This window comes from Helianthus annuus, chromosome 6 (assembly GCF_002127325.2).
Source record: "Helianthus annuus cultivar XRQ/B chromosome 6, HanXRQr2.0-SUNRISE, whole genome shotgun sequence".
NCBI lineage: Eukaryota > Viridiplantae > Streptophyta > Magnoliopsida > Asterales > Asteraceae > Helianthus > Helianthus annuus.
The window spans coordinates 29,487,007-29,559,095 of record NC_035438.2 but is presented as its reverse complement, the minus strand read 5'-3'; the positions used below and the strand labels follow the sequence as shown (position 1 = coordinate 29,559,095).

The following is a 72,089-nucleotide window of genomic DNA, read 5'->3' as shown; positions in this document are numbered from 1 at the left end:
GGCGATTATCTGCATAGCTCTTCTGACGATCTCGAGCCGTTTTCAGTCTTTCCTTGATCTGAGTTATCTTGTCAGTGGTTTCTTGCACAATTTCAGGTCCTGATAATTGACTTTATCCTATTTCTGCCCAACAAACTGGAGTTCTGCACTTACGTCCATATAGTGCTTCAAATGGAGCAGTTTCAATGCTTGAATGATAACTATTGTTATAGGAGAATTCAATTAAGGGTAGGTGGTTATCCCAATTACCACCGAAATCAATTACACATGCTCGAAGCATGTCTTCCGGAGTTTGTATCGTCCTTTCACTTTGTCTGTCTGTTTGAGGATGATATGCAGTACTAAAATTTAGTCGGGTTCCCGTTGCTTTCTGGAAACTGGTCCAGAAATGGGAAGTGAAACGACTATCTCTATCTGATACAATGGAGAGTGGGACTCCATGTAAAGATACCACTTCATCTACGTACAACTTGGCTAATCTTTCCATGCTAAAGGTTTCCTTCATTGGTAGAAAATGAGCTGATTTGGTTAATCGGTCCACAATTACCCAAATCGCATCATTACCTTTTCTGGTTTTGGGTAACTTAGTAACAAAATCCATTGTTATGAGTTCCCATTTCCATACAGGCATTTCCAATTGTTGGAGTAGTCCTGAAGGTTTCTGGTGTTCGGCCTTAACTTGTGAACAAGTAAGACATTTAGATACGTATTCAGCTATATCCTTTTTCATTCCTATCCACCAGAAATTGTTTCTTAAATCTTGGTACATCTTATTGTTTCCTGGATGTACGGTATACCGAGATTTATGAGCTTCTTCTAAAATCTTATTTCTTAATTCTCCCTGCTTAGGTACCCAAGTTCGTTTCTTGTGGAATCTCCAAATTCTATCATTTCCTTGTTCTAGTTCCTTTATATAACCTTTCATTCCTTCAGCATCGTCTTTGATTGCTGTTTCCTGAATTTTTTTCAATTGTTCCATTAAATCTACTTGTAGATTTAATCTAAGAGCACGGACTCGTTTTTGCTTTTCCTGATACTTACGACTTAAGGCATCTGCGACTACATTTGCCTTTCCTTCGTGATATTGAATATCACAGTCGTAATCGCTTAGGATTTCCATCCATCTTCTTTGCCTCATATTTAACTCTTTTTGCCCAAATATGTACCTTAAACTTTTATGATCTGTATAAATAGTAAACTTACTTCCATACAGATAATGTCTCCAAATTTTAAGGGCAAAAATTATGGCTCCTAATTCTAAGTAATGAGTCGTATAATTTTCTTCGTGCTTTTTCAACTGCCGGGAGGCATACGCTATTACCTTCTTGCGTTGCATCAACACACATCCGAATCCTAATTTTGAAGCATCACAATATACTTCAAAATCTTCTGTTCCTTCGGGTAAGGCTAAAATTGGAGCATTCGTCAACCTGTGCTTTAAAATCTTAAAAGCTTCTTCTTGTCTAGGTCCCCATTCAAATTTAACGGCTTTACAGGTCAACTTAGTCAAGGGTACAGCTATCTTAGAGAAATCTTTAACAAATCGTCTGTAGTATCCAGCTAAGCCTAGAAAACTTCTAATTTCCATAGTTGTTTGTGGGACCTTCCATTTGGTGATTGCTTCTATTTTAGCAGGATCTACGTGAATTCCTTCGTGATTCACCATGTGACCTAAAAATTGTACTTCTTGCAACCAAAATTCACACTTCGAGAATTTAGCATAAAGCTTTTCTTTTCTTAACAAAGTTAAGAGTGCGTGTAAGTGCTTAAAATGTTCTTCCTGACTTTTGGAATAAATAAGTATATCGTCAATGAAGACAATTACAAATTTATCCAAGTATGGTTTACAGATTCTATTCATCATGTCCATAAATGCTGCTGGGGCATTTGTTAGTCCAAAGGGCATGACTGTAAACTCATAATGACCATACCTAGTTCTGAAAGCAGTTTTAGGTATGTCTTCTTCTTGTACTTTCAGCTGGTGATATCCGGATCTGAGGTCTATTTTAGAAAAATACTTAGCTCCCTGAAGTTGATTAAAAAAATCATCAATCCTAGGTAATGGGTATCGATTCTTAATTGTAACTTTATTTAGTTCCCTATAATCGATACACATCCTCATCAATCCATCTTTCTTTTTCACAAACAACACTGGTGCTCCCCAAGGGGATGAACTAGGTTGTATAAATCCCTTGCTTAGTAATTCATCTAATTGCTTTTTCAATTCTAGCATTTCAGTAGGTGCTAATCGATAAGGTGCCTTAGCTATTGGTGTAGCACTCGGAATTAGATGAATTCTAAATTCTACTTCTCTGTCGGGTGGTAACCCAGGTAGTTCTTCTGGAAAAACATCTGGGTATTCTGAGACTACAGGGATGTCCTGAAGTTCCTTACTTTTAGTGTTAATGATTACGGAAATCATATACACCATTTCTTGTTTTCTCGAATAACTAGCCAATTTCATTACTGAAATGAATTTCAGTGGCTTTCGGGGTCTATCTCCTGTAATTAAAATTACCTCTCCTGTGGGGGTACGAATTTCTACGGAATTCTTATCACATAGGATTCGAGCATGGTTGGCTACTAACCAATCCACTCCTAATACTACATCGAATCCGGCTAATTTCATAGGTAACAGGTTTGCAGAAAACTTATGGCCTAATAGTTCTATCTTTCCTTCTTGCAAAACTTTATCTATGTTAATAGAATTTCCATCCGCCGTTTCGACTGTAAAAATCTGCCTAAGGGTGGTTAAAGGTAAGTTAAGAGCCTGGCAAAATGAAGTATTTATAAAACTTTGGTTTGCACCAGAGTCAAATAATACTTTCCCATAAACGTTGTGAACCAAAAACATACCAGCTATGACATCAGGAATTAGTTCGGCTTCCTGAGTAGTCAATTGAAATGCTCGGGCATTCTTCTTGGTTGTTCCATCAGCTGGTTTGCCTTTGTTGTCTGCGGTTTTAATCAATTTAGGACATTCTGTTTTGTAATGTCCTGTTTCTCCACAGTTATAACAGACTATGGTTTTCTTTTTGCAATTTTCTTCACTATGTCCTACAGATTTGCAAAAATTGCAGGTTACATTGCATCTTCCAAAATGTTTCCTTTTGCAATTTCTGCAGAATGGCGGGTTCGAAGATTGCCCTATTCTTCTTCTTTTGAAGCTGTTGTTATTATTATTATTACCCATACGAAATCCTTGGGTAATCTTTTGAGCCAATTCCTTCTTTCGATCTTCTTCTCTTGTGCGCACCAGTTCATCAGTTAGGGTATTAGCTAATTCCACAGCATCGTCAATAGTACGAGGTCTCGCAGCTTTAACGATGTTACGGATTTCACTAATTAGTCTCCAAATATAGCGAGAAATGAGTACCGGTTCTGGTGAAGCCAGTGTTGGTACCACTCTAGCATATTCAAAGAATGTCGAAGTATAACCGCGACACTCTACGCCTACCATACGATGACTTAGGAACTTATTCGCCATTTGTTCCTTTTCATATTCGGGACAAAATTTTCTTTCTACAAGATTCTTAAATTCTTCCCAGTTCAACGCATAGGCCATCCTTCTTCCTTTTGCTTGTAATACTGTATTCCACCACTCTAGCGCCCCTTCTTTGAACAAATTTGAAGCATACATGACCTGATCTTCTTCGGCACATTTACTTATTGCAATTACTGCTTCGGTTTTCTCTAACCAACGCAGTGTTGCAGTTGCCCCTTCATTACCTGCAAATTCAACTGGTTTGCAAGCAAAAAATTCTTTGTAAGTGCAACCAGGCATTGCAGCTTTCATTTTCTTAGGAAGTGGAGCCTGTCGTGGATTGTTATCATGATTATCATGATTGCCGCCTCCGTTTACACTATGACTAAAATTGTCTTCCTGAGTACGTTTACTAGGAATGACTTGTTGTGGTTCAACAGGTTTCTGAGCAGCAGCCATGATTGCTGGAATAGCATTAGCTATCCCTTGAGTGATGATATTTTCAATATCTTGTCTAGTCATATACTGGTTTTCCTGATTTTGCTCAGATTGATTCCCTTCATTAACTGGTTCATTACTAGCGTTTTCCATCTGATAATTATTATAGATATAACTATTAGTATAAAATGGTTGTAAATAACACAATTATACAGAAGCACATAAAATCTTACTAACACACACACACACACACACACACACATATATATATATATATATAGTCAAAATTGCCGATTTTCTCGACTTCCATTTCTATAGGTTATATTAGGCATCAATACACACTGTTTATATTACAACGTTTTATTCATGAGCTTTTCACAGAGTTATATTTTACTATTACTGCTATTATACAAACAAACTTTCCAACCCTACTATCCTTCTTTGTCAACTGGCAGTTTAGTAACGACGCTCCCTTTCGTCGTACTTCCAGGAGATTTGTTCTCCCATTTCCCGAATCCTATTCCCCGTACCTATTAGTTCTTCACCGAACTGACGAAGTTCGGCTAGGTTTTCATTGCTCATTGGAGGATTGGGGATAGGTTCTGGATCAAACTGTGGAAAGAAGGAATAAGGACTATTGATTATGTTCTGAAACTGCCAATCGTTAGTCCACCACTCGTCCATTTCGCCTAAGGGTCGAGTGTGGATTAGAGGGTCCGGAATAACTGGTTCCAGATTTAAGGGAAATTGGATTTCGGCCGGGTAAGGGTATAGATTGTTGTTGATAAGGCTAATGACATCACAATTTTCCAGTAGACGGTCTATTTCGTCTTGAAATGTGATTTCTTCAGTCTGTTTCGAGCTCTCTCCGATCTCTATTCCCTTTTGCTTAATGTCTTTTCTTATTTCTATCTCTGCTTGTTTAGAACTCTCTCCGGTCTCTATTTCTTTCCCTTTGCTCACAGGATTTTCTATCTTAGGAAGTCTCCTAGTTGTTGGTTTTCTCCTGCACACTTTCCTCCATCCTACATATCTTCTTCTCTTTTTAGGTTTTGCTTTTTCCAGCGGTGGAGCTTGGAATTCCAGAGGTTCCTCTATGTCAGCAATATAACCAGTAAAGTCGTGGGAGACTTCGATTGGTACTGGATATAGATTGAGATACTGAAATGCTTCCGATATCTCATTCATGCTGTGTAGCATATATGCAAAATGCACAAAAATACAAAGTTAAAACTTTGGAACAAAGTTTTACAGACAAACATTGAAGTTTTATTGCATACTAATTTGTACAAAGGACAACAGGAAAGAAAACACACTAGGATTTATTTATTTACTAGGTAGTGATTTTCTACTAGACCAGGCTTATTGGTAATTTAGAGGTTTGCATTTTCTGCTACAGTAGCTAGCATATAAAGATTTGCCCATTTTTCATCTAAATTATCTTCCCAAGGTGGATTATTGCCTAATTCCTGGATTTCCGAATTTAACCTCACTTTCTTGACTTGGGTTTTCTGACATTTCCTAATAATCGAATTTCTTTTATCTGGGGTAAGAGGATTCTCATATTGTGCTTTACAGACAAAAATCCCTTCTTCCAAGTTTGCTGGGTATTTGGAGGAAGAGGTTCCTTTTTCTTTGGGTGCAGTATCTAATTTGTGGTAGATAGCAGAAAGCTTTTGTTTACCCATACTGTAACAATTAATCAATTAATAACACATATATTCACAGAATGGCAATTAGAATTCCTAATTTACTTTAATAGGCTAAAATCAAATAGTAAGCTTAAATCAGTGGCTCTGATACCACCTTTTTCCTGTCACGGCCCTCGGCCCCGGTTTGACACGGTCCAGAGCCGCGAGGCAGGAAAACCCGTAGTATTAATTTAGGCGACAGCGGAAGTCTTTTTAAGCAGGATCTTTTAATATTAAAACTGCCGGTTTACATACATTAGGGATAAAACCCTGTAATTTACAATAAGTTGATTTCACTGGGAAATCTTTATTTTTCAAAACATGTTCGTTTATTTATTTACATTGAGCCAGTTCTCTAAGCTGGTAGTGCTCCACGGCACTTTTCTTAGCTCACAACAGATCACCTGAAACATATTTGAAAAAGGTTTTGTCAGCGGGGAAACACTGAGTGAATCATTCATTTTTCTAAAAATGACGTATTGGTTATAATTTACTGTATAAGAGCGATTACAATGTTTCTGATATCAAACCAAATACCCACGGTACTTTATCACTCGACCCATTGGCCCACCTGTCCAATGGTGTCTGTGATTATGGTCATATCACCCATTGGCTGCCCCAATGGTGAAGGTTATCAAGTAATGTATACAAAACCCCACATACCGGTTGTAACTTGGTGATTACAAAGACTTAATCCCTGTAATTATACTTTGAAAATAACTTGGAGTTTTGTAAAACAATTGATAAAAAGAGAATGACTCACATTGCAGTTTTAACGAGCAGAGTATAAGCCTACTGATTAGCCTTTGATTAACCTAATTTAATGCACACACAAACGGGTTAGTAACTAATGCAGCAGTTACGACAATTCACGAGATTAAACCCTCACAACGATTTTACAAGTGCAATACTTAACAATTCAGCGGATTCACAACGAATGACAGAGCATAGTCCGAATTCGGACAACACTCAAACATTCAAGTCGAAATCACGATGAATAATAAAGTATAAACTCAATTTGAGCAGCACTCAAACAATCGTTGGATAGTTATAATCGATCGGACGTTGAATCGTAATAGCGATCGAGTTATTACCCTGATTGCGGCAGCGTTTCGAGATTTGGTGTGTGTTGCGAATTGTTTCTGTTATAACTCAAACTACGTACAGAGAATTTGTGTCGTTCAAAAGACAGAATTCAAGTCCCAATGTCGGCTATTTATACAAATTTTTGGACCTCGCTTACGGACCGTAAGCTTTTATCCCTTACGGTCCGTAAGGGAAGAAGTCTATTATAGGGTAGCTGGGTTCGGGACTAGCCTTGCTGACTTGACAGAAATTGCAAATTAAAATTTGACAACGATTTATTTAGATAATCGTTAGCTAGGGTTTACCCCCCCTGAGTTTTAGGGGCCCTGATCCTGATTCCGATTGTTCTGGAAATTTTAGGGTTTACGCATAATTATTTGGGTGTCTCAATTAGGGTTTCCTTATTGGATAATTATCATACTAAGTATTAATTTTAGTGAGAGTTGTTACAGTGTGACTACCCGTACGTTCATCACTACTAGACTACTTTACACCGTCCTCGGTTTGGGAAGGACGGTTTGGGAAGGACGCCAGTGCTAAACCTACGTAAAAACTACGTACTAATGTCCTCGGTTTGGGAATGACACCAGTGTTAGAACCTACGTAAAACCTACGTACTATTGTCCTCGGTTTGGGAAGGACACAAGCGCTAAACCTACGTACTCGCTACGTACTGTCCTCGGTTAGGGAAGGGCACTTACGTAAAACCTACGTAAACTCATACTTACCACTGTCCTCGGATTGGGAAGGACACCTATAGATACAACTAGTCTAGTACATACAACATGGGAAGCCCCCACTTATTATTATAAAGGTTTGGAAACAAAGATACTGGGTAACGCATGGTTATGAAACGAACTTACAATTTCTGAAACGAACTCATTAACTGAACAATCAACTGTGAACTCGCTCAACTTTGTTGTTGACACTCTGTTACATACCTTGCAGGTCGATAGGTACTCATGGAGCTTGCACAGGGAGGTGCGGTCGTTGTGGGACATGGACAGTGGATGCCATGTTAAAAACATTATGACATTTTGAACTTTATACTTATGTTGGGTTTTCACATTTATGCTTACGCTAAACACTTAACTATGTTTTGATTTCAACACCTTTATATTGATGGGTTGAACTTTATTTATTACTTGCAATGTTCAATATGATTGGTGGCTTGATCCTGGTCAGTCACGCCTCCAAGCGGTGATACTCCGCGTGTGGATTTGGGGGTGTGACATGACGCATCTTGATTTCAACAAAATCGACCAAATTTATTCAAGACCTTAAGGTTTCAGCCCTCACGCCCTCCATCTCGATTTTAAGCTGCAAAGGACCAAAAAAGGCGCTTATGGAGAAACCAATATAATAAAAAGTAACAACTTTTTAGGTAAACTTTCTTTTGATTTTTGTTGTCGATTCAATATCTGATGAGTTTATGATTTATGATTTTCTGAATATGAAATTTGACGTATTGGTCTATAGTTAACATTAAGACTTTAGCGAATTTAGCTATTGATTTTAGTTTTGTTGAAACTTGAATCTTAGGACTAATAGTAAGATCGATGAAAAGAAAGTTTGAATCCTCATCTTCAAATAGTATTCTTAATAAAGTTGGATTAGAAGATTTTCCATAGGATCTTTTAGACAAAAGTTGCGTAATCGAATGAGTGGTGATTATATAAACGATCTTGCATTTGTTATATCAAATAAAAGACCTTGTCAATGTTTCCGTCGAAGATGTAATGGATCGTTTTCAAAAGATGAACTCATAGGGAACAACTATGAAAATGTGTAATATTTTTTTTTCATATCTAATGACATCGTAATTTTATTGTGTGTTTCCTAATGATTATGTATTTTTTTATTATGACATCGTATTTTGTTATTTTTCTAACCCGGCTTGAAAATTCTAACGTTTGATTACGAGAATTTGAAAAAAAAAAATATGAATTGGTGGAAATGAATTTTGGTTCTACCATTGCTCAAAACACACTCCTAGGTCCTAATACTTGAATTAAAACTTTTTCGTTCCTTTTTTTATCATATTTAAAGGTTGCTTAGGTGGAACTTATGTATGTTTTTATATTCGACTTCTTTTTTTTTTTTTTTACGGCTAATTTTATTAGAAACACACTAGCAAGATGCTAGAAAGAAACAAGGAGGAAACTAAAGCATTACAATACATTGAAGCTACCCCAATCCGACCAATCTAAGGATTGCATTTTTGCTCTATTTTTTATCCATAGGAAGTTTATGGTTTTGATTTCGGTCAAGAGTGTAGAGATGTCCACCCGTTTATTGTTGAAGATTACATCGTTGGCTTCGTTGCGTAGTTTCCAAATATTCGGCTTCTAAAGTTACATCATGCGTTCAACTAGATCAATGCTAGCGATTTTACTAGAGTTGAAAACTTGTAGACATGTGGGACTTTTAATAGTCTTTAGTCGTTTGTATATGAAACGATAAGAAAAAAACCGTTAGTAAAGGTTTTTATTGTTCTAGGAAAGAAAAAATTAAAACGAGCCAAACTAAAAAAATACTATTAGTCGATTTCATGTTTTTGGTGTATTGATGTAATTTTTTTTTTGGTTGACCCTAAATTTCTAAAATGTGTCATATTTTTAATTAGCTTATGCTAATATATAACTTTTTAATCCATCTAAGACTGTGGATTACAGATTTCTAAGATCAAAGTCGTCTAGTGGTTGGTATTTGCCGTTAATAAAAATAATGTGGATTTAAATCTTTATAAATATAAGGTTAGGTGGTATTTGAATGTTAAAAAATTGTTGTTAAAAATCTAAAAAAAAAACACAAGTAAGAAAAAAACTTATAGGATTAAATAAACTTGTAGGATTAAAATATACAAATGTAAGATCGAAGTGCGCTAAGCTTTATTGGGGTTGGGGTTGCCTCGGCCTCTACTGGTTATTCGTTCGTAGTGTTAATTTTACCGAAAATTACCGATTATTTTTTTAGTATCAAGTATTGGATTTTTAAGAGTCCAGCCCCACAAATTTGGATTTTAATAGTCTGGCCTCCACCGATTTAAATTTTAAGAGTCCGGCCTTCGCTGGGTTTCGTTCAAGCTCTGTTATGTGACATATTAGTAACTTCTTTCTATTAGCATGATTGAGTGGGCAATCTGATACAGATTGCCGAAAAACCGTTTATAACCCAATCTGTAAAATCAAATCGTTAAACGCAATTAAAAGGAAAAAAGAAAACTACGAATTTGAAAAACACAAACCTGATAGAATTAAAACAATTGGAGAATGGATTATAAGTTCCTTGTATTTGACTCCATGCAATTTTTAATTACTTTTTCTTTGTTTTGGATAAATAAAATATGATAACGTGCCAATAAGTAAATAGCACTCTGTTTTATATACACTTTACTTGAATCGATGATTTATTGAATTTTGATTCCTCAACTACAACCCATCACCATAATAATAACTACTACTCTTAGTACTAGGTTTTAATAATTAATGGGCATTAAATCGATTGGCGTAGTCATGAAGGATGAATGAACGAATTAACTTAAATATTTAAACAAAAAGTTAATATTTTACATATTTATAATTTAACAATAACTTATATATTTATACTTTATCACTAATTTATATAATTGTGATTTATCAATAACTTGCATATTTATTCTAAAATAAATAGGACTTTTGCGTACACTATTCTGAAATACTTGTTGAAAATATCAAAATTAATAATAAAATATTGATTGTATGGGTGACATACATGTTACAAGCACTAGAGAAATCGCTTTCATCAAGCTACGTTTCTGCCGATGATTCAGGGCGGATGAATCAAAATCCAAAAACAAACATTTGTATCTAACAAACCATCTTATATCCTCTTTATTTGTCGGTAATCACTAAGACTACACGGTATGGGGGTCGTCCCCCTACCGTCCTGGTCCGTCGCCGGTTTGAATACCGTGCCGCCCCTTCCGTCGCCGTCCAGTCATCGTCCTCTCCGTCGGAATTTCGCCGTCCAGGACGGAGCAACACATGTGGGCCCCCCTCTTTCTTCTCGGCGCCGTTCTGTCACCCCCGTGCCGCCACCCCCGTCGCCGTCCATCCCTCGGTCACCATACCGAGTAGTCTAACGATTTAGTGTAACACCGTAGGCGATAGATTACCAAGTAATAGAAAAAAGTCCATGTAAGTTGTTTGTTTGTGGCCACCGCCCTGTTTTTTTTTTTTTTTTTTTTTTGGGGGGGGGTTAGCTTTGTGAATGATAGTTACCTTTAAAAAAAATTAAAGAAAGTAATGAAAATTAGAACTTGCACGTTGTTAATGTGTTGGAGATATATGGATTCTCGATTTAGTACTCCTTGTATATCTACTATCTATAAACAAGTACTATAATAGTTCTAGAAAAAAGAAAAAAAACACACACACACACACAAACTGGTTCTACAATTAAAATTCTAAAACAAAACCTTGACTTTTCTATGTGCATGTTCGCACAATTGCTGCCTCGCAGCACAACAGCGACATTTTATTAAATAATTACAAAATAGTTACATTTTTAATTTGTCCGAATCTTGCGACATCGTAGAACATTTATTTGTTTATTATTATTTCGTAACCGACAGTTGTCTGCGTTTTTAATTGATATAAACATTATAAAAAGGATAATACGTAAAAACTATCAGTCTATCATGCCTTACACCGTTACCAACATTTTTTTTCTATATTCTCTTTGCTTCAAGTAAAGTATCGATCAATCTCACAAATGTCAGTCAATGAGATTCTCACATTTTACGTGATCACAGTAGTCAAAATTCTAAGCAAAAAAACACCTAGGAAGACAGATGGAAAAACTTTATTCATGTCGAGAGATGGTACTCAAGATTCTCGTGTCCTGGTTGAGAAAAAAAATGTCCCTTGCCTTTAGGCCTTAAAAAATTAAATGATGTAAATTATTATTTTTTTTAAACAACGTTATAGCAATAAACAATATTTCAAATCTATATATAACCAAGAATTTTTAAAATTCTTGTACCCCTGAAAAAATGTGCCCCGGCCGGAGCCCACATTACGCCTCTTTGGAGCCTCCCTTGTTTATGCGGTAAAGTAACAACCGAATTTCTGAAACATATAAAGAAAAGAAAGAGAAAAGGAGAGTGTTTCATAAGACTCAAAGAAAAATCCTTGAGTCGAATTTGTCTCTCCCAGTTCACCCGGGTTTTTTTTTTTTTTTTTTCTCTTTCAAATCGTAAGAGCTGTTTTTAACAATTCTATATGCTATTTGTTGATTAATTATTATTTTGAATGTCTTGCGTTAAATTCAGGCAAGATATATACTTGATTTACTTTATATTCTTATATGATATGACATTTGGTGCCAAAAGTTCTTTTAAGGTTGTTATTTAATGATTTTGTTTTACAAAAAATAATTAGTATGTCATGTGACTTTAGTTTGAGATGATTCTCGGTTAATGTTGTTAGACTGATGGGTGTAGTTCCTCCTTCCTCATGACCAATGTTGATGCAACAAATAATAGATCAAGGATATTAGCTGAGTTGGTTAGGCAAAAGAGTTGAATGGTTCAACTTTGTCTAACGCAGGTCGTGGGGTCCCCCCACGTTTGCAAGACGTGGAGAGAGGTTCACTAGTATAATTTTGTTGTTTGCTCGAGATCCTCTGCTGAAGTATGTTCAGTTTCGGATGTATGAGCAAAAAGAATGTGTGTGTTGAATGTGAAAGAAAGTGACTTGCGCAAAACAAGTACTCGAGAAGAATGACCAGAGATTTCAGGAATCAGAGCTGGTCCTAGAATGTTTTTCACACTTAATGAAATGTCCCATTTATAGGGAAAGCATTGGCCCAAAGAGGAAGCTGTTGACTAGTGAATCTGCTTGCAGTGGGGGATTTACCCTTTTTGGGATGGAAGCCTTTTGACCTGCGGGTAAAAGACTGAGCTTTGTGAGCTCGTGCTACTTTTACGGCTGGAGAGTTTGGTGAATCAATCAGAGATGCGACTGCCTACTGTTCACGTACTATTTTATCTAGTCTCCCGGATTTTCAACCTTCGAACCTTTTAACCTTTTGAGCATTCATGTATTTAAGTCATTTTATTTGGTCTTGGGCTACCCCCGTCATCAGCCCCCCAAGTCAGAGGTTTTTGGGAAATGAGCTCAAAGACTTCTGACTTTTACACATGTATTTGCTTAAGAGCTTCAAGGTTTCGAGGCTTGAAGAGTTGAAAACGGTTGGGCTTTTTGAATTTTGAATTTTGACAAGACAGTTGATAGGACTTGTGGCAGTTTTTCTTTATGTCAGGTGGCGGTTTTAATTGTTCCCTTTAATTATATTATTTCTTGACTCATTAATTTACATACATTTTTCAGAAGAAACTCATTTGCTCTCTTTCAAGTTTTCCCTTTTTTGATCAGGTTAGTTCCGATTGCTTATTTTCTTCTCGTTTTCTATTATCATGAGTGCCCGTAAGGATTTAGCAAAATCATTTTCTCGATTAACTCAAGAAGAGGTTGAAAAATTCTGTTTGGAATGGGGGATTGGGATGAAGGTTAAACCGGTTGCACCGGCTTGTGATAAATCTATTGATCAATGTCCCCCTGGTTCGATTGCTTTGTATTGTCGACACTTTGAGTTTTCCAATCTTCGTCACCCGTTTTCAAACTTTGTTTTGAATATCTTGGAGTATTATCGCGTATCTTTTGGTCAGATTCACCCCCTGGCCTGGCTAGGGTTTTACACTTTGAAATTTTGTGCCGGGCTTCCGGGTATGACCCAACTCTTTTATCGTTCCGCCGTTTTTTCCGATTGGCTAAGAATGGTGACTGGTTTACTTTCGAAACCACTCAAGTTGACACTTGCTTGATTTCATCTATGGTTTCTACTCTTGGTGTTTGGAAGGACCGGTTTTTCTGGGTGTCCGAGGAGATTGTTCCTTTTAAACTTGTTTGGAGGCACCCAGATGCCGTTCTGAATGAGCCTGAACCTTCTGCTTCTGATATAAATGCTCATTTTTTAGAAACTCTTAGGGAGTGCCCTTCAAGGCTTCGTCCCTTTCCCGAGCATTTGTTGGTGTTATTGGGTCTTAGCAAGTTGTGGGAAAAACGTGATCGAGACCCGATGCTTTTGAGAGATGGGAAGGGTATGCATTTACTCTTCTTTTGCTGTTGTGTTCCTATTTCCTGCCTTCTGATATGTTTTTTGTTTGTTTTGCAGTCATGTCTGCAATTGATTTTATCAAAAGTGATGACACTTCTGACATTGCCTTTGATGATGCTGCTGCTACTCCGGGCGAGGATGCGGTTGTTAGGGGTTCCGATTATAGGTTCGAGGGTTCTGGGTATGTAAGTGTCCCCAATGTCAAGGGTTTTACCAAGGCTGCGGGTTCCAAGGTTTCCACTCATCGTTCAAAACGTTATCTAAAAGGTGCTGATCAGCTGTCTGGTTCGGAGCCCATCGATGTTAGTGATGATATTGAAGTGTCAGCAGATCAAGCTATTGATGTCAGCAAGGGTAAGGAGAAGGAGTTGATTGTTTCTAGTAAAAAGAAGAAGTTGGTTAAGAAAGGTAGCACTCCTGCCATTCAGGGTTCGTCTACCAAAAGTGTTGAGAGCTTCGAAGGTTCGGAGGGTCAAGAGGTTTATGTGCCCAACTGGGGGGTTAAGGTTGGAGATAGCTTCAAAGATCCGGCTGTTTGTGACGAAGCCTTAGCTCATTTTGCTCCTTCCGGCGTTCGAAGCGCTATTTCTGAGATGGAGGCTGATCATCTTATTTCTAGGATGATGCTGAGTTTCTTCAACCTTTCAGCCTTGTTGGCTGAAGGTGTTACCCATTTTGCTAAGGGCATGCAGGAATATGAGGAAGCCTCCAAGAAGAAGGAAAAAATGAAAGCTTCAATGGCCGCTATAAAGAAAGAGATTGATAGTTTTTCTGAGAAGGAGCTAGCGTGGGTCAAGAAAGTGGTTGAGTTGACGAGGAGACACGAGATTGAGATGAATGATCTCAAAAAGGGTTTCGAAGCTGACCGGTTAAAGCTAAAATCTGATATGGAGGCCTTGGTTGTTCAACAGAAGGCCTTTGATAAAGAAAAAGATGGCTTAAAGGCTTTGGTTGCTCAAGCCACTGGTGATAACCAGTGGCTTATTGAACAAGGTTTCCAATAAGTTGTTACCTACCTTCTTCATTCTAAAGAGTTCAATTCTGCTCTTGGTGAATTTTACACTAAACTGCTCAACTTGGGGAAACATCAAGGTCTCATTGCCGGTTACAAGCTTCATGAATCTGGTCATCCTTTGGAAAAATCTCCCTTGTACCGTCCTGAAGCTTCTGAGGTCTTCAAGGGTTCCGTTGAGCAAATGGAGAGGCTGACCTACCTGTATGTGAGCCAGGTTTTAGCTTGTTTTGGTAAGCCCCTCTCCGTTTTGCAGGAACTAAAACCAGATAGTCTTAATGAGAAGGTATGTGCCGAAGTGCCTGGTTCTCTTTCAAGGAAACATTCCTATTCAGGAGATAGGGAGGATACCTTCTCGGGAGAACTTCATGCTGCCAAGGATGCAAGCTTAGAGAGTTCGGCAGTCGATGGTGATGGTGGCTCGAAGGCTAAGAAGACCAAGAAGACCAAAAAGGCCAAAGGTAACAGTTCTGGGGCTTCTAAGCCTTCCACCGATGCATGATATTCGTAGCTTTCTTAGCACTCTTTAAATCAATTCATGGTTTGTAATGTAAACTTAAATAATTTTAGGTTTTGCCGGAACCCTTAAGGTTCCTGTTATGTGGTTGTGATTTAGGCCTGGATGGCCTTTTGGATAATTTCTTAGGCTTGCAAGCTACTAATGCTTGCTTTAACTCTGTTTAGATATTTGGAAGTCTATTAAGACTTTCTTTGTTATGCTATTATGATAAACTATTTGCCTTGTGTTATGTTTTTTATGCTTGTGTCTATTTTGCTAAGGCAGTTTGTTGGCTTCAAGCCTTCTGGCTATTCTGTGTGTAGGTTGAACCCTTTGAGGCTTCTGGTTGTCACATATGTAGCTTGAAGCCTTCAAGGCTTCTTAGTTTCGTGACTTGGCTTTAGTTTCATGACCTGGTTTGTATCCTTGAGTTTTATAACTTTTTGTTCAAGTTGTTATGTTATTCCTTAGGTTATTTCTTGTAGCTTTGTCTTTGTTGAGTTTGTGTTGCCTTTATGTAAATTATACCTTAAAGGGTTCAGTGTTGCAGTCACTTAGCCTTGGTATTTTTAACAAGAAGACATAGCACCTATCCTATTCCTTATTTTCCTTGTTTTCATTTGATTTCGTAAGCCTGTTTGTTGATTATTTTTGCTAAGGCTTAAGGAACATTTGGTGTAGGCTGTTCAACCCCGTCTATGAGACAATTTTGTTTTTAATAATAAGTCTCATGGAGTTGTATTGATTTAGGAACTCACCCCTTATATAGGTCCATTCAACCCTTGAACCTATTGAGCGATGTGGCCTGGGAGCTCATCCCCTTACATGGCCCCTGCCATGGAGTTTTTTGCTAGGTTCTCAACCTGATTTTAGGATAGAAAGATAAATTTGATAAACAACTTCATTCATTCAAGAGACATTGTGTTACAAAAGGTGGTCAACTCTTGAGATACAACTCTGTGAAATATAAACCAATCTTTCTTGATTAGACATGGAACCTTTTCAAGGTTTTTCCATTCCGGTGTCTTGGAAGCTTTTTACCCTCTGAGTCCGCTAGCTTGTAAGATCCAGCTTTATGTGCTTCAATGATGGTATACGGGACTTCCCATTTTGGGCCGAGCTTTCCTTGGTTCCCTTTTTTGCTAGCTTCATTGTTTCTAAGCACCAAGTCTCCTGGCTTGAAACGTTCATTCTTGACTCTTTTGTTATAGTAGGCTTCCATTCGTTGTTTGTACTTGGCCTCTTGAATTGCAGCTTGGTCTCGTGTTTCCTCTAGGAGTAAGTTCAACATGGTCTCTTTTTGGTTTGTTTCGGGATCCATGTTGACAATTCGTTGTGTTACAACTCCTACTTCAGCTGGAATCACGGCTTCAGACCCAAATACCAAGCTATAGGGTGTTCTTTTGTGGCTTGTTTTTTCGGTTGTTCTTATGGCCCATAGAACACTTGCCAATTCTTCAAGCCAATTGTTTTCATACCTCCCCAATCTGGCTTTGATTCCTTCAACTATGCTTCGATTCATCCTCTAAACCTGACCGTTTGACTGTGGATATACCAACCTGGGAGTTCCGGCAAGTTAGGATTTTAAGTAGATAATACTGTCACCCAAGCCTGACCAGCCTTGGTTGATTGTTCATCATCGTTAACCCACCATCTTTTTTATTTATAAAACTCTTTTGCACTTTTCACCTTTCCGTCAACCATCTTCCCAAAAATATGTTTCACTCTTCCGTTAAACGCCTTTTCAGCATCAAATTCTTCCTTACCAGAGTAGAATTGATCTGAAATCTCAATCTTTCCAACTTTTAATTTCAAGTTTTCTTTTGTCAAGGGTGGAAAGTTTTCTTCGTTCATTTCTGGAACGGAATTCTTCTCATTTTTCTCAACAAATGACTCCTCTGACTTTGACGAGTCAGATTCATTGTCAGAACTACTCTCTGATTTAACAACCCATTTTTGTTTGTTCAACTTGATTTTTCTTTTGTAAAAATGTTTCGAACTTTCACCAATTTCGAAAGTCGAATCTTTTAACTTTTTAAAACTTTCTGTTGATTGTTTCTTTTCATCAACACATTTCTTTTCCATTTTAGAGTTAGAGAAAACTCCCTGTTTTGTGTCCAACCTTTTGGCATCTGTAACAGGTTCTTCTTTCAACTCTTTTTTCAGAGTCGTTCACTACATTCTTTTTCTTCTCAGCAAGAAACTCTTTGTTTGTCTGTCTCCATAATAGTTTCTTCTCTTCTTCTACTGAACTTGTACCCGAAACAAATTTAGTTTTTGGTTTATAAATTTTCTCATTTTTATGATTTTCCGGGGGAATGAAACCTAAACCTTTCTGTTTGAAATTACTGTTATGGTTTGGTTTCTTTTGAAAACCTGAACCAGAACTGTAACCTTTTTTCTTGTTCAATCTTTGTTGAACTCTTGAAGTGTATTTTTTAGGTTTTTCATTAAGATTTAAATCTTTTATTTCAGAAATATTAATTTCTGTTAATTTGAAAACCTGTTTGATCATTTCAGTTTTGACACTTCTTATTGGAAATTTTTCATCAGAAAATAATTTGTCAGAATCATTCAAAGTATATGCAACTTTGAATGTTTCGTCATTCAAGTTATTTTTTGACATCAGAAATTCTTTATTATAAACTTGTTTGACCAATGAACTAGGACTCTTGTCTGATTAACTCAACTTTCAGATTTAGACTCCGACTTTGACTCTTCATCCATATGCAACACCTGATCGACCACTTTCTTTAATAACTCAGACTCATGATCAGTGTCAGACGCTGTGAATGTGACGTCAATGTTGTCTGGTAACTCATCAATGGTTACAGACTTTAACTTTATGTTGACAGCCTTTTTTAACCGTTCCTCATTTGGCTTTCTGGGAGAATAACTTTCCCAGATCGGAGGCGGACACTTGTTATACATGACACTTTGTTTCTTACCAGTATCCGTATCTTCCGTCTTTTTATCTTGAAAAGCTTCAAGACCTGCAACAGTAGGATAAACTCTGTCAATCAAATAATCACAAGTTGTATAACTCAGCAACAATCGTTTGATTCTCTCATTTTCAATCTTTTCGAGTTCCAAATCCTGTTTCAGCTTAGCACAATCTTCAATATACTCATTGATAACCTTCTGCTTAGTCATTAATGTTGAACTCATTATTGTTTGAGCAGCTCCCATTTCTAGGTTTGTCTTGTTCAAATTATCAACCGTTCTGTTCAGCACATCATATGATTCTTTTACATACTTCACATCAGACAACAATTTTTCTTTCAACTCTTCTAGCTCACTATACTTCTTGTCTTTTTCTTCACAATGTTTGCAAGATTCCAAACATTTTAGACAAGGTTTCGTGACTTCAACAATCTTCTCAACTTCAACAATCTTCTCAACTTCGACGATTTTTTCAACTTCGACGATTTTCTCAACTTCGACGATCTTTTCTACTATTTTCTCAATTATCTTTTCAGTCTTCATTGGTTCTTCATCGAATTCTACTTCTGCTTCCCACCCTTCAACTTTGACCTTTTCTGTCGAATTTTCTTCAACTTCTGCTTTCTCAGCTTCCAGTTTTGCCTTTTCTTCAGCAATCCTTCTTGCTTCCAATTCTTCCAATTCTTTCTTCAGTCGAGCAGTCCTTTTCTCTTTCAACATCTCGATTTTATCTGCAAAAAACAAACTAAAACTATAAGTATCCAGACCTTTTCTAGCTTTATTGATATACTCTTCTTCGTCATCGGTGTCTGCATCACATCCTAATTCCTTAAAAATCGGTGTTCTTTTCAACTTAGATTTGACTGAACCTTCTTCCAAGATTTGAGCAACAAAAGCTGATTTTTCTAAGTATTCTTTATCTGGAATGTATTTATCCCAGCTAAATCCCTCTGCCAATCTTTCATCATCTTGATTTACAAGATAAGCTTTCTTCTTTCCATCTTCAATAGCATGGGATGATGACGATTGTTGAGCAAGTTGATGATAAATTGATTTTCGATGATAATCGTCTTGTCTTCCGGTTGCTTCTCTGTTTGTACACTCTCGTTTAAAATGCCCCTTTTCTCTGCAACGAAAACAAGTAACCTTTGATTTGTCAAACCCTAATGGAGATGTAGCAACATTACGAAGATCATCTCTACCGATGATTTGTGTAAATTTTTCTGCTCTTCTTACAGCACTGGCTAAACACCACTTGATGTCCATCAACTCAAGTTCTTCAGCATCAATCTGGTCATAATCCTCTTTGGTGAGCATCGGATTTCCAATTCGTCCAGCAACTAAGCTTTCATACGACTCTAACATAGTAACAAGTGATGCCATGTGTTGCTTAGCTATTTCTGGAGAGAGATTTTGACCATTTTGTATATTCAATGTAACATTGCATTGCAGATTTGTTGAATTATGTTGTCAAGAACTTGGTGTTGAAAAATTTGGATCAAAACTTGAATAAGATGAAGAAAATCCACCACTCTGAGTTGTAGTGCTAACATTTGTTCTGGAAGAACTATCAGCACTGAAAGCAGTCTTAATATTCGGACTCTGAGTAATCTCAAATTTGTTTCCTCTATAATATAGACTAACATCTTGATGAGCATTTGGATTATTCATGATAGCAGTTTTCTGAACATCCAATTCATGTTCTTCAATCTTCTGAATGAACTTACTCAAATTCATACTTTCAGATTTTCTCATATGTTTCAAAATCAACAAATATGTTCCCCATTTATTCTGCGGTAATGCATCGGCTAGCTTATCAACCCATTCATCGTCGTCTTTCTTGATTTCCAATCTTCACATTTCCTGAACAAGATGACAATATCTATCGATAGTCGTTTTTGTTGTTTCACCTTCAAAAGCTGTAAACATATCAAAGGATTTCTTTAGTAATGCACATTTATTTTTAATCATATCAGCACTTCATTTAAACTTGTTAAGCAACACCAACCAAATTGATCTAGCAGTTTCCTCATGTTGAAGCAAAACAAAAATATCTTCTTTTACCGCTTGTTGGAGAATGCTAATCATCATTTTTCACTGGTGTACTTTAATCTCTCATCCGCTGAATAGTTACTGAAAGATTTTTCATTTCCACGTTCATCTTTCGGTTTTTCGTAATCTTTGTCTAACGCACACCATGCATCAAACTTATAAGCTAGCACCCAGTTTTCAAAACAGTTTTGCCATCCTTTAAATCCTCGATATACATAAGCTTTGGAGGCTTTTGAGATGTTCCTGTTTCATTTTCAATTTCAAGAGTTTCGGCAACTGTGATTGGAGCAGCTGGAGCGGTAGCAAACGCATTGTAAAATTCTTCTTCCATGTTTCGGTACAAAGTTTCACAACATCTCAAAGTTCAAGCAAAATGTAAGCTCACACGAAATGGATTTGACGCGAAATGACACTTTCAAGTAAACTGGATCTTTGGAATGAAAAGGATCTTTAGTACGAAATGGCCTTTCAAGCGACTTGGCACTTTCACACGGAATGACACTCTCACACGAAATCTGTTTCGTACGTACTGATATCACTTTCAAACTAAATGACAATTTGATGCGAAATGGAGTTACTTTCACACGAAATGAAGCAGATTCAAGCGAAATGGACACCTGGAAGTCCAATTCGTGCGAAATGGAAGACTGTTTCACACGAAATGGGCTATTTCGTGCGAAATGGTGCTGACGTCATACACTCGGACATGATTTTGGCATAATTGATCACGATTTAGGTCGATTTTAGGTCTAATTCTTTCAAGGATTGTTTAAAACAGTGTTTCGCACGTTATATGTGAAATTCAATCCATTTTAACTGTAAAATCTTGTTAATTTTGAAAAAGAAGGTGTAGAAATCAGAAATTTTGGTGAAATCAGGCTGATTTGGTAAGAACTCTTCCTCCTGAGCTCTGATACCACTTGTAGGATCGTTTGCACGACCAAAACGAGTCGTTCAGAAGAGTTCTAATCAATACGAGAGGCGGAAACTAACGTAATGACTTAGAATCAGCTTGATTTACCCACAGAATCACTTTTAATGTCTTGTATATTGATTTCACACAATTACAGATCAAATGACACGTCGGCAGCACCTCGGCACCGGAATCAGCACTATTACAAATGAAGTGGCAGCTCAGGTATATATAGGCGTGGCATTCCGCACGAAATGAGCAAGATCCATTTCGTGCGAAATGGACAAAGTCCATTCCGTGCGAAATGGCTCTTGCCATTTCGTGCGAAATGGTCCATCATCACAAACACCCAATTATCTATCCTACCGAGCTCCATTCTATCCAATCTAGACACAAGAATCGATACAAGACGAAGTCGACAGACATATGCACCAACACTTTCAACCTCCTTTTTGCTTCTTGGCGGTTTGGTTTCAAGAACAGCATTCACCTTGTTTGGATTAGCCTTAATGCTTTGTTTTCCCACAATATGCCCCAGGAATTTGCCTTCCTCAAACCCAAATGAACATTTCTCGGGGTTGAGTTTCATGTTGACCTTCCTTAGGTTCTTGAAGGTTTCTTGAATGTCATCGAGCATTTAATATTCCGTTTTGCTTTTTATTACCAAGTCATCGACATATGCCTCCATGTTTCTACCAATTTGACTTGCAAAGGCCTTGTCAACCAGGCATTGGTAGGTTGCGCCAGCGTTCTTGAGGCCAAAAGGAATCTTTTGGTAACAAAAGATCCCTTTGTCCGTGTGAAAGGCGGTCTTTTCTTCATCTTCTTCCTTCATGAGGATTTGATGGTAACCTTTGTAGGCATCAAGAAAACACTTGAACGGGTAGCCGGTGAGGGAGTCGACCTTGAGATCAATTTCTGGCAACGGGTAACAATCTTTGGGACAAGCCTTGTTAAGATCCTTGAAGTCTATGCACATTCTCCAAGAGTTGTCCGGCTTTCGAACCATGACCGGGTTTGCAACCCAGGATTGATATTTGACTTCTCGGAGAATGCCGGCTAATACAAGCTTTTCAACTTCTTGGCATGCAGCCAAGCTTCTTTCAGGTTCTAAACTTCGCTTCTTTTGGACAACAGGCTTGACATCGGGTGGTATTTTCAACTCATGTTCAGCAATGCTTCGAGGGATGCTTGTCATATCTTCCAGGCACCAAGCAAAGACATCGCTATAATGTGTCAACAACTTTTCAAGATATGAGAGAGTTTCTTGTGAAAGGCTTGGATTGACCCTTATCCTCTGCTAAGGGTACTTAGGGTTTATAACTAGCCTTTGCTTGTCTTCTTCACTTTTGAAACTTTCACCTTCAACCATGTAGGCCTCCTGAGTAGGTTGAAGGGTTGCTATTCCCCTCTCGGTAGGAAATTTGACAGTGCCATGGCCAACAGACACAGCCATATAGAATGCACACTGCCCCGACCTTCCAATGATCACATCATAGTTTGAAGGTATATTGATAACCACAAAGGTAAGTGGTTGGACTCTCTCCTTCTGACCTTCGCTGAAACGAACATCAAGGGTCAGTTGCCCTAAAGGCTTAAGGGGTATGTCGGCAATACCTTTTATGGAGGTCCAAGAGGGTTGAAGCCTTGAACGTTCTTCATGGCTCAAACAGTTGAAGAACTTTTCAGACATGATTTTGGTGGCAGCACCAGTGTCTATGTATGCTCTGCTTGTTTGTAATGTTACCACAGTAGCCTCAACCACAAGAGGGTTTGAAAGAGGGGTTTTCTCCGTTGGAGGGAAGCGAACACACTAAAGCTCCCAAGCTTCCAACCGTTGCCTTTTGTGCGGAACCTTTCCATCAAAATCCACCATATTGACTTCCTTGCCCTTTCCTTCGGCCATTTTGTCCCTCACCCCTTTCACCAGGTGAGCAAGTTCCCCGGACTTAATGGCTTCTTCGATCCTTTTCTTAAGCTGGAAGCAATCAATGGTGTGGTGCCCCTTTTCTTCATGAAATTCACAGTATTGTGTGGAATTTTCGTTCTTCCTGCTTTTGGGGAGAGGCCTAGGAGGCCGAAAGTTTTGCTTAACTTCTTCTGTTGCAAGGATTTCTTGAGGGGTTTTGGTAAGGGGTGTGAAACTTATGCCTTTCTCCCTGCTAGAAGGGTTCCGGCCTTCAGACCTTCGTTGCTCTAAACCCTTTTGGCGTCTGTCATAGGAGTTAAAGTTCCCTTTTTTTTCTAGTTGGGTTGTGGCCTCGCCAGCTGGATCCCCTTTTCCTTTGCTCTTTAATGTCTACTGCCTCCTCTCCCCGGATGTGGGCTTCAGCCCTTTCGAGAGCTTCTTCCAAGGTCTTGGGTAGGGATTTGTTGAAATCACTTGTGAGATATTTGGAGGTAATGGCGTTCATAAAACCGGCCACTCTCATTTTTTCATCTGCCCCTACATATGTTAGACCTTCCTTCTTGTATCTTTCTATGAACTCTCGGAGGCTTTCATCATCCCTTTGTTTTATCTGAAAGATTACTGTAGCGTCTTTTACGTGTCGCCTTTGCTGGGAGAAATTGGCCAGAAACCCTTTGCTGAGGTCATCGAAGCTTCGAACGCTTCGAGCAGGTAAATCATTGAACCATATTCTGGCTGATCCGACAAGGGTTTGCATGAACATTAAACAACATTCAGCATTTGACCATTTCTTAATTCTTGCAGCACCAGTAAAGATCTGAAGATGGTCTTCAGGATCTTCAGTCCCATCATATGTCTTAATGTGGGATGGCATCTTAATCTTCGTCTGAAAATCATAATCGGCTATTTGCTGTGAGAAGCATGAGAGGTTACTCGGCTTGTAAGGTTTGGCCAAATCTTCTTCAACCCTTACACCCGCGTTGTTGTTATTGTTGTTCCCTTGAGTGGCTAGCACCTGATTAATAAAGTGCTTCCACGGGAAGCTGGCCATCATCTGGGCCATCATCTAAGGCATAAGGTTAAAACCTCAAAGGCTTCCAGGTGCAAATGGGCAACTAACTCCCAGGGGAGTGGTCATCACAGCACTTCGTGCCAAGGGGAGTACGGACAGAGCTTGTTCCCATGAAGTTGTTGTTGAGGGTGGAAGACTCGTCATTAGGGACTGTAGGAGTTGGTCAAAGGTCAGCTCATGGCCCAAAGGAGCACCGTTTGTAGCTGGTTGGGACGAAAAGAGAGGATATGCTGTAGGATTCGGCCTTGCGGACAAGTATTGGTTAGGGTTTGGAGGAGGATTACTAGGACCAGCCTCATCCCTAGACACCAAAGTTTGGGAGTTTGCAAAAGGAGGGATAGGGGGTCCAGGAGAAAGTGTTGGGACCAGCTTCATAGTCTAAACGAATCCTCACTCCCTTGTCCCTTTCCCTACTCACATATTGGTTGAGGAGAGTCCTCAACTCAAGGAAATTGTTGGCGACCCCCTCAGGAGTAAGTTCAACATGTGATGGGGTGCCAGAGACACCAACATTAGGGGAAGGGACCCCAGATCTGGATGGAGTTGGAGTATTGAAAGTGAGAAACTCGGGAGTGCTTCCCGGTGTCGAGAAAAAAGTTGGTATAGCCACATGAGTTTGGCTAGTACCTGGGGTAGATGTGTTTGGAACCTGATTCACTTCTCCCGGGGATCCACTTTCTAACATGGTAGTTTTAAGAGAATGAAGCTACACTACTAGGTCTTTTGAAGAGAAATAGCGGCGTAGCCCCACGGTGGGCGCCAACTTGTTGATGCAACAAATAATAAACCAAGGATAGTAGCTGAGTTGGTTAGGCAAAAAAGTTGAAGGGCTCAACTTTGCCTAACTCAGGTCATGGGGTCCCCCCATATTTGCAAGACGTGGAGAGAGGTTCACTAGTATAATTTTGTTGTTTTCTCGAGATCCTCTGCTGAAGTATGTTCAGTTTCGGATATATGAACAAAAGGAATGTGTGTGTTGAATGTGAAAGAAAGTGACTTGCGCAAAACAAGTACTCGAGAAGAATGACCAGAGATTTCAGGAATCAGAGCTGGTCCTAGAATGTTTTTCACACTTAATGAAGTGTCCCATTTATAGGGAAAGCATTGGCCCAAAGAGGAAGCTGTTGACTAGTGAATCTGCTTGCAGTGGGGGATTTACCCTTTTTGGGATGTAAGCCTTTTGACCTGCGGGTAAAAGACTAAGCTCTGTGAGCTCGTGCTACTTTTGCGGCTGGAGAGTTTGGTGAAGCAATCAGAGATGTGACTGCCTACTGTTCACGTACTATTTTATCTAGTCTCCCGGATTTCCAACCTTCGAACCTTTTAACCTTTTGAGCATTCATGTATTTAAGTTATTTTATTTGGTCTTGGGCTACCCCCGTCATCAGCCACCTAGGCTCCACATGATCATCATCTCCACATCATCACTACTCCCCATATGTGGGGTGTGGTTCCCCTTCATTCCCCTTTCCCCTTCCATTTTTTTTAATTTTTTTAATACATAAATTAACATAAAGTTTTCATTAATTAAAATTACAATTAAATAGACCTAAAAAAACATAATTTAAATAAACGAAACTTAAAAAATAACTAAAGCCCGCTTCCACTTCCTCCGAGCCATTTCCTTGCAATCTTGTCTTTCATTCTCGATATCACCGCAAGGTCTCTTTCAACTTTCAGGTAAGGTTTCGGTGTCGGTTGTCATTATTCGGAACTCTTCGGTTTCTCGATTTTGAAGATCAAATTCGAGTCGCCTCTTGTCTAACTGTAGTCTCTCCCTTGAAAGTCCCACGTCTACTTCTTTTTCTCTTTCTTTCTTTTTGTAGCGTTCCTCTTGCACTCCCATAAAATGATCAAATTTTTGTAGAATTGTATCAAGTTTAGATACATCACCCGAGCTCATTGTCTTCAAACCCGAAGCCTTCGCACGGTCCTTTTTAGCATGATCCCTTCCCGTTGGTCGTATCAATTCAGGAGTAGGACCTTCATCTTCGAACTCGGGTTCATCGTTTATATCAATAGCACAACGTGCATCGGAACCACCCGCACTATAACTACCCAATGCACTTGTTTTAGATCTTTTCGCTTCCGCTGCCTCATTAGGCACCACCTTCCATTTCTCACAATTTCTCAAGATTTCATACGGCTTTTGATAATGCCACGGTCCATGTTTACCCTTGACGTATTTTTTAATACTCGCCGCCAAACAATATGCATCACTTTCCCCACTTGGACGATTGTTCCATTCGTTTTGAAATATGCCCGCAAAGATACCAATTTTTGCGTTCATTTCCCTCCATTTTGAACTAACAAAATGGACAAATCGATACGGTTCGTGTTGCATCAATTTAAAGAGTTCTTTACAAACTTGGTTGTAAAAGCCTTCACGTTTTCGATTATTTGCTACACATTAAAACTTAAAATTATAATCAACGTTTATGAATGAAATATAAATTATTAACTTTTATACTTTTTAAGAAAATCAAAATAAAGTATACCTAATATCGGGTCGGTCGAAGCTTTAACCCACGCTCGTGCAAGTGCTTCCAAATCATCCATCCGGTGTCCAAGGAATGCCCTCCGCCTTCCCGGTTGCCTTTTCTTGAGTTTCTTTAGCTCGTTTTTTCCCTTTTTTACCCTTGTCATTTGTGGTTGCGTTTCGGGTATAACATCATCATTTACGACTAAAGAAACGTAGTCATGCTCGGTTGCGGGTTGACTCGACGTTGAGGCGGTGGCATTTGCATTTGCATTTGCATTTGTTGTTGTTGATGTTGGTATTGAAGTTGCCAAGCATTTGGATTTTGGCTAAAATCACCAAACGAAAGTGGATCCATCGGTGTCGTGGGGTACACATGTCACACCCCGATCGCGTAAAACAACAAACCGCGACGGAATCGTTGGGGAGTGTCGTAACAGAATCATTGTTTCACAACACATGGAAATTGAAATTTTGTTTTATTAAAATAAAAGAGGTTACAATGTCTTAAAAACAAAGAAACATAACATAATTAACTAGTTTTGCATCTTTTATTGTCACTAAGGCCCAAGTGTAACTTGATCAATCCTATGCATCAGTTCCTGAAAATACATGTGAAAATAGGTACGTCAGCATAAAAATGCCTGTGAGACACATAGGTTTTATTAAAATAAGATTCATGACTTGTAAGTTTAAAGAAAATGTTTAACAAAAGTTAGTCATGAACCTTGTAAATGTTTTCTTTTATAAATCATACAAAAAGTGATAAGAAATCAGATGATATAAAAGAAAGATGCATAGATAAATAAATAACCAAGTAAAAATGAGTTTGTATAAAATATGTTGTTTGTAAAACAACGTTTATGTGAAAATATGTTATCCGTGTAAAATGTATTAGGTCTAGACTGAAATGGTTTAAATAACGCTACGATATTTAATATCATAAAAGCACTTATATATAGGAAGTACCAGCGGCGTATCCACCATGCTTTTATCATATTACACACGCCTCGTTATTTAAATCACTTACCCAAACAAACCACCAAAATGTCTTGTTTAAACCAATGTCAAAATGTTTATGTGTAAACAATGTCTATTGTCAAATGTAAAACATGTAATATGTAATCAAATGTTATGTATGGCAAGTGAAATGTGTCAACTAAAATCATAGGTAAAATGCACAAAATAATGTATTGAATTAAATCATAGTTTAAATCAAAGTTATGTTTTGTAAAATAAATGCATGCTTTACTGATACAAATACTTATGTGGAATTGTTAAACGCGTACATTCAAGCCTTGCGACTGTGGCGACAAACCCTTAAACAAATTAAAGGTTTATCTAAATTATGTATATTGGATTCAGTCATTCCTTCCACCCAAACAAACCTAGGATTTCAGGAACGGGAGTTGTCAATTCCTATGGTACCACTACTTACTACCAAACGGCATGGCCAATGTTAATGAACGTACTTTTGTCCCGTTAAACAAACCAAATGTCATACCAAATGTAAGCATGTTATGTGAAAACAATGTACTAAGTATGCAAATATGAACATACATAGCATAAATATGATGTAAATCAATGTACATATGCTGAAATGAACACATGAAACAAATGTGTTTATGAAATCAATGTACTAGCATGTTAATAAAACATACATAGCAAAAACATGGATGAAATCATGTACTATACATGTACTATATGAACATAGCAAGCATGTGATATAAAAACATGAAAAGCACGAAAGTAACAAGTAGGCACATGTGTTTCACCCCAAAATATTTGAAAATAGTAAAAGAGGGGTCTATGTACTCACTTGAGGATGCTTAGAAGTCTTGAATAACAACCAAGCAAAGCTAGAGGGATCACGGAATCAAACGGCACCCAATATAGGTAACTATGTTAATAAACCGGACCTACATCGGAAGATCGGATAGAATGAGGTTTCATAAACCAAATGAGTATAGGAACTCATGTAATATGGTTTAACAAAGCCTACATTCTAAATTGAAACCTATCCAAAGTGCTTACGACCCATTACGGCCCGTTTAGGTAGCTTACGCTACTTTAACGCGTCGTTCGCGTAAAACGCGTTCGGACCGTCTAACTAGTCCTATGACAAGTATTATATGCCTTAACATGTCTAATAATGTTACCTAATCAGCTTAGATGTAAAAATTTAGGTTACATATGCTTAAAATGAATTTATGCGTAAAAAGGGCATTTTGGTCATTTTCCCAAGGCATATAAATTACCTATCATACAACTAACTAAACGATGTGACCATAAGGTATAACCTCGGAAGGTTATTCCCTATACAACTATGGTCACAAAACATGTTTGGTCGGATCCAAATGATCGACCAAACGGGTCAGGTTCGAAAGTCTAAGCGGTTGTTTAGACCGCTTATCTTACGACCCTATATAAGCATTAAACTAAAAAATGACGAGTTAAACATGTTAAAACATGTTTAACGAAGTTAGAAAACAAGTTTGATATCAAACAATGGGTTTTGATACCCAAGAATAGTTTGGTTGCAAAATACGCATGAATACGCATTTTGACCGAAACTATGACTCGTCACTATACCTAATCAACGTGGTAATCAGTAGGTATAGTTACAAGGGACTATGACCATCGTGATTACGCTCACGTTGCAAAGTTAAAACGAACTTCGTGTTTACCGTTGACTGGTCAAACACTGTTTGACTTTTACGCTTAAAAACGCATAAAAGTATGAAAGAAACTTACAAAGGGTCCAAGCAAGGAAGGATTTGATCTAGAATACTCAGGTATGAAGCCAAGGCTTCAACTTAGAGCTTAAATCAGATCAAATGTGGGGAGAGAAATGAAACAAGGTGGGTATTTATAGATTTCTCAAAACCATTAGGATCGTTTCTTGAAATCCGAGCTTCAATCTTGGCCCTCCATGTGTGCCCACTGATTTTACAAACCTATGGGTGTCCAAAACCAGTCCATAGAGTGAAGGAAACCATGTGCAAAACAAAGGTGAAGGGGTAAGGTCCCAAAAACCTCATAAAAAGGATTCAAGACCATACCACAAACTGGCCTTTCAACGTTTTAACCTTGCGCGGCCGCGCATTGGTCTTACAAAAGGGAGAAAGTAATCAATAATTTATAGTCGCGCGCCCAAAGGAAAGCATAAATCCTTGCGCCTTCTTCCATTAGCAAAGGATTAAAATCCTAAGATCAATACTTCCGCCCAAATATCCAAACTTGGATATCATTTTACCCAGACTTGGGATTTATTCATCTGTGTCCACACAGTAAGGTGTCACACTAGATTACAGCAGTAATCCTCTAGAAAGAATATGATCGTGCACCACCCAGACGGCTATAACCGTCTGGACACGTGTCATTACCACAAGCATCCCTGAAATCACAACAAAAGCATGCAATTGGAGAATGATCTCCACTTAATCACTTTCCACGTGGCAATCCCCCAGCCATAGATCAAACCACGATCCGTATGCATTCACATCGGATCGAGACAACTTGACGTTGGATCAAAAAACTTGACGGAAGAAGATATAACCGCTACGGCGTTAGCATCTTCCGTCATCTTTTCAATAACAGGTTTTCCCTCCCAAACTCCCGGTTATAAATACGAGAACTGTTCAGGTATAAACTCAGATCACACTCACTTCTCAAATACTTTCTCTTCTCCATTACCAATACTTATTCTCACACCGGAGTCGGGTCAAGGAGAGAACCCTCTTCTCAGTTTTTCTAGTTTCTACCTCGTTTCGATTCAGTTCATTCCATTTTTCTGTTTTTGCACATGGCAGAAAATTCGTCATCTCACCGGCAACCTGGTCCTCGACCAAACGTCGGAAACAATTTACCAGTAGAAGGGATTATAGAAGAGGCCTCAGACGATAATGAGGTTCAATCTAATCGAGCAAATGATCCTGTTACTCCAGGAATGTTACCAGCAAATCCCGCTCAATCAATTTTACCACCAGGAGAAACTCCGATATCATGGTATGTCCGGTCCCAAGGGGCATTAAACGCAGTGTACACACAGTTGTGTGCTCAAACTGCTCCCGTGACCCAATCACGAAGGCCGGGATCTAGAGCTCATGCTTCCCAGCGAGAAGAATCAACTTATGATGATACAGGCAGTTACCAGAGACAACACCATGGTGAACCACACCCTCGTCGAAGGCAATCGGTTCATGATAGGTTGGGTTCCCAATGGGACACTCACACTGATGAATCCGATCAAACATATCGTTTGAGTGCAAACACTAGCATATTCAATAGACTGCAGCCAAACTATAACAAATACAGGCCTCGAGCGGTTTATAACCCTGAGGCAGAGCATAATTATGACTTAGTTTACCGCCCTGCAGAAGCAGCGGAAAACTTGAAGTTCATACTGGAGATAGCTCTGGCTCCATTGGAGAGGGCAAAATTACCATCTAACGTTGGGAAATTCAATGGGTTAACTGACCCCGATGATCATCTGAGAGTATTCACCAGCGCAGGGTTGGTTGGCGGTTGGACTCTTCCGCTATGGTGTCATTTGTTTGTACAAACATTAACCAGCCCAGCGCGAATCTGGTTTGATAACCTACCGACGGGACAAATCGAGTCGTGGAAAGATCTGCGTAAAAAGTTTTTAACACACTTCAGCCAACAAAGGCGTTCCATGCGTGATACATCCGACGTCATGAACATCTGGCGCCGCGATAACGAGAATCTGGAGGATTTTATCACCAGATACAATAAAGAAGTGTTGGAGATTGGCGGTGTTAACGAACAACTAATCCGTGCTCAGTTTAAGTACGCGGTTAGATGTGACGACATGGTCAAGGTATTATCTGGAACAGAGGGCCTTCCCAAGAGTTGGGAAAAGATAATGGCGGCGGCCAAGGTTTATGCGCAGACTGAGAAAAACCTTACTACAAACAGGCCACCACCACCACACAACAGGCCCGCAGACTTAAGCGCAACCGGTGAGAGAAGGTTCAAAAAATCCTGGCGCGAGTCATCAGGAAGTCGTTCCTCTGAAGATGCCCGCACAACAATCAACAAGCTCTCTGCACAAAGAGAAAACAAGCACGAAAATAGGGAGAGGCAGTGGACTCCCCTAACAAAGACCCCGGCGGAGGTTCTGAGTACTGAGGACTACCAGTTCAAACCTCCGATTCCGATGAAGAGTAAACGTGGTCAAGATCCGGCGCAATACTGCGAATATCATAAAGACAACGGGCACACCACGAATAACTGCATATCTCTGCGCACGGAAATAGAGAAAGCCCTCAAAAATGGAGAACTTACGCATTTACTCCAGAATATGCGCAAGGAGATTAAGCAGATTACCCGGGGAGAAGAAAGCTCAAGCAAACGGGCCAAAACTTAAAGGAATCTATAGGTTTTCCGCAGAAAATACATGACTTATCAAATACGGCGGAACTATCAGGGAGTAAGTTAAGTTCCATTTAATTATCAAAAAAAAAAACTTTGTAATGCCTCTTAGCTTTATCCATGAATAAAATTACAAAGTTTCTATTATTTTTGTGTTTACAAAGTGCATGCAATTTCTTTTTAGTAAGCGCAAAAACATTATGGTAGTATAAAACAAGCTCCATGCGCGGTCAGTGATCACGTCACAAACGACCATAAACTCACACATGAGCTTCATACCAACTTCATTCGCCTTACTCAAGTAAAAGCAATTGTACTCATGCAAAATATTGTAAAGTCATTTAACAAAACAAATAGAAACATACTATTTTCAGCGTACAAATACGCCCTAAAGAGCTTCAAACACAGCAGTGTTTCGAATTCTTGCGCAACAACGCACTGACAAAACAAGGATCTACATCCCACAAAAAACAAATTGTTCAAAACAATTTCATCCTACTCTAAATCTTCACCCTCATCCGGAAAGATTTCTTTGAGTTGCGCCACGTGATCATCCGATTGCAGCGCCACATTTATCAACTCCATAACTGGAAGTTGCAAATTATTAAACTCCGTCTTCATGGAAGCAAGCGCAGCGGCAGTATTTACGCCAAAGGTAGCAGACTTGCTATCATCCCAGTTAACCTTCAGCGCGCTATTCACATGTTGGGAACATTCCGCGTAACCTTGCGCGTACCCATCTCGCCGTGCAGCAACCATTAAATTAGCAACAGTTTTATCCAGTTCTTCAGAGTTTAACACAGATTCAGCAACCTATGAAATCAAGCGAAAATAAGCATCAAAAAAGATTTCGCAACAAAAAAGGGAAAAGGAACTTACATAAGCAATCCCGCGATCCTCCAACCAGGCCATATCATTCTTTAAAGGCTCAAGCTCGCTTTCCGCTGCAACCCGCGCCGTTTCTGAATTTTCCAGTTTCTCTTCAACCTCAGTCAAACGGCGGGAGGTTTCAGTATTTTCGGAATGCGCAAGCTCTAGATCCTTCTTCAGTTGTTCCTGGTCAGAAACCAAAGCAGTAAGTTCCTCTAATTCTTTATCTCTAACGGCAAGAGTGGCTAAAGCTTGTACCTCCCGTTGCTCACTTCGTTCCCTATGAGAACGCGCCTCCACCAGTACAGCTTCCATATCCGCTTTTTCTTTCTTCAATCTTTCTACCTCCGCATCTTGGTTCTTCAGATTTTCAAATTCAGCCTTGAGGTTATTTATAATATTGCGAAGGTTTGCTTTCTCAGCATTATCCTTCTCACAAATTCTCCTCCAATTTTTGCGTTCCTCAGATAGAAGCGCAGCTTCAGCTTTTCTTTTCCAACCAGCAACAGACCATTCCTCAGTCTTGCGCTCAGCTTCAAACTTAGCTTGCTCAGTCTCTAATTTAGCCTTCAACTGAGCCACATGTTTTTCATCTTTAGCAAACTTCCTTTGCGATGCTACAAAAGATGCCCGCTCTTTATGCATGCTATACCACTCACGCACTATACGGTGAGTAGTAGAAACATGAGAAGCAGTTTCTGCAAGATAAGACTGATAGGTCTGTTCATAAGGCTGATTTTCCTGAAATTTAATCTCGCCAGGCGGAAGTATCCCCTGCAACCAATCTTGGCATACACGCCAATCCGAGAAGGTATCACCTTTTTTCACATTCCAAACAGGGACATGAGGATCAGAAGCATCTTTCTCCGTATAAATCCGGTAATAATATTCTCCCAGAGTTTCTTCTGGACGAATTGGAGACTGTTTATCAACACCAGCAGATGAACCTGTCTCCTCAGTTGTGACCTTCTCAGTATGCTCAGGTATAGCTTCAGAAGGTCTAGGGGGCGAAGATTGAACCTTTTCAGCAGTTTCCTTTTTTCCCAAATCTTGAACAACAGTTTATGGGGTCGATGGATTATCAACATCATTTACCATGCCCGGTTCAACAACCTTTTCAGCATCAACACCAACAGGCTTCTCAGCCTCAACAGATTTCTCAACACCTTCCCCAGCAACCTCTGAAGACTCTAACGGGTCTGCAACAGCAGCGCGCTTAGGAGTAGGGGAAAGTTCTTTATTAACCACAGATGGTATCTCTATAGGAACAGGGGAAACAGGAACTTCTGGACAAATAAAAGTTGTAAGAACTCCATCCGCTTAAAGAAAGCAAGGGAAAACAACACTTACCAAGAACAGACTCTGAAACAAACGCATCAAGGTTTCCCTTTCTGGTAATTTTCTTCCTCTGCACTTTCTTGGGAGGTTGATCCTCCGCATCAGTATCAGCTTGCTTTCTTTTACCAACCTTCCTATGAACCAAATGATCGGGACTAGAATTCAGATCGATAGGCTCATTCGGGTTAGAAGGGGGAATGTCGGCAGAATCCTTTGGTTCAGGCTTCGGTTCCCGCATAATCACTACAGGAGTAAGACCCTCCAAAGAGTCAGAACCACCACATAATCACACCTGGAGACAGAAGAACGGCGCGTACCTTTCTTCTCTCCAACATTTCTTGCCTTCAAAGGTTGAATTCTAACAGTCTCACTTCTCTTCGGCACGGAAGTGGAAGTAGTTGCGCGTTTTTTCTTTTCAGGGCCTACGCCCAAATTCAACAATTCACCTACAAAAGCGCAAGGCAAAAAAATTACTCAAAGCAAAAAAGAAAGGAAAAACAGATATAAACTCACCAGCACCAGCAGCCGGTTGAACAGATAGGTCCGCGTCCCGCGGAAGAACAAAATTTCTCACAATACGGTGATACCAGAGCTCCTCTTCAGGCTTCTTCTTGATAGTACCCATTCTTCCGCCTTCCCTCTTGAAGGCAACGACATATAGAGAAACAACTACATTTGAAGAAAGAACAGGTAAAAAAAATGTGGGAAAGAGAAAAAGCCCCAAACTTACTATGACCATCCTCCGTGTATACGGGTTTGTCATCACTCTCCATCTTCCAATTTAAACTCATGCCGGCTCCGACAAGAGCTTTCTCCGGCAACGCAATATTGGGCACATCCTTCAAATCCTGGTACCAGTTTCCATCAACTGGAGTCTGAAGGGTTTCGATCGGAATATCTTCTTTCCCTCTAAGAACCATCCTCACAGGAATTACTCCAGCTTTGATAAAAAAGAATTTTTGCTTCCAATCATGAAAAGATTTTGGGGGTTGATGTAAAATCTTCTTTGCAGAAGCCCTCTGAACGAATGAATAAAATCCTTGGGTACAATGCATCTGATAAAAAACCCTAAATCGGGAAACGGTTGGCTCCACATGCATCGTCCGACATACAAATTCGAAATGTCGAACCCTAACCATACCAATAGGGTGAAGTTGGGAGATGTGCAGATTGTAAAATCCAAGAATTTCAAGGAAAAATCTGGTAACAGGCAAACGAAAGTTACCGTCACAGAAAAAATCCCAAAAGAGGGTAATATACCTGGCCGGAGCATCTGCTGCCGTTTGACCCTCTTCAGGATACAAAGCACCCCAGTTCTCCGGAAATTTGAGATTCTGAATCAGACCTTCAAAGGATGCTCTAGGCCACTTCAACGGTGGAAGTTCAGTCGACATCTCTTCAACAAGATCTTCTTGATGTTCTCCGATTGACATAAGAGGATGAATGACGGAATTTTTTCTTCTTAGAAAAAAAAGGGGGGGGATGACAAGCTCTTCAACAAAACAATGATTAAACAGAGAAGGTTACCCAAACGTTATATATACTTATAGCATCGGTAACCGTCACAGCGACTGTTCCGGGTATCACAGTTCCCCAAGCAGCAGAAAAAAGAAATGTCAGAACACACACGCGTTTACACGCGCGCGTGTAAGACACGGACAGTAAAAAACAACTGACAATGACAGGTTGTCAAATCAATTTACTACACCAGTCTCGTTGAAAGTCAAAGATTTTCCATAAAAAATCTTTACAAAAAATTCAATCTTCTCACAGAAGATTTCTTATTTTTTCGTGCCTAAAAACATTTCCCTCTCTTAAGTCCAGTGCTCCACTTATTTGCATAAGTACAACACTAGACTGGGGGGACTTGAAGGGGTAAGGTCCCAAAAACCTCATAAAAAGGATTCAAGACCATACCACAAACTGGCCTTTCAACCTTTTAACCTTGCGCGGCCGCGCATTGGTCTTACAAAAGGGAGAAAGTAATCAATAATTTATAGTCGCGCGCCCAAAGGAAAGCATAAATCCTTGTGCCTTCTTCCATTAGCAAAGGATTAAAATCCTGAGATCAATACTTCCGCCCAAATATCCAAACTTGGATATCATTTTACCCAGACTTGGGATTTATTCATCTGTGTCCACACAGTAAGGTGTCACACTAGATTACAGCAGTAATCCTCTAGAAAGAATATGATCGTGCACCACCCAGACGGTTATAACCGTCTGGACACGTGTCATTACCACAAGCATCCCTGAAATCACAACAAAAGCATGCAATTGGAGAATGATCTCCACTTAATCACTTTCCACGTGGCAATCCCCCAGCCATAGATCAAACCACGATCCGTGTGCATTCACATCGGATCGAGACAACTTGACGTTAGATCAATAAACTTAACGGAAGAAGATATAACCGCTACGGCGTTAGCATCTTCCGTCATCTTTTCAATAACAGGTTTTCCCTCCCAATCTCCCGGTTATAAATACGAGAACTGTTCAGGTATAAACTCAGATCACACTCACTTCTCAAATACTTTCTCTTCTCTATTACCAATACTTATTCTCACACCGGAGTCGGGTCAAGGAGAGAACCCTCTTCTCCCCTTGGCGAGGCTAACGGTGCTCTTTTTTGCAGAATCACCGGAGAAGAAGTTCGGCAGCAACTCAATCAACCGAGAGAGAGCTAACCCTTTTATGCGGATTCAAACCCCCTAGATATTTCGGTTCCGACCATTTATCTAGTGTTTCTTCAAAAGGAATAGCTGGGTTTCAAAGAAAATGTTTTTTGCTGAACTAGGGAGGGCTTACGGACCGTAAGCAACTCCATACGGTCCGTAAGTACCTTGGTTGCTGGCAGGAAGTTTGCAAAATTGGCAGAACAGGCCCCTGTGACTCCAAACTTGATTTTTGATGCGTTTTGGCACTTCTAACACCCGTCAAACCCATTTTTAAGCTCCATAAGGATGTTAAATCATGGAGAACTTGAAATATGCTCAGAAATGTTACGGATGTCGGTTCGTTTGGCTGTACGGTTGCGTTGTTCGGTTAATTACGACGGAAATCGTAACAGACGCGAAAACGATCCAAATTGCGAAACGAATGAAGTTTTAGCATTCCAATCACTAAAATAAAATATTTTAATGATTAAAAAAATTTTTGGATGTTCGGAGATGTTCAGAACGTAAAATATGCGCGACAATGCAAACTTATGCACTTTTTGACGCTTTTAGTCCCTGATTGACCAAAAAGTTTATTTTAGCATACCGAACCTCTCAAAGCCTATTTCTAAGCTATGTAAAGGATATTTAGGGTATGTTTAACTTATGATCAAGTTCCGGAATGTTCGTTACAGTACGAATCGGCATACTTTCGCAGTTTGTCGAAATTAGTCCCTGTAAGCGAATAAACTTGATTTCGACACACCAAACCCTCCAAAACTTATTTCTAAGTTATGTAAAGGTTATTTAAGGTATGTTAAGCCCATGTCACTGTTCCGGAGTGTTTTTCGCGTTAAACTGATTATGTTTACGCATCAGTTCGCGTATAACTTTCCAGAAAGCGATTTAGAGCTCGAAATCGAACGAGAATTGATATGTGCAGATTATACACATATTTATACAAATCCCAAGTATGAAACACAATATTTTATTGATTTAGTATTTGTTTGATGGTCGTAGAGACGCAGATGTCACAACACAACTAGAGGTTGAGTGGAAGGAGTAGCGGGTGTGTTCGAAAAGAAAGGACGCGGGGTTGATCGGCTCGGATCCATGAGTTTTTTTGGTTGAATGGGTGTAAATATGTTTAGAGAATTGTAGGATTTTGGTTGAAAAATTGGTTTAGGTTCCTTTAAATAGAAAATAAATATAAAGTTTTTTTTTATTTTGAAATTGAACCGTTGGGTTTTAACGGTAAAAAAAGGCAACAATTCTCCTCGGGACGATCGGGAGAAATTCACCGAATGCGCCGAAGATAGATACCGAAGGGGGGGGGGCGATGTTCCCGATCGAGGAGGTGGTCCACCTCACCCTCCCGATACACACCCCTCAGTCTTATATGATTTTTGTTTTGTTTCTCAAAAGCATGTTAACTTGTTAAAGTTAGTGTAATTTATTCTCCTTCAGAGACTTAATCGAAGTTCATGAGCATTTGGGGTCTGAACAGGCAGAAGAAAGAGATTATGAAGGGCCTCATCAGGATTGGATGCTGGAGCATTTGGAAAACAAGGAATGAGGCAAGGTTTAAAAATAAATCGGTTAAATTAGATGACATTATCAGTGAAGTTAAAAAGTTAGGTTTTTTGTGGTATTCGTCTAGATCTAAAAGATCGACCATCTCTTGGGCAGATTGGTGTAAATTTGTAAATTTGGAATGTTGTTGTTGTTGGTTGCCTCGGTTTGAGGCAGCGTGTGTTCTAATGAAGTTCACCTTTCAAAAAAAAAAAAAAACAAAACAAAACTTGAACCTCTTCCTAACTGTAATATATAAATGGTAAATAAATTTCTATAATCTGATTAATTGATTATATAATTTAAAGATATAAAGTAGCATAGAACAAAACTTTGAGCACTAAAATTTTAATTAAAATAGACACTTCGTAAAATAAAGTAAGAAAAATTAAAATTTACAAAAACTAACCATCTACCCATTCCGAATTCTGAATATATATATATATATATATATATATAGGGAGCCACTAAAATAGGAACCACCTCCAGTTGTAAGAACCGCGAGAACCACTCTCAGCCAATCAGGAAAAGGGGTAATTTGGTCATTTACTCTTAAATGTCTAATCTATTCTCTCTCTATTTAATGTCACTGACATTACTCTCTCTTCTCTCATTTAATTTGGCCATCTCTCACTGACATTACTCTCTCCTCTCTCATTTACTCTCTCCTCTATCATCTCCATTCACGTTCAAGATCTGGTTAAAAATATGGTGGTTGGCCGATGATGATGATGACCAGTACCCCACACCCCCGGTCCTCCGATGATGATGGTGTTTCCGGCGAAAACCACCAGCCAAACACTCCTCCCATCCGCCTCTACAGTAATCGCCGGCCACCCCCACCAGCCGTCGATGATGATGATGATGATGGTCTATTAAACTGTTGCCGATTTATTGTTTTTTTCTAGATCTAGGGTTTGGTTACGGCATGCGATTGGTGATTTTGTTCGATGACGGCTGGTCACCCACACCACGTTTCTCCGGCGACGCTGCAAAGTCTGATGCGATGGTGGGTCTGACATCAAACAAATTCTTTGAAATAAAGATATGTAACGGTGGAAAAATGTTGCCTTTATGATGATAGTAATCTTTAGTGGGTGGGTCTTTTGTATGAGGAAAATACCCCTGGTCAAAGGGCGCACATGGATTTTGACCATCGTGGGTTCCATACCTCCATTGGTAAAATCAGTGTATGGAATTGTTTTAACCATTGTGTTATACAAAAGGGTGTTTAAAAAAGATTATTATTTTCCAACAGCCTACCCTTGTATAATTTTTGCCTTAAATCCTCAGCCACCAATTTTGTGGTATTTGATGGCTGCTGGAGATGGGTGACCGGTGGTTTTGTGGGGAGAATGTGGTGGGGCAGGTGGTGTGTTCGGAAGCCGGTGGTGGGGAGACGGTGCTGGTGGTCATCGGTTCAAGGTGTTCATTGTTTTGTTTGCTGTTCATTGTTCTGTTTGGTGTTCATCTCCGGTGGTGCCAGCGGAGGCGGAGGTGACTTTTTATCACCGATGATGCCCCAATGAACTGAGGTTAGTGGTTGATTTTTCTGAATTAATGATTTTTGCGGTTGTTTGTTTGAATATGGTGCTTTTTTTATAGGTTTTAAACAGTGATATGGTTGTTGGTGCTTTTTTATCTTAATCTGGATATTTGTTTTGATTCTGAGTTTAGTATGTTGGGGTTTTTGATCTGTGGGTTTTGATTTGTGATATTTAAATCTGTGGGTGTTGATACGATCGATGGGGTGGCGATGATGTAAAAAAAAAGAAAAAAAAACAATGTAGATTTTGATGACGATGGCGCGGCAAGGACGGCGGAGGGTAGGGTTTTTGATCCTGCAACCCCACTTTTTGCAGCCTCTTGATTATCGGATAATCTGAGCCAAACCCCTTTTTTCGAGATACCCCCTTTGTTTTTGATGTTTGTTGGGTTTTTTTTTTTTTTTGAGGCGTCGATGATAATAGCAATCTATCTGAGACACCTACCGAGTAGCGATTTTCTGGGTGCGTTCGTTTTTACGTAAACGTAAAAACGTAAAAGGTTTAACGTGAAACGTAAAAGGTTTAACGTGAAACGTAAAAGGTTTAACGTGAAACGTAAAAGGTTTAACGTGAAACGTAAAACGTAAAAAGTTTTACGTAAAACCCGTAAAAATGTAAAAAGTTTTACGTAAAAATTTTTTTGTAAAAAAAAAAATTAAACCGTAAACTTTTTAACGTAAACCGTAAACTTTTTTAACCTAAAACGTGAAGCGTAAAACATTAAAAGTTGTACGTAAAATGTAAAACGTAAAAAGTTTAACGTAAACTTTTAAATGTAAAATGTAAACTTTTTAACGTAAAACGTAAAAACGTTAAACGTAAAATGTAAAAAGTTTTACGTAAAACGTTAAAAGGTTTACGCAACACGTAAAATTTTTTTTGGCGGTCGTAAAACGTAAAACGTAAAAATTTTTACGTAAAACGTAAAAAGTTTTACCTAAAACGCAAAAACGCAAAAGTTTACGTAAAACGTAAAAACTGTTACGTAAAAAAACGGCGTTGAAAAAACGGCTTTAATAAACGGCGCGTAAAAAACGGCGTTAAAAAATTGGCGTGTAAAAATCGGCGTTAAAAACAGGCGTAAAAAACGGTGTTAAATAATTGGCGCGTAAAAAACGGCGTTAAAAAATTGGCGCGCAAAAAACGGCGTTAAAAAGTTGGCGCGTAAAAACTGGGCGTTGAAAAAACGGCGTTAAAAAACGGCGCGTAAAACAACGTCGTTAAAAAATTGGCGCGTAAAAAATAACGACGCTTGAAAAAACCCGGCGTAAAAATAACGTAAAAAAACGGCGCGTAAAACGTAAATAACGTTAACGAAAAAACCGGGCGTAAAAAAAAGGGCTCTTCAAAACGTTTTTTTTAAACAAATCTTAAAAAACAATATAATATAAATTAGATTTCAAAAAAATGTTTAACAAAAAAAAAATCTGTTTCTAATTAAAAATTAATTAAGTCAAAAATTAATTAATGAATAAGACAAAAAGTGTAATTAAAAATTAATATACATAAAAAGACAAAAAAAACAAATTTACTTATATACCCTTTAACAATAAAATATTAAAAACATAATAAGACAAAAAGATTTTAATATTAATTTTAACTACTTTTGATCTTATCCATCCATATTCTTGATCTAATGGCCTAAAAGTGGTTCTCATGGTTTTTACAACTGAAGGTAGTTTTCATTTTAGCGGTCCCATATATATATAAAGGGGAGGTTCATTTGAGAAGAAAAATTAGTTGAAAAGAAAAAGAACAAAGTGTACGATTGTAAAATATGAAGTAGTTATCCTTTCATCTCATTTATTAGGGGAATTAGCCTGTAATAATCTCATCTAGACCTTATTGGCCATTAATAATCCCACCTCAGAATATTCCCCCCACCAGTCCCACCTTTCACCTATTTTTCCTACAATGGTCCTCCGTTAAAAAAACATAACGGAGTTAAGCTTTTTTCCAAATTACAAACAGATTTTTAGGGCTTTTGATCAGAACAATGATACGAGTCCATTGGTGTAAAACTTACTTCGAAATGGTGCTCCAAGTGACTTGATTTTGATTAATTGGAAATTTAAACACCCGAAATGAAGCGTCGTTTTCATCAGTTGGAGCACTGTTTCGAGGCAAGTTCTACATCATTGTTCTCGTATCGTCGTTCTAATCAAAAGCCCTAAAAAATCTATTTGTAATTTGGAAAAAAAGCTTAACTCCGTTAAGTTTTTTTAACGGGGGACCATTGTAAGAAAAATAGGTGAAAGGTGGGACTGGTGAGGGGAATATTCTGAGGTGGGATTATTAATGGCCAATAAGGTCTAGGTGAGATTATTACAGATCAATTTCCCCATTTATTACAATAATTAAGCAATTAATTACTCATAAAGACTTTTATTCTCTACACTAATTTTCATTGCCTACACACATAAAAAGTTATCCTACACGTTTTGAAAATTATCTTACACATACTTAAATTTATCCTACACAACTCGTAATTTATCCTACACACCTTGTAATTTGTCCTACACTCTAATTTAACTTTTTTAAATTTTTGAAAAAATATATATATTTTGAAAATAAGTTACAAATTTAATGTAGTTAGTTATTAAAAAGAAAGACTAGATATTAATGATCTATGTAACTTTACAAATATACTCTCACATTGAAATTAAATGCAAATATTAAATGAAGTAAAATGAAACATTCTTATTGGTTGAAACTTATTCTTTTTTCTTCTTACAAAAAGTTTATTCTCATTTGAACCTTCCAATATATATATATATATATATATATATATATATATATATATATATATATATATATATATATATATATATAGGGGAAAGTTCATTTGAGAAGAAATTTAATATGAAAAGAAAAAGAAGAAAGGACATATTAGTAAAAAACTATTTCATTTATAACTCATATCATTAATTTTTCCCTCTTTAATTAATTAGTCAACTAATCATTAATTATCCTACATATAATGTACAAAACCTACACATATCAAAATTTTCCTACATATACACTACACAGTATAGAATTTTATCCTACACAGTCGAAATTTATCCTACACACACCGAAATATCCTACACAACTCGTAATTTATCCTACACAACTAGTAATTTATTGTACACTTTAAATTAAGTTGTTTTTTAATTTGGAAAAGGTATATATATTTTAAAAAGGGGTTACAAATTTAATTTAGTTTGTTATTAAAGGGGAAGAATACAAATTAATGATTTATGTAAGTTTACCAGTATACCCTTATATTAAAATTAAATGCAAATATTAAATGAAGTAAAATGAATCATTCTTATTGGTTGAAACTTCTTCTTTTTTCTTCTTACAAAAAAATTCATCTTATTTGAACCTTCCACTATATATAGTGGAGAGTTCAAATGAGAAGAAATTTTTTGTAAGAAGAAAAAAGAAGAGATTTCAACCAATAAGAATGCTTTATTTTACTTCATTTAATATAAGTATTTAATGTTACAACAAAGGTACATTGGTAAATATACATATTTCATTAATTTGTAGTCTTCCTCTTTAATAACTAACTACATTAATTTTTTTGTAACTTATCTTCAATATGTATATTTTTTTCAAAAAAATGAAATAAAATAATTTAAAGTGTAGGATAAATTACGAGTTGTGTAAGATACATTACGAGTTGTGTAGGATAAATTTTAAGGTGTAGACTTTTGATGTGTGTAGGCAAAAATAAGTTAGTGTAGAGGATACTAGTCTTTATGATTAATTAATTAGTAAAAAATGATAATAAATGAGATAAGTGAAAAACTAGTTAATGTTTTACAAAATTACCCTTTATTCTTTTTCTTCTCAATTAAATTATCTTCTCAAATGAACCTTCCCCTATATGTAGAATATCATTCATACCTTATTTTCAAGCTGTCTTTATTAAGGATAAACAATGTTAAAAACCCCATAATTGTGCATATATATACTTCGGGAAACAAATTATCAATTTGGAAAAAAAAAAAATCAATTTCAAAACCTCCTTGCAAAGTCGGTAGGACTTTGCGAAGTTGAAATGTGTGAAATGGGACAAAGATACTGCAAATTTGCAATGACCACCCATTTTCGATACATGTAATACAAGTTCACAAGGGGTAAAATATAACGACAAAGGGTAGTGTTTTTTATCAAATTAATATCGTACGGTGAGACAAAAGTTGTCTTCTTCCTTTTTGGTGAGCACAAAATCGATTTTGTAACGGAAACCAAATCAACCGACGTAACCGTTATACACAAACCATACAAAAAGCCAACGGTTTGGTTTTATGTTTATTTGAAAACCAGACCAAACCGAATAATAGAAAATACCAAAAAGGCATAATTTTACGGTTTGGTGTCAATTATAGACAATTTAGGTTTTTAAAAACCGTTTTGTGCACACCTATTGACTCATATATTAAAACTACTTTGCAAGTAAAAAAACAACTATGTAGTTATGTTTAGTGGCGGACACAGAAATTAGTTTCTAGAGGTGCGAACGAGGGGTTCAACCAAATTTTCAAGGGTATGATCGGGGTATTAGCCTATAAAATACACTGATTTTTTTGTAAGGGGACGTCCAACCACCCAACCCATAACTTGGGTACGCCCCTGGTTATGTCTATGACAATTTTATTAAAAAAAAATACACCTAAAGATGAAAATACATTAATATTCTTAAAAGAAAAAAAATACTATTATTTTCAAAAGAAAAAAAAATACTATTGTATCAATATTAAAAAAAAAAAAAACAAAGTTCGTGTAAATACTAAATGGTTTTGTCAATTACAGTTAGGTTTGTTTTAGACTTTTAGGCAATCTGATATATATAAACCTTGATCAGTTACGTGGATAGTTAATAAAGTCATTTAATGTACGAACGAGTCTAATGTGATATTTTAAATACATAATTAATACGTTAACTCTATATTTTAATCACAACTCTATATTTTAACCATAAATATAAAGTTGTATTTCACACCCGTTTCTTATTGCCGAATACTTTTTTTTAACAGTGAATTTATTTTTGAGTGACTCAATGTCTAGGGATGTAAACGAGCCGGGCCGAGTCTGAGCTCGACCAGGCTCGAGCTCGGCTCGTTAGGTTTTTATGAAGCTTGAGCTCGAGCTCGGCTCGGTTCGAGCCTACTTCTTTGAGCTCGAGCTCGGCTCGCGAGTAAAACCCAAAGCTCGAGTTCGGCTCGACTCGGCTCGAACTATTTTGAGAACAACCTTAAACGAGCTAAAAGCTCGGCTCGAGCTCACTTCAACATCGCTTAAACGAGCCAAAGCTCGGCTCTAGCTCGGCTTATCAATGTTATCATCATTATTAATATAATGTAGGGAATATTTCACAGAATAGTAACAAAGTTTTAAAAGTGTTCTAATTAGGTCACTGGTGTTGTTTTTGTCCCAATTAGATAACTTAACATTCAAATATAGCCATGTCTTTTTTTCCATGTGTCAAGAAAAAAATGGAGTATAAGATGCTGGGGTCGAATTATTTTAATATATGAAATTATATTTATTAAAAATAAAAACCATAATTACATAAAAAATTAAAAAAAAACAAGTTACAATCCACGTCATCACTCAACGTTAGCATCAAATAAAAGAGAAAAACGAAACAAAAATCCATATCACCACGGTTACCTATGAAATGGATGAAAAAACCCTTAATTTTAATAAAGAACGAATATTGAGTGACCTGATTGAAACACTTTTGAAACTTGAGTGACCTAATTGGAACACTTTTAAAACTTGGTTACTAATGAAACAACCCTAAAAGTAAAATTTTGTATGGGCTCGTTTAGGCTCGCGAGCCTAAACAAGCTTTGTATTTCAGGCTCGAGCTCGGGCTCGATAACAAAACGAGCTCTATTTCAGGCTCGAGCTCGGGCTTGGGCTCGTTAAGGCTCGGCTCGTTCGAGCTTTTAACCGAGCCGATCACGAGTAGCTCTCGAGCCTCTGAGCTTGTTTACACCCCTATCAATGTCACACCGTTTAAACGGCGGCCCTACTCAAGATCTGCCCAGACTATGTTGTTTTAACCGGGTTTACGTTGGGTTTGTCAGACTTGGTTACGGCGTTCCACCGAAAACTGTACTGCCTCCACACGAGATGCCTCGCTGAAGTAACAGCCGGATGAAAACATAGTTGCGGCTCAGGATCGAACCCCCCTCGGTGGGTTTGTCACTATCCTTGTCCGATATCTACCAATATGACACAAGTGAGAATTGAACTTAAATCTCTATTAAAAAACTCAAGTCTTCTACCAAAAGGCCACAAATGAAAGATTATTGCCGAATACTGGTTACTGAATATTGAAGTTTATGCTTGCTTGCCAAATGACGTATTTCATTTCTTCCTTGAAGACAAAAAAAATATATATTTAATTTCCTTTTCAATCATTGAATACAACAAAATTTTAATTGACTGTGAAAAGGTCATGTCCGCGAAACAGTGTGTGTCACGTATACATATATGTGTTTGTATTTATTGGAAAATATATATTTAATTTCCTTTTCAATCACACCTTAAATGCTTTATTACTCGATTTTTACAATTTTATGAGATGCTACCTGTTAACCTTGTCGGTCTAGTCAATTTCTTGCCCACAAAATTCTCATCCAACACATTATACTAAAGACATTTGTTCTCAATCAGAAACCAAACCAACTTTTCTCACATGCTTATAAAATCTTATAGATGTTATAAGATCATTTTGCTAAAACTCTTTTTTTCAAAATTAATAAAATCATTTTGCTAAAACTCTTTTCAAAAACCAAAGTTTTCACAAAAATTCTTGAAATACAACTTTTCGTATTTTAATACGAAATATTTAAATGAAGCAAACTCGCTGTTTTCAAAAATCTTTTCAGACACCGCTGAATGCACAATTCCAAATTTCAAACACGTGGGCAAGGAGACTTCTTAGGAACCGATAATCTCCTACATACGTAAATCCCCTATACCGTTTGAAACAAAAATAGCATTTCCTTTTCTTTTCTTTTCAAAACACATCTCGCATAACCAATAGATACTTTATATTCTTTTGACATTCATAAACTTGATTCTCCACTCCCGTCAAACTCAATCTATTTTGATTCAATAAACGCAATGATTTACTCAAACAACTATATATCATCGTACACATTTTAGTCAATATTTCACGACAATCTCACACGTATCATTCGTTTTTACATACTCAAAATTTCTTGATCATTTTATATGCTTAAATTCTATGTGTTTCAATTTATACTATATACGCAATCATTATCATGAATACTTATACTTATGTTCGTACTCATACTCATACATTCACACCTATACGTGAGCATAACCCGAGTGGTTCTCTTACGTTTGTCACATACATACTTAAACTTAATCATGCTTACATACCAAATTTTCATACGCTACCACACGCGCACATTCTCACTTTTAATGTTACTATATACCCTGACTCATACACTACTAGTACAAACTATGCGGATCATGCAACGACCAATATAATCGTGGGTGCATACGGGATTATAGTGGTAGGCACATGAAAACCATAGGGTGTTCTACTGTGTATGGTAAGACACAGAACGCAACATGACACCGAAAAACGAAACGGACGTAATATGTTTAGAACATGGTGGATACGCCGTTGGTACTTCCTATATATAAGTGTTTTTACCATATTACAAAACTTTCAAAAAACGTGCCATGAGAAATTTGGTGTTTTCCCAGACCTTATTTAAACGCAATCACACAAACTTTAGCAACTCACAAACGCACTGCTAAACACGTGATATCCGATTATCCACGACGAAACCTCATCCTCAACGCCTCATACTCGCTCTATATCCAATAAACAAACCATTCCCACCTTGCATTCATATATCAAATCATTCGATCACTCTCCTACCCCGATTATTTTCAACTATTCTTTCGACATTATATCAACAACTTATTTACAATAAATCGGTCTAAACGTTCAATCCCTAAAATACCTTTTTACTTTTAAAACTATCTTCCATTCTTTATTTATGCACAAACATACTTAGTCGGCACGTACCACCCAAACTTTTTCATAAATACCTAACCTTCCCGTTTCTCACCAATAAACAATTTTCTACAAACATGTGATCTTACTGATACTCCTTAAAACCGATAAAACTTTCTTACAACCTACGATACGGGCCACACTTTTCATCAAAATATATACCACTTTATACGAAACTTTTCTTATTAGGTAACATACTTTCAAAATACTTCTCTCATCGACTTATTTGAACTTAGTCAAACTCACTTTGCCTACACACATGCACGTTTTTACTCACACTTACGATGGGTGACTCAAATCACCTTAGTCAAATAAACTACTTTTACAAACCTATCATTTTCGTTCCTCAAAATTTCATACATTTTTCACACACTTCAAACTTCAAAATCTCGATTTTTAGTCAACCATTTTAGCCAAAATGTTTTTCCAAAGTCTTCCTCTTGAATAAATTTTGGGACGAAATTTCCTAAAGGAGGGGAAACTGTAACGCCTCTCTTTTTAGAACTTTCCTTATTTAGAAGTTTGTCTTGCATTCTATTTATGGAAACTCATATTCTCTTGTAATCGTATTTCATTTCCAATTATTGTGATCCAAGGCTTTGATCGTAATAAAACTTGGTCATCTTACATAAATTATACATTTATTTTACGTACTTGTCCTACATTCAATTTATATACATGTTTGATACACATTCGTTTTACGCTCAAATTCGTACTTATCTTACGTACAAACAATTGTAAATACGTGTTTTAATACTATTTATACATGTAATGCTTGTACATGCATTCACGATACTCAATCTGTGCTTTCACACATGTTTTATACTTAATTTTATGCCAAATACACAAGTTATAGCTTAAAATAATAAGAATATCAAAGTTTAGGGGCCAAAATGCAATAAATCAAACTTGGTGCTAATAAGGTGGGGTTTCACGGGGTGCGATACCCTAAGCCATGTCTATCGCTGCCCATGAAAACCCTTAATCCACATAATGTTGTTTTTAGCTACGGGGTTAGTCCATTTTCACTCATATCTCCTACCTAACTTCATTTAAAATACTCTTAACTCCTAACCCTAATCACCCACTATAAATACAACACTTCTAACACTCATTTTCACTCTCCAAACTCCACAATCATTCTCAAATCCTTTCAAGAACATCCAAATTTCTGATTTTGGGCAGAAAACTTTCAAGTCTTCAAAGTGAGTTCTAGCTCACTTCTTCACTCATTCTTCCTTGTTTCTTCTTCTATCTTACTTAGGTAACCTCTAGGAAGGTTTTCACAAGTTTGCCATGGCAAATTAAGGTGAAACCTCACCATATTTGAGGTCGAAAGTGAGATTTATTTTCTGTTTTTGTTCATGTTTATATAACTTCAATTTCTTTGCTAAAACTTAGTGAAATCTTGTACCCACCAAGCTCACAACTTAGCCTATAGTTGTGAGTTTGTGTTGAGGTGATTTCCATCAAGTTATGAGTTCAAAACTCTTTACTTTAAAGTTCATACATGTTATAATCCAAGTGTTGAAAACAATCACAATTCACCATCTTCCATATGGTTGAACTTGTGACTTGTCAAAGTGTGAACCGTGAGAGCTTTGGCTTTCCAACCTAGTTCCACTACCTCACTTTGTGAACCTTTTGTATGAACACTTAAGTAGCTTCCTAGTATCAAAGTAACATAACCCCGCCTAGCCTCCGACACTTAGTTAACTATTTCCATGTCGTGGTGGTTCACCCGGGTTAGGATTTACTTGGCTACTTGAGCATGTATTAGTTAGTTTTTATTTCTTGTTATTCATGACCCTCCGAATCATCCTTGTGATGATTTGTGTAGTGGTGAATCATACAAAGAGGTTAAACCTCCATGATTGACTTACATGAAAATCTATGAAACTTATGATGGACTTAGCTTAGGATTAATATTATAACTATATAAACATATATATAAATATGAACATGGCTGAATTTATGATGATAACCGAGTCATGGTTATTCGTCACAAACTTAGGTTACTTTATCTACGAATCTAAGTCTGTCGTTGATGATTCTAATCGGCAAACTAGGACACATGAAATCACATACAACTTAGCATCAAAAACGAGTACTTAGACTAGATATACTTTTATGCATAACCTACTTTTGTACTCAAATTCTAAATCTCGAATCTAATTACTCTATAAACACCGTATAACCTTACCTTCGATTCCCCATTCTCAAATAACTCGTCACCCATGGATAATCGAAAAGCTTTTGCAAAACTGTGAGTATACTCGACGCCCTTTTTATAGGCCTGTAAACGAACCGAACGAACACGAACATAGGCATGTTTATGTTCGTTCATTTAACTTTAACTGAACCCGAACACGAACACGAACATATAATCGGACATATTTTTTTGTTCGTGTTTGTTCATTAAGAAATCGGGTATGTTCGTGTTTGTTTAATGCCTAAATAAACAGTTCACGAACATAGACGAACACAAACGAACATAAACAAAAAAAAATAACTGAACATATTTGAATAAACATAAACAAAAATAAATTACACATGATTGAACAAACATAAACGAACACAAATGAACGTAAGTGAACAAATATAAACAAATACAATTTAACATTAGTGAACACAAACTAACAAGTGTAATATATTATAGTTCATACGAAAACACATCTAAATTAGGGTTCATAAATATTAAAATTATGTATTTTTTAATATAAATATTAAGTAAGTGATCAGTTAAGATTTAAGAAAAATTTTAAATTTCATTTTTATTACTAGAAAACTCATTTACTAATTAGTTATATTTATATAAGTAGTCAGCAAACCTAATATTTATATAAATATAACTATTTATGTATTTACTAAAATTTAAACGAACATAAACTAATGTAAATAAACGAACGTTCACGAACATAAATGAACGAACACAAGGTGTGTTCATGTTCGTTCATTTAATTAAAAGAACAGAAATTTTTGTTCATGTTCGTTCGTTTATTAAATAAACGAACATAAACGAACTTCCCGCCAAACAAGTTCATGAACAGTTCATGAACGTTCGGTTCGTTTACAGGCCTACCTTTTTACCGTTTTTACACTTTTATACAACACACCCTCAACATACATACTTTTATGCAATCATAAAAGCAATCCAATCCATACATGCTAATACAGTAATACGTTATACTTATTCGTTATTCTAGGTTTATTCTTTTTGTAATAACTTGTCATTTGTACGAGCATACCCTTAACATGTATAACGCTATATGAGTAACGCACCACCCGTGTTCGTGAAGTCATGTTAAGTTATTCATTCATACTTGCGTAAACTTTGGGTTGACTTGTTTATTCACATGCCAGTTTATACGTTAATCTTGATAACTAAGTTTGCTATGTGGATGATGCACAGAACTTAGTAGGATGCCTAGAAACGCACCAAATTTAAATTCGTGTTTATTGGTTTAGTCATTCGATAAATTGTAATTTGTTCGTTTCAAACTTGTTGTATTTCAATTTCAAACCAATGTACTTGTTATTAGCAATGAAATGAAATTTATTATTAAATATTTGTCACAATTTAGTGTCATGAAGGCTCGAGCAATCTCGTTCGTCTCACTCTGATGTTTCCGCCATCGGTTGGGGTGTGACATAGGGGGACTGTATGCCTTCGGTGTAACGCTCCGCGTTTTCATAACTTTCCTGATTTAGAAATCACGTCTTAAAAATCTATTTTTAGAAGCTTGACTCTTTCAAAATTATAATCCGTTGTATCGTCGAAAATCTTCTATCTTTATTTGAATTTGAATTCATTATAAATATGGTTAGTTATTCATTGTTTAACTAATTAAATTCATTAATTTTTACAATTTAAAAAGTTTATTTTTATAATAATCTAGTTAGTTTCGTTAGATATTAAAGTTAGTAAACTAACTTAGTTAGTTTAAATTATAAAGCTTGTTTTTTTTAACAACATAACATGAGTTTAATTAAAACCAAGGGGTGTTTGGATAATTTGCTGAAACTTTAAACTTACAAGGACTAAATGTGCCTATTGCTGAAAGTTGGTGCTTCAAAACAAAAAAGATTTTTAACTCAAAAAAAAAATGTTGTTGACCACAGGGATCGAACCCGGGTCATTATCCTCAACACACACGCGAACAACCAGCTAGGCTGGGTCTTTACATCAAACAAACCCACCCATTTAATTCTTTTAAGCCCTCGTTCAAGTCAATCCACTTAGTAAACCTAAGTTTATAAACCAGGTTATAACACAGTTCCTTCACCTTTCAAAACCCTACACCAGTACATAAGCAGCCGCACCCCCTGCTCCCTCTCGCTCCTCTGACGACCGTCGCTGATTCCGGCCGGTTCTACGATGGTGGGTTGTCCGACAGGCACCAAAACCCTTCCCCCCTCTCTTCTTCTTAAACCACACGCTTCTCCACCATCGTTCGATGAACCACCGGCCACCACCATTTCGGTGGTGGCGTATGGCGGCGAGACAGGAACCGAGAGAGAGACGCAGAGAGAGAGAGAGAGAGAGAGATGCAGAAAGAGAAAAGAAGACGGTAGTGCCGTCATCTGCGACGGCGGTGATGGTGGCGCAACAACTGTACCGGCGGAGGTGGTGTTTGTGCACAACAAGTTCGTTTATTTCTGAGCCCGCTTTGATTCGGGTTGTACTTTACTCAAAACCCGATTCAACCCATCTGTTTTGTATTTCGGTAGTCACGGTCTCAAGTTTGGACTCCGGTTTGTTCCTGCTCCGACTACAGTGACGGTGATGGGTATTTTTGGTTCAGGTTTCCTGAACGGTTCAGTTCAGTTGGTTCGGGTCACGTCAGTTTCGGTTCCGGCTCGGGTCTCAGTTCAAGATCTGGACTGTATTTTGTTCGGGTTCAGTTAGCCGGTCGTGGTTCGGTTAACCCAGTCAACTCAGCGGGTTGACTGGTCAACACGGGTCTAAGGCAGTCAGCGACTTCTGTTCAGTTCAGTTTCGTTCCGGTCAAACATGGTCAACAGCAGCTTTTGTTCGGTTCGGTTCGAGTCAAACGGTCAAGCCCGGTCAACTAACGGGTCAACGGCTCATTCTAGATTCGGTACAATTTAAACAACGCTAAATTTTATTATTTTATATATGTATATATTACTTCAACGTCGAACCGATACATTTATTTATTTATCCACTTTCGGCACATCTTGCGTATATAGTTTACATCGTTGATTAAAACGTTGAACTTTGAACATATAAATCGACAACATGTCTTGTCGGGTCATCCGGTTAAAAACGAAACACCAATAAAAGTGTCGAAATGTAAATTTTATTGTTTTGTATTAATTAATATTTTATTTACGGGATCGAACTTTGAATAGCTTGTATTTATAAATTGTGCTTATTGTTGAATTTTGGCAAAAACATTGACAACTTGTATTGTCGGGATCGTCCAAAAACAGAGGAAACTCTGCCCGTTTTTCGTAAAATTCAGTATAACGAAATGCGTTAATTTTATAAGTCGAAACCTATTGAATTCGTTTAATTTTAATAAAATAAATACAAATATATAGTTATTTGACATCATTTCATCCATTCTCTTGATAAGACTCGATTTATAATTTTTACATATAACTATATAACTATATAGGAATGTATACATCTTTATATTAACTAGGCATACTTTAAATTCCAACTCTTATCCTTCATCGTGTTTCCGTTACTCATGCACCATCGCTTGCCCATATAGGGTGACCTCGATGTTCCATCCTCCAGATCCCTTTCACTCGTCAATAATCGGATAATCGGAAGAATTTGCAATATTGTGAGTATACTCGTATTTCCCCCTTTTTTACTTTTACCACTTTTGGGGTGTAACATGTTTATCTATCAACAAACTTACACATGAACATTTTGCTTAAACACATGAACATTCCTATAACATGCTTGTATACGTGATGGCTTGATACTTTAAACTTGGATTTATCTTATGTGTTGAATTTATCATTAACTTCGTACGAGCCAAACCGTGACATATGTAGCGCTATAGGATTAACGACCCGCCTCTTTATCTTCGGTAATGTCATGAGCATATTGCGTTTCCTTGGTTTGATATGTTAGACACATACCATATTTAAATGTTTATCTTGAATCACATGCTTGCTATGAGGAATTGTTTAAAACTTATCTTTTACTATGTATGTATCAAACTTGTATACTCGCCTTTGCTTTTGCATTGAATTGTATTTTAAACATGTTACAGGTTGATGATGACGATGCTATGAAAAGAAGTAGCGTTGATGCCTAGATACACATATAGACGTTAGGTTTAATATGTCGTATCAATTTTGCTTATGTTATCATGTATTTCTTTTGAAGTTGTTGTTACTTGAGTTTATGTAATGTTGACAATTGAAAGTTATGAAATGAAATGGGAATTATTTAATTATCGTCACAAATAGTGTTATGATGTCTCGAGCAATCTTCACACTTCGTCTCATCCCGATGTTTCCGCCATTGGTTGGGGTGTGACATTCGGTATTAGGTTCGGGAGGGTGTGGTTCCAACCCCTTCTCGGCCCGCATACATTCTTCCGTGGCCAGAGATTATTCACAACTCCTACTGTTGTAGAACGGTCACATGATTGTTAAAAATTAGAGTGTTGGCAATTATTATTTTTTTTTTCTATAAAGCTCTTTCAAATCACTATTTATATATTAATTTGAGCTAAACGCACGTCAAAAAATATTAAGAACCAAAGAAAAAAATTTATAAAATTGGTATATATAAATATAAACACATCACTTGTTAGACCATCTGTAGTGGTAAGGTATATGATTTGGTTTTTCATTGACACGTGTCATTCACATCATCTTAACCAAACAATTTGGTAAAAACTAAAAAGGTGTAGTGGTGAGCATATGTACCACTTGGTTTAGACTAAAAATGGGGATTGGATAGTACACTAGCCTAATGACTAGTTTCCTTGATTCGTACAACAGCATCTCGTGGCCTCAACAGCGAGCACTAGCCAAATTTGTAATCCACGAGTAGTTGGATGGTGTGTTGCTCGTGGTGGCCTCATGGTCCACCAAACCACGGGCCACTAGAGATGGTCTTAAATAACATATATATCTAAAATTAAACTATAAAAACTACGATATAACATTAAAACGTTATATGGATAGGGTCATAGGATAGTAGGGGCGGACTCAGGTTCATGGCTGGGTGGGTGGATGCACCATTTGAAAAATATGCAGTGTATTTCTTAGACAAAAAAATCGAATACACCTTTTAAAAATATAATTAAACCCCTTATCTCTACTTCTAGAAAATAATTTATTAGTCCACTTTAGTAAAATTTAAAATTTAATTTGAAGACGTAGAGTATTAATTAGAGTGAGATTTTGGGTGGGTCGATGCATCAATCTCAAAAGTAATGGCGACGCCGTCGTTTCATTAAGCGGGTGATGCATGAACACATCACATGCATGTGATGGTCATGGATAGAGATGTTACCTTATTTTGATAAACAACCATTCTTTCTTTCCTTATAGTTATATCACCTTTTCCTAATTATGTAACGTTTTGGTTACATATATTTTTTAAATATAGTATTTTAAATCAACCTATTTAATTAAAATAATATATATATTTTTATCTTGAACATATATTTTTACGTATGGTATCTTGATTACTATTGTTTTGAAAATGGTATAAAAACTCTGATTTCATATTTGTTTTTTTTTTTTTTTTATTTTATGGATCTTTTGCTATACGTCATTTTTGATTGTGCAATTATTCTATAGTACTTTGTAGGGGACGCCTCCTCCGGAAACCCTTACGGGTAAATCGGGAACATTGTCCCTATGCTTCGGGTTCGGCATTAGAAAGAATGTTGGTTCACAAAAAAAAATGGTTTTACCCGATGAAAAATGATTATTTTGTGTTGAAACATTCATTTGGCTACCGCAACCAATGCAGGTACTTCTGCGTAACAAAGAGCCTAGGGCCGACGGGCTCCGGCGCCGGGCCAGCACACCGCCCACTAGGTCCGTCCCTGTCTTCTCCGGCAGCCCCTCGACGCCCAAGACGGGCCTACTCTTTCTTCTTTATACACACACGCACATACATACACATATATATTGAGGTCCATCTCTTTTAGGCTCATCTTCACACCCGCTTACGTGGATGCCTACGTGACGGACAATCCTTTGAGGACTATCCTCCTCCATATCCCATAGTCTTAAACGAGCCGACCTTTGCTCAAGCTCGTATCTACTCGTTTGCAAACTAAACCTATTTCAAACGAGCTTTTTCAAGCTTTTTCCAAATGACGAGCTATTTCTACCCTACTAAAGTTTCAACAAGATTTTGGACCAGGCCCAACAGGTTAGCCGAAGCCCAAATCCGCATACCTTTTGGCGAACTTATGAACTTGACGAAGAAGCACACAACAACAGCAATGGCGACTTCATCATCTGCTTCCTCCACAACTACTACTACTACTCCTCCTATGGCGGATCCCACTCAATCACTTCTTAAGCAGGTTCTCTCTCTTTCTCTAAATAATTCTGCGATGTAAATTTCATTTAAAAAATGTTAATCATAACGCTTTTATTTGATTTGCAAACAGGCAAGAAGCCACGAGGTTTCAATAGCCGAACTCTCTGCAATCTCCTCTTCACGGGTATCCTTTTCACATTTATTCTTAATATCTAGTACGTATTTTTCAATATTCGTTCAATTACATAATTTAATTTTGATTAATTTCAGATGAGAACCCTAATTTATGTATTTGGATTGTTTTACGCACTAATCGGTTTGTTTTTAACATTCTAATGAATTTGAACAATTTAAGTCAAATATTGACATTTTTTTAATCACTTTTCACAGATTTACTCGGTGGTTTCATATGAGCTAACTTTGAGCACCAAACATAGCGTAGATTTTTTTTTTTCGAATTTGTTATCTTTCGATGTACATGTGAATAGTGTTTTTGGTTATGATAGTAAAGTTAAGTTATGGTCTAGTCCCTGACCAGAATAATTGGTCATGAAATCGAATAGAACGAATGCCTTACAAGTTTAAAAACATTTGGTTCAGTTCAATAATATTGAGAATGTTATGCCTTTCTGTACAATAGTGGCTTGAAGTCTGAACTCATACTTTCTGTGATATTAGAAACTATGTTGTCAAAAGCGCACAAGGAGAGCTTTTAGGCACCAAAGTGCAGGGTAGCCGACCTTGTGTGCTACAACTATAAAGGCGAGGTTTCAGGCTCTAAGGTGCTGGCTCAGGCTCTGGGCTTTTCACAACATGGGTCAAAATAAGTCTATAGCTTCTTATGGATTAGGGTTGCCTAAAGATTTCCTTCAGTCTTTCTCGAGTCATATAAACACCAAGAATAACCAAAAGTTTTCAGTCTCCTGAAAGGACCCCTCGTGTCGAAATCATAATATTTAAGGAATCCTTTCTCTTAATCAGGGGCGCAGGATAGAAGGGGCCCCGGGGGGGGGGGGGGGGACTTTTCGCTTAGTAGTGTCCGGTATGTAGTTTTCGTATAGAATTTTTTACGTATATACTTTTTCGACCCCCCGATTTTAATTTTTTTTAGGTATATACATTTTCGACCCCCGGTCGGAAATCTCAAGCTTCGCCACTGGTCTTTATCATTCACAAAATTTAACTTATTCCCATATCCTGTTTTTTATTATTATTATTTTTTTTTGCTGTCCATATAAGTATACAGAAAGTTGACTTGTGTTTCTTGATCACAGACCGTTTATCAGAAAAATGGCAACATATTCTTTCGTACAAGTGTCCAACAGGCTACTGCATCTGAAAAGAGTAAAAACATCTCTTTTTGTAAGCATATGCTAATGCTTTTATAACTAATCTTGTTGCTAACAATGAATTGTTTTTTATGTTTGTTTCTGAGCCAGAACAACTTGATATGCTCAAAGCGAAGTTACAGAAACAGGATCTCGTTAAATGAAACTCGGTCCGCCATGTTAGTTTTTCATATGCAAAGACGTTGGATTCTTTTCAAAGTGCAAGTGTCCCAATCTCACAAACAGTGGCAATCTTGGTTAGTAAATATATGTCACCAAGTAAATTGTCCGACTTATCATAAGACGATGTGGCTTGATGATATTTCTCCAACGTATTAGATTTCGTTCAACTGATTTGTTCTTCTCTAATCTCTATCATGTCTTATGACACAATGTGTAAACAGAGTTTTCTACACAACAAACCATTACTCACTCCATACTCTTTTGAACCAACCTTCAAAGTTGAGTAAACCTGCAATTGTAAGGTGGAATATTCACTCATAAAATGGTAATTATATCGTTAATGTGACAGAAGGGTATGAGTTTATATCTTCCTAAAGCCACATTTCCGCTACTGAAGAAACACCAATCGTTAGTCTAATTAGTGTTATTTCCACCTGCAGTGGGCATACTATAAAATATTCAACCCGAACCATTCATAACACTTGCACAATTCATAGAGTTATGGCCTACACCACCGCAGCTATTGCGGGTAATACCAAACCTAGCGCCACTAAATTGACCAACACTGCTCATATGGGGATTTCAATATGTGTCCTATTTAAGAAAATCCAGAAGAAAGCTGGTGTTTGATGAAGCTTTTATCTTCTTCACTTTGACCATAGATGACTTGAAATTATATCGAGTCTAAAGTGCATTCTTTGTAAATCCTACTCATCTTGCTCTTCATGTCTTAAGTTGTACATGTGAAATTCTCGACTAGTATGGTTTTGTACTTCTAACCAGTGTTTTGTAAGCCGATTGCTCTACTTGTTCATTGCTCTACTTGTGTTTGAATGCCTACGTGCCCCACATGCTCAAGATTTTCTGTCTGTCGTACCTATTGAAGGCTTGGGGCAACACATGTCGGCTGTGGAATACCGTGCTATCCTTAGATACCGACTGATGATTCCTTTGTTCCCAGTTGACGAGCCATGTCCGGTATGCCGCAAAGCGTGTTTGGATTCTTTCGGCGAGCACGCGATCCACTGTAAAGAGCTACCAGGGTTTAAATATCGGCATGATTGGGTGAGAGATGTGTTATGTGATGTTCTTAAGCGGGCCGGAATCTCTGCCAAAAAGGAGGCCCCAGTAAATTTCCTGACTGACCCCTTAGAGGGGAGGTCCACTTTACGCCCGGCGGACATCCTTGTGTTTGGATGGGAAGGGGGGAAACACGCGTGTGTAGATCTAACTGGAGTCTCCCCCCTTGTCGGGCTCAAGGACAAGGGCTTTGTCGTAGGGCAAGCGGTGCTCAAGGCAGAGGCGAGCAAAGTGGCAAAACATGAGAAAGCCTGCTTGGAGAATCAACATGTGTTTGTCCCGTTTGCGTTTGATACCTTTGGTGGTCTCGCTCCTGACGCTGTGCGACTTTTGAATCGGGTTCAAAAAGTCGTTAATAGTAATTCTTCGTCGCTAAGGGTTTCAAACTTTGTATTTAGTAGAATTGGTTTTTCTATTCAAAAGGGGGTGGCGGCGCAACTTGTTGCCCGACTACCTGCCATTGCTTTGTAATTGCCCTTTTTCGTGTGGAATGATAACGGTGTAGTTTATTAAAATATACAAAATAATCGGTTAAAAATTTAAAAATATACAAAATTCTCATAATAAAATATGGTCTAACTTGCTCATCATTTTATCCAAACATATATTTAAGAGTGGTTATCGAGCCGGGGGTCTTACTAGAAGCAGCATCTCTATTCCTACGTGGTAGAGGTAAGGCTGTCTACATCTTACCCTCCTCAGACCCTACCTTAGCTTCGCTATTGGTGGGATTCACTGAGTATGATGATGATATATTTAAAAGTGGTTGTTGGGGGGTTTAAATTGTGGAAAATACTGTTTTATGTTTATGAATTATGGTTTAGTTATAAAATCAAGAGTAAACTGCTAAAATCATCCCTGAGGTTTGACTCAAATTGCTAGATTAGTCCAAAATCAACTTTTTTTGCTAAAACAGTCCCTGAGCCTAGTTTCTGTTGCTATTTCAGTCCAATAAATTAACACCGTTAGAACCTCCGTTAATGAATGGGTAAAACTGCTAAATTCGTCCCTGAGGTTTTATTCAAGTTGCTAGATCAGTCCAAAATCAAGTTTTTTGAATTTGTTAATTATAAACTTATTTAGGTATATAATTTTTCTAGACTTGCATTAATTTTTTGAATTTGTTAATTATAAACTTATGTAGATTATAAACTTATTTAGGTATATAATTTTTCTAGACTTGCATTAATTTTTTGAATTTGTTAATTATAAACTTATGTAGATTATAAACTTATTTAGGTATATAAATCATTAATATCACAAGATTATAAACTTATTTAAGGCGGGTCCAGTTATATTTATGTTCGTTGAATAAATCATTAATATCACAAGAGAAAAAAATGGTAAATGACAGGTTCTTAATGCATCAATACTTGTACCAAATGCATTATATATTTTCTTAAATGTCTTAAAATTTAAGATAAATTACAAGTCTACCCTAAATATATAATTTAAATTTGTGTTTAGTTATAAAAATATAAACAGAATGTAGCTCTTTTGGAGAGCGCAATTTTATTTGACCTGTCTTAAACACTGGTTTGACCCGGACCCTTTTTTACTCAAACCAAAATAATCCTTTTTATGAGACTTGTTCTGGCACGACATGTTGTCCGACCTCACCTGAATGATAAGTATTATTAAATAAAAACCACTTAATTAAGAAGAAAAAATGAATAAAAGAACTTTAAAATACAAATATTAAATTAAAATAATTGATAAATATTAAACATTAAATATTACGAATTAAATAAAAACAAATAAAAATTATGTTAATTTCTTAATATTTAAATTTACATATAATGTTTGTATTTTTCATAACAAAATATTGTTTAAATTAATTGTTGTCTTATTTAAATCCTTAAATAAATACTAAATATTTACATGGTAACAACAACAACAACAACAACAACAACAACTTCAAAATAAAATCAGTATTTAAGGCTGGCCGGTTAAATTACGCTCTTAAAAAAAGCTACATTTATATTTTTAAAACTGATTTTATTTAAATTAAATTAAGTATTATCTTATTTAAATACATAAGTATATAATTAGTAAACATTTAATGATAATAATAATAATAATAATCAAAATAACTAACAAATAATTTTTCAAAATAAGTAACAAAAGGCTTTTTTCTCTTGTGATATTAATGATTTCTATACCTGATGAAACAATGGTTAACCGGGCAGGGTTAACTCACTGGTCTCGTCAAGAAGGGTTAATCCCTTCCTCTCGAGGATCGCTGGCTGGATCACCGGTGGTTGATCTCCTGCACAAGGAAACAAGCCGTGACTCGTAACAAGGAGGATGGGGTGGGGGGTGCTCCTTGTTACCACTCTCCGGCGTGAGAATCAGTAGTTTGCTTGGGAAGCAAAGTAAGATAGTAGTAGTAGTGAGAGAGTTGTGAGAAGATACCTCAAACCTGGTTTGGGGTTGGTATTTATAGCCGAGGAGTGGAGGAGGATGATGATGGATGGACTGACGACGTGCTGCCCCTTTTCAGGTGTGTCAGGCTCGTCGGTTATGGAGGTTACGCCACGTCAGTCCATTGCTTACGTAGCTCTGACAGGTAACTGTCATTGGTGCCACTTGCATTGTGGTGTCAGTACCACTTGCTTGAGTACATAGGATGCGGTGCAAGCCGCATCGCTACGTGCGGTAACATCTGAAGTTACCGCGTCTCCTACTTGTGATCAAGGATTACGCGAGATGCGGTGCTAGCCGCATCGTCGTCTTGCCTGCATCCCTTGTCGTGACGAAAATGTCCGTATGGTGTGGTGTCAGCCGTACCACTACGTTCATCTCCTTCTATGCCTAAGGTAAGGCTTTCCTGTATTGATAGAAGTGTTCACTGGACGCGGCGCGATGCCGCGTCGCTGTGAATGCTTCCGTTTTCGTACACCAGATGTGATGCTATGTCGCATCACTCTACCGTTCTCCTGTTCCATGTAAGTCCTCCTTTGTTACTAGATAGATTGGATTCAACCCTTGTGTCGATGCGTTCCCGCATGGGCACAAGTGGGTTGTTAGCTAGTGGGGGTTTTGATAAGGGTAATGGTCACTCGCGGTCGATGCTGACGCGAGATCTGGGACCATACCCCTTCAAGTCCCCCCAGTCTAGTGTTGCTGCCACATACAAGGTGTATGTGGGAGGAGTACTGGACTATGGTGTTTGGAAGGTAGTTTGGAGTCTGGAGAAGATCCTAGACCATGTGTGGTCTTTTCTGTATGTAAATGGAGCTGGAGGTCCGGAAGGGTCATCTGACGCCTCTTCCGTATCGGTGAAGGAATCTCGTCTGGTGCGAGATTCTCAGCCGATTTATGTCACCAGGTGGTCTGCCACCTGTTGTTGTGCCGAATGTCTCTTGGAGACCTTGTTAGTAATGCTGCACAAACTTCGAACCAACCTCTGAGATGGTGTTTCGAAGGTATGTGGAGGTTTCCCATCCTTTAAAGGTGGGCTTTTTTTCATACCAATTGTTGAATTGGTGCACGAAGAAGAAAAGAAAACTTTTGGACCAATCTTTGAGATTGGGATCAAAAGTTGTTGATGCTTGCAAGTGCTTTGCTCGAGCTCTATGTTCAGCATCAAGTTATGAGACGACGATCCCCTTTTTTGTGGGGTTTTCGTGTTTATCGTCGTAGCTCTCTAGTAACCGCATGGTCTTTGCGGTTACCTCGTTGCGTCATTGTTGGCCATGTTTGGTCGAACAATGTATATTCATACTATGGGTAAATAAACATGGTCATAGGCAAGGGTATGCCCACCATTGTTTATTCTATGCGGCCCATAATCGGGTTAACAAAGTCATAAGCAGACTTGTTACCGCTGTTCGGACGCTTGTTGTTCGACGCGGGTTTATTTAGAGCGCTGTTCTGCGTTCGTTTTGGAGCCACTTACCTTCCCGCTCTAATACCGAGTTTGCTTTGTAGTAGCATTGTTCGGTGATGTGGAGTGAGCTTGGCTCTTCCGTAGCAACCACTCTGCGGAAGCTATGGTTATGTCCGTAGCTCCTCGTGAGTGTTTGCGGTTTTGTATTACCACATTTGCTCGAAGTGGGTGTGGGTCGGATGTAGCTCTTGAAGGTTCAGGAGACAGGGTTGCTGATGTGCGTTCGCGTGCATACCCTTCCTTCCTTTTGTTAAAGAAGATGTTCATATACCCTCTGCGGTTGTGAACCGGGCAGGAGGGATTTGAAGCTTGAAGAGAATGAAGGCAATGCAGTTCCCCTGTGTCTGAGATGCGGTTCAGTCCAACGGCCAACGCTGGTTCTGAGCATCTGACACACCTGAACGGGCTCGTGTGTGTCATGTCCGCATATTCCACGTGTGCTCGTGGGTCGTGCGGATAGGTATTATACCCCCTTATAGTGTAGAGATATATGTTTTTACCTATTTTTAGGGGTATGTTAAAAAACGACATGCGGTATGGGTTATGGTGCGGTATACCAGAGAAACCGCATGCCGCTTATAATTGGATAATGTAGTCGCTTTTTGTTGCATACGTGGCTGGACGCACGTGTGAGTTGGTGGAAGTTGGTGAGATCTTCCTGGCATGTGCTGAAATGAAAGGACGTTTGCACTGCCCGAGGCATTAAATGCACTGTAGCGAAGAGTGTAAACGTCTCTTGTGTCAGGCGCGTGGGCGGCCACGCGCGCGTGATAACCGTCAGCGGAAACGGCGCTCGACACGTGGTGTCCTATGATTCGCTCTTTTTGAACGTGATCATTTGTTTTCTCCCTCCGCATTAATTGCGATGGGTATATAAGGGGAAACCGTTCGTGGTTTCCCCTCACTTGTTCGAAAATTCAAAAAATTTGCCGTTTGAGAGAGAAACTGTTCTGTCTTCTCCGACTATTTTTTCTGAAATTCCGGTGAGGTTGCTGGTGTTTCCGTTCACCATCTTTTGTTTCTTTGGTATTCTTGATGGCTGAACCGTCTAATCCACACAATGTGGAGGGTGAAAACCCTGAACAGCCGGTAGTGGCTGAAGAAGAAGACGAGGTGGCTGCCGGTGTTGGTTTACCGGCGTTAAGGTGGACCAAGAAGTCTTTTGACAATCTTATGCTTACTGTCCAAATGCCCTCTGAATATGGGGCTCAATATCCATCGGAGGGTGATACTGGTGCCGACGCTCCGGCCGGTTATGTGACCATGTGGGCCGACTTTTTTGGTGACTGTAATCTCCGGTTACCGTTGACGGTGTTTGTCGTGGATGTCTTGGAGTGGTACAAGGTCCACATTTCTCAAGTGAGTCCGTTTTGGTATGATTCGGATTCGAAATTTTGAGTTCACCTTCCGTGCTCTTGGTATAGAGCCTACCGTCGGAGATTTCCGACGGTTCTATCAGATGACAGTGTCCATGGGGTTCTTTTCTTTCCGTCAACGAGACGGTACCCCCAAGCTGATGACTCCCCCCAAGGGGATGACGATGTGGAAGAAGAAATTCTTCTACATCAAAGCTGCTGCCATTGTTGCAGATATGACGTTTCGGAACGTGACCGAGACGATCATCGCGGAGACCATTGCGGTCCCTAGCTCGAAGTCAGTGGAATGGTTTCCTCAGTTGCAGACCATTGAGACCGTGAAGCTGACCAATACGCAACTATGGCTGTTGCGTATGATGCTGAGGAGGAGCAAAAACTCGAAACCCGTGGTGCGGGAGAAGAGCGGTGGTACGTACTTTTTATCTGTTTACGTTCCTTATTTTTGTGTGCGTTACTGATATTTGTGTTTGCTATCCGAAAATGCTCCTGCATGGAGGATGTTTGCCCCGGATTTCCTGGGTACGGTTGAGACCGTGGTTTGTGCGGATGGTGAAGAGGATCACAATACTATCATCCGTAGCAACTTCCGGGTGCCTACTGAGGCTGCACTGGCAGTTGAGTTGCCGTCAGGCAAAGGTATAATATCCAAGCTTTGTCACTTGTGTTGATAATGTTGGTTTATTGACGTATTGATTCCATGCAGGTGATCTTGGGGCCTTGGGGGACCCCGAAGCGAAGGGTGTACCAAAGAGGCAAACTGTGAAGGGCGTGCGTTTTCGCCAAAAGAAGATAAAGGAGGTCACTACTGTGCCTCATCTGGTGCCGCAGGCAGCAGGTATCTCTCATTCCTCTTTTCGTCGACACAAGGATTATGTGATAGTATCTGATACCCTTGAGGGTTTGGGTATAGCCGCGGAGTCACGTTCTGGTGCTGCGAAGAAGCAGGCAGAAGAGGCGGCTGCGGGAGGGACAGCTGCGGGCCCCCCTGTGATTGGTGAGAAGAGGAGGCCAGAGCAGAAAGCTGCTGGTGGTGTTGAAACCAAACGTCGGAGACTAGTAACCAAAAGGTCTGCTCCGACGCAGAAAAAACCTGCGGTTGTCGTTGGTAAGTGTAGGCTATCTAGTCTTAACTGTTGTGTAACTAGTTTTGATAGCTATTTGACTTTTTTTGCAGAGCCTCAAGATGAGGATTTTTCTATCTTTGATGCTCCGGAGTCCCCCCCGCGTGCCACGGGTGCGGGTGCAACGGAGGTGCCGTCAACACCTCCCGTCAAGGTGGTACCTGAGTCAACCGTGCAGAAGGAGGGTACCGCAGAGAATGCTGCGGCCCGGATATTTGATACTGTCGACTCGTCCAACAATCTGATCTCTCCCAATGAGGGAGACGATTTGAGTGTGCGGTTCACTGCTACTGGGAAGCAACATTCTGATGCTGGACCGCAAAAAACTGGCGCTGAAGCGCGACAGCATGATGCTGAGCCGCAGAAGTCTTCGGTTGATAAAGGTACCAGCTCGTCTGCCGGTGGTGCGGGGTATGACGGGCCTCCAATTCAGCCTGGGGAGTCTGAATTGGAGTATTACTACCGCACTTATTCCCCGGGTCGCAGTATGGTGTATCACCGACCCCCCTGGACTGTTATGCAGGGGGATGATATTTCGAATGATTCTGCGGCCTGTAAGGAGATTTTGGGTGGCCTGGGGACCCCCTTTGAAGTTGAGCGCACCTCGAGAGTTGCGTATAAACCAGCTCTCAACAATGTTGGTAGGGACTTCCATTGTGGCGAATGCCATTTTGGAAGACTATAAAGTGCTGGGTCGGCGCGAGGAAGATGCTGCTCGTATGCGGGCAGAAGCGGAAAAGCTGGTCCAGGCTGCCCGTGCGGGTGCGGAGCAGCTGGAGAAGGACAAAGCTGCTTTTGAGAAGCAGAAGCAGACTTCTGAGTGGGCTGCCACTGCCCAGCTGAAACAGGTGCGTACCCTTGCTAAACTCCTTGCTGATGAGCGCAAGAATTGGAACGAAAAGTTGTCCAACGAGCGCAAGAAATGGAATGAATCTTGGGCTAAGCAGAATAACGTTCTGTTTCATACTCGGCAGGAGTTGGCGAATGTCAAGGCGGCAAATGTTGCCTTGGGCAGCGAGAAGGCTGCGGCGGAGGCCATTTCTTTTAAAGCGCTGCAGGCGAAGGCCGACGCCTTGAAGGCCCTTGAAGAGGCCAAAGAAGCCGGGGCTCGTGCCTCAAAGGCCCATGAAGAGGCCGCAGAGAAGGAGAGCCGTGCTTCTAAGGCTCTTGAAGAGGCGAATGCGGAGCGCATTCGTTTAGGCAAAGTTGTTGAAAGCCTGCAGGTACGTTTCTTTACCTCTGTTGTATATTTCCTTTATTGTTTTGAAAATATTTGTCGAGTGAACTGTTTGCTGTTTTTGTAACAGGCTGAGGTTCAGGCCCGGGAGGTCGCGGTTACGGACCTTACTACCCGCGTGTCCGCTGCGGAGAAGCGGGCTGACGCTGCTGCTGAGGCCAAGGATGCCTTGGTGTCCTCTTTTAACCAGCTGGAAGCTGACCGTGAGTGGTTGCGGACTCACGGTATCGCGCGTGTAAGTATCCGTTGCCTTTACATTGGCTTGGATTAGCATTTAAGACTTATGATCTTTTTATTGCAGATTGTCGAGGCTATCATGAATGCTCCTGAGACCTCATCTGGTTTGGACCTGGTTAAGGAGCGCGCGCGCGATGCTGGCTTCAAGGCTGGTTATAACCGCTGCATTGGGCATATCAATGTATTATCCGCAGGCGGTTATACTGATCAGGCATCCGGGTTCCGTGATGTGGATACCGAGGGTCGTCTGAAAGCGGCCGTAGTCTCCTTTTATGACACGCCCCTTGCCTGTGTAGGGGAGCTGGACGAGTGTTTGGAGGTTGCGGACTATGTCGACCGCTTGCGGATACTTTATCCGGATGTGGAAGAGGAAGAACCCGCTGGTGGTGCCGGAGGAGACGCTGGGACCGGCGGTACAAAATAGGGTTTAGGTTGGCGAGTGTGCCTCCTTTTTTGTATTCCTCTTGTATAGAATAGGAACTTTATGTAAATTCAGTAAGCATCATGTGGATACTTGAATTTTTTGAATATAAAGTTTCTTTGTTCAGTTTGTACAAGTGTTTTTAATTCTTGCATGTCTGAACGTGTGTATGCGTAATCTTTACCCATTTATGAACGGGGTCAAGTATACTCCATACTTTTGTTGTATGGGTATGCATTAATTCTGTTATTTACCGTGTGAGGGTTTTAGAATTGCTTAAGCTTTGTAAAAGCTTATATTACCGGAACTCTACCCATTTGTGAATGGGGTCGAGTGTACTCCATACCTTTGTCGTATGAGTCCGCGTCAATTCCATTGTTTGCCTTTTTGGGCTCAGGAATTGTGTTAAGTGTTTAACAAAAACTTGTGTATCCGGCCGGATAAAACATGCAAGTCTTTTTGTCTTTTGCTGGCCTATTACAATATTTGTGTGTGGTTGCCACTTTGTATGGGTATCACGAATGAAGATTTTGCCAATCTGTTTTTGGGATACCGCAAAGTGGAACACGCATTTGTAATAGTAATAACAAACAATAATGTAGAAAATTGCTTATTTATTTATTTGCAAATGGCCTGCGGCCCGATAGGTTACATAGAGAAATGTAAGAACATGGCTTACATATAACAGCGTCGAAGCTGTTGTGCATTCCATGTGCGTGCGATAGGTTCGCCTTCTAGTGTTTGCAATCTGTACGCGCCTTTCCCTAGGACCTCTTTGATGAGGTAGGGTCCTTCCCACTTGGGGGCGAGTTTGCCTGGGCGCTCGGCATTAGATGCCTCATTGTCGCGTAGGACGTAGTCTCCTGGGTTGAAAGTACAAACGCGGACGCGCGCGTTGTAGTACTTTTCAAGTTTGGATTTATATTTGGCCTCGTTGATGGCAGCGTTTTCGCGCCGTTCTTCCAAGAGGTCCAAATCGATCCTGCGTTCCATGTTGTTGTCTAGTTTTTCAATAGCCAACATTCTAGGAGAGGGGAGACCGACTTCTGCGGGGATCACCGCTTCTGAACCGTAGACTAGGCTGAAGGGTGTTTCCCCATTGCTTGTTTTTGGGCTTGTGCGGTGAGCCCATAAGATACTTGGGAGTTCATCGACCCAGCCACGCCTGGCCGTTCCCAACCGTGCCTTGATCCCTTCGACTAGGCTTTTATTGATACTCTCGACTTGGCCGTTCCCTTGCGGGTGTGCGACTGAGGAGAATATGTGCTCAATGTGTAGTTCCTCTAGCCATGTTTGAAATTCGTCGGCAGCGAAGTTGGTGCCGTTATCGGTGACAATGCACATTGGTAATCCGAAACGGCAGATGATGTGTTCCCAAATGAATTTCCTTGTTATCATAGCAGTGGTTGAGGCGAGTGGTTTTGCTTCTACCCATTTGGTGAAGTAATCAACCGCCACTATGATAAATTTAACCGCACCTGGAGCGTCAGGGAAAGGTCCCACGACGTCAATTGCCCATTTCTGAAAGGGCCATGCGGTTGTGACGGGGACTAAGTTGTTTTTTGGCCGCAAAGTTTTTGGAGCATGACGTTGACAGTCGATGCACTTGCGCAACTCTTTGACGGCGTACAGGTGCATGCCGGGTCAGTAATACCCGGCATTCATGATTTTGGCCACTACCATGCGTGGTCCAGCGTGTATGCCACATATGCCCTCGTGTATATCTCGAATGAGGTATGTGGCATCCTGGGGGTTGACGCATCGTAGTAGTGGCCCGAGGTATGACTTGCGGTATAAGATACCGTCTCCCATCTGATAATGGCACGCTTTGTATTGTAGTTTGCGTGCTTCTGATTTGCTTTCGGGAGTCACACCGGATTGTAGATATGCGATAATAGGTGTCATCCATGATGTTGAACCGTATTGAATGACGTTGACTTGGCGCAGGGGTACCGAAGGATTTTGCAGGATTTCGATGCGTATCTCCTTTGCCAAGTGTTGGAAGCTGGTAGATGCAAGTTTTGATAGTGCATCTGCGGACTTGTTTTCGCTTCGATTAATATGGCGAATATTGAATGAAGCGAATTTGGATTTCAGTTGCAGTACTTGCTCGAGGTAGAGGATCATGATATCCCCCTTTGCGGCATAGTCGCCGCGTACTTGGCCTGCAACTAACAAAGAGTCGACGTGGGCTTCCAGATGTTGCACGCCGATTTTGACTGCTAAACGTAGCCCCGCTAACAGAGCCTCATATTCTGCCTCGTTGTTTGTGCTTTTGAATTCGAGGCGGATTGCATATGTGAGTTCTTGGCCGTCGGGGCTGACGAGTCGCAGACCTGCACCCGCTCCTTCATCGTTGGAGGCACCATCTGTGAAGAGTGCCCATGTTTCTGAAGAGGGTGGCGGTGGTGCAGGAGTTTGTGCTTCTTCGCATTCTTGGATGCGATTCACCGGTACTTCGGCGGCGAAATCAGCTAAGATCTGGCCTTTAATCGCGGGGCGCGGTTTATAATGTATCGTGTGTGCGCCCAGCTCGATGGCCCATTTCGCTAATCGCCCAGAGATGTCGGGTTTGGAGAGGATCGGGCCGATCCTGTAATTGGTTAGCACTGTGATGACGTGGTTTACGAAGTAGCGTCGCAACCGTCTTGAAGCGTGCACTAGTGCTAGCACCAATTTCTCCATTATTGAGTACCTTGTCTCTGGGTCGTTGAGCATCTTGCTGATGTAATAGATGGGTGTTTGAACCCCCTTCCGCTCCACAATCAGTACCGCACCCACCGCGTTGTCCGCGGCGGATAGGTATAGTATGAGTTGCTCATCCTTGCGTGGTGCGGTTAAAGTTGGGAGTTGTATCAAACACTCCTTCATTTCCCGGAAGGCCTGTTCAGCCTCTGCGGTCCACTGGAATTGTTCTTTCTTTGAACAGCTCCGCAGTGTCTTGATGAACGGATAAGACTTAGCTGCGTGGTTGGCTAAGAATCTGTTGAGTGCCGCTAGCCTGCCGGCTAGCCGTTGCATATCCTTCATCGATGAAGGCGATGGCATGCGCTCGATCGCCTGGACCTTCTCCGGGTTTACCTTGAATCCATCTTTAGTCACGATGAACCCAAGGAACTTGCCTTCTTCCATTCCAAACGAGCATTTCCCTGGATTGAGCTTTATGTTAACGCTTCGCAGAGTTTGGAATGTTCTTTCGATATCTGTGAGCATGGTATCTTCTTCCATGCTCATGACGACCAGGTCGTCCATGTAGATTTCGACACTTTTGCTTATTTGGCCGCGGAAAGTGTCGTTCATCAACTTTTGGTAGGTTGAGCCCGCGTTGCGCAACCCAAACGGCATTTTTGTATAGCAGTAATTTCCGGTGGGAGTCCGGAATGCCGTTTTGTCTTCATCCTCGATTGCCATTTGTACTTGATGGTATCCTTTGTAGCAATCGAGGAAACACTTCCACCTGAATGGTGCGAGATTATCGACCTTTTCGTCGATTTCTGGAAGCGCGTAACAATCCTTGGGGCAGGCTTTGTTAAGGTCTTTGTAATCGACGCACATGCGCCAGCCCCCGGACGGTTTTTCTACCATGACTGGGTTGGACAACCAAGTCTGGTATTTAACTTCCCGCAGGATGCCTGCGGAGAGCAGTTCTTCGATCTGCTCTTGCATCGCCTGATTTTTAGCTGACCCAAGGTGGCGTTGGCCTTGGATCACTGGCTTGATACCTGGCATGGTATTCAAGTGATGCTGCGCAATATCACGTGGGACCCCGGTCATGTCTGCGGGTGTCCACGCGAAGATGTCTTGGTTCCTGAAGAGGAGCTGCTTCAGTTGCGCTTTGGTGGTCGGGGACAAGGCGTGACCCAATGTGACCTTTTGTTCTGGGTATCTCGCGTTGAGAACCCATTTTTCTGGCTGGTCATTTGGGGTGGGCCTTGCGACCTTGGTCGGACGTACTTCGTCCGACATCATGACGTCCCTGCGGGCATAGATTATCGCGACCCACGATTCGGTTGGGAAACCAACCGCAGAGTGGGGGACCGACGTAATCATATTGAAATCTCCTTGGAATTCTCTCCCGAGGAGTACGTCATATCTGGAGGTGTGAGGTAAAACCATGAAGTTTACCTCCTCTGTCCGTGTGCGGTTTCCGCTGGAAAGACGCACAGGAAAAGTAATCTGGCCTAGGGGAAAGACCGTTTCCCCTGCGAACCCGGTTAACGGGTAATCTACTGCTTGCAACCGATCTTTGTCCTCCTGGTCGAACTGGTTGAAGCATTGTTCGGAGATTATATCAGATGTACTGCCCGGGTCGATGAATAGACGCTCGGTGCAGTAGTGTGCCAGTTTGGCCTGAAATGACGACGGCGCGCCTATCGCGCGGTCCGCCTCGGACTTTTGGAAAGACGACTTGCTCGTCCTTCCAGTCACATTCCGGCCTTCTTGCCGCTTTCCGCGGCCTGCCCTTGCCTCCGTGGATCATGTGGGTGGAAGCCACATGCATGGTTCGCTTCCCGGAGGAGGTACCTTCGCCG

The 72,089-nt window shown here is 39.2% G+C and overlaps 2 protein-coding genes across 2 annotated transcripts; both read left to right on the top strand.

Moving 5' to 3' along the window:
- Nucleotides 1-56,570: 56,570 nt before the first annotated feature.
- Nucleotides 56,571-58,442, top strand: LOC110910098. The gene is made up of 4 exons (XM_022154810.2): nucleotides 56,571-56,725; nucleotides 56,813-56,866; nucleotides 57,957-58,026; nucleotides 58,122-58,442. Exons 1-4 carry the CDS (start codon nucleotides 56,609-56,611, stop codon nucleotides 58,172-58,174), a joined length of 294 nt encoding a protein of 97 aa, XP_022010502.1. The 5' UTR covers nucleotides 56,571-56,608; the 3' UTR covers nucleotides 58,175-58,442.
- Nucleotides 58,443-64,689: 6,247 nt separating this feature from the next.
- On the top strand, nucleotides 64,690-67,219 carry LOC110910096. Its single transcript, XM_035974086.1, has 4 exons — nucleotides 64,690-65,177; nucleotides 65,245-65,376; nucleotides 65,452-66,073; nucleotides 67,201-67,219. The coding sequence occupies exons 1-4, from the start codon at nucleotides 65,039-65,041 to the stop codon at nucleotides 67,217-67,219; spliced, it is 912 nt and encodes a 303-aa protein (XP_035829979.1). The 5' UTR covers nucleotides 64,690-65,038.
- The last annotated feature ends 4,870 nt before the right edge of the window (nucleotides 67,220-72,089 follow it).

Excerpts from the sequence above, each read along its gene's own strand:
- LOC110910098 (XM_022154810.2), top strand. The coding sequence starts at position 56,609 with ATGAACTTGACGAAGAAGCACACAACAACAGCAATGGCGACTTCATCA. Across the intron at positions 56,867-57,956 it reads CTGCAATCTCCTCTTCACGG|ACCGTTTATCAGAAAAATGG; the intron begins GTATCCTTTTCA and ends TCTTGATCACAG. Across the intron at positions 58,027-58,121 it reads GGCTACTGCATCTGAAAAGA|AACAACTTGATATGCTCAAA; the intron begins GTAAAAACATCT and ends TTTCTGAGCCAG.
- LOC110910096 (XM_035974086.1), top strand. The coding sequence starts at position 65,039 with ATGTTTGCCCCGGATTTCCTGGGTACGGTTGAGACCGTGGTTTGTGCG. Across the intron at positions 65,178-65,244 it reads TGAGTTGCCGTCAGGCAAAG|GTGATCTTGGGGCCTTGGGG; the intron begins GTATAATATCCA and ends GATTCCATGCAG. Across the intron at positions 65,377-65,451 it reads TCTGGTGCCGCAGGCAGCAG|CCGCGGAGTCACGTTCTGGT; the intron begins GTATCTCTCATT and ends GTTTGGGTATAG.